General features: G+C 42.3%; 2 protein-coding genes across 3 annotated transcripts; one reads left to right on the forward strand and one right to left on the reverse strand.

The window, feature by feature from the left end:
• Positions 1–2,389: 2,389 nt before the first annotated feature.
• Positions 2,390–4,942, forward strand: LOC141740367 (carbohydrate sulfotransferase 8-like). Its single transcript, XM_074578967.1, has 2 exons — positions 2,390–2,529; positions 4,035–4,942. Exons 1-2 carry the CDS (start codon positions 2,430–2,432, stop codon positions 4,841–4,843), a joined length of 909 nt encoding a protein of 302 aa, XP_074435068.1. The 5' UTR covers positions 2,390–2,429; the 3' UTR covers positions 4,844–4,942.
• A 1,101-nt stretch (positions 4,943–6,043) lies between these two features.
• On the reverse strand, positions 6,044–60,024 carry XDH (xanthine dehydrogenase). Of its 2 annotated transcripts, XM_074578965.1 has the most exons (37): positions 59,749–60,024; positions 52,864–52,921; positions 50,318–50,414; positions 48,988–49,096; positions 47,766–47,892; positions 46,893–46,954; positions 44,546–44,614; positions 43,665–43,733; positions 43,133–43,219; positions 41,684–41,825; positions 40,807–40,899; positions 39,883–40,034; positions 38,835–38,928; positions 37,888–37,997; positions 34,373–34,557; positions 33,675–33,849; positions 33,134–33,223; positions 32,317–32,486; positions 29,687–29,810; positions 29,144–29,263; positions 27,475–27,571; positions 25,387–25,511; positions 24,528–24,661; positions 22,981–23,068; positions 22,262–22,348; positions 20,635–20,826; positions 19,999–20,144; positions 19,347–19,428; positions 18,654–18,749; positions 17,808–17,936; positions 16,721–16,795; positions 15,813–15,865; positions 14,546–14,660; positions 13,821–13,886; positions 11,869–12,057; positions 10,426–10,593; positions 6,044–9,452 (listed from the first exon to the last, which is right to left on the reverse strand). In XM_074578965.1, exons 1-37 carry the CDS (start codon positions 59,800–59,802, stop codon positions 9,402–9,404), a joined length of 4,080 nt encoding a protein of 1,359 aa, XP_074435066.1. In that variant the 5' UTR covers positions 59,803–60,024; the 3' UTR covers positions 6,044–9,401. The 2 variants fall into 2 exon arrangements, with proteins under 2 accessions (XP_074435066.1, XP_074435067.1); XM_074578966.1 differs by lacking the exon at positions 44,546–44,614 and having other exon boundaries at positions 59,749–60,021.
• Positions 60,025–72,089: the final 12,065 nt, after the last annotated feature.

Consider the following 72,089-nt stretch of genomic DNA (forward strand, 5'->3'; position numbering starts at 1 on the left):
TTAGCTGGCGCAGCCCCAGCAAAGCAGCTGCTGCCCAAAACCAGCCCCAAGCAGCTCAGGAGCAGTTTCCTGCCATCCGTGGGTCGCGAAGGCAGAGCAGACACTGTACCTCACGCCCCTCTGAAGAGACCCACACTGACAAAGCTTTGTAAGTGCTGTTTCCTTGCAATGCAAAGCAAAGGGGCTTTTTTTTTTTTTTTACACTTTTTTTTTCTGCCCCGCAGACAGACAACATCTCTTTGCTTTCACCTCATAACTGTAAAATAAAAATAAATTGTGTTTCTCCCCAGCGATTTCAGCCGCACTTTTTCTCGCCAGGGCTGCGGTTGGGACAGTCCCAGCTGAAATGTTGTGTTTTAATGCAGGAAGGCACGTGCTGCTGCCACCTGCGTAACTAAGAGAACTTGCAGAGTTCCTTCTGCGCTTTTAATTTTTAACCTTACTGCAGACCGTTAATAAAAAGAACCTCTTCGTGCTCAAGCCGGGTCCGCTGGTGGCAAGACGGGCTCCTGCGGCAGCCCCCACGGGGTTCTGCTGCTCAGGCGTGCGGCCAGGCCACGGATGCTGCTGCCCAGCTGCCAAAGAGCAGCTTTGGGAGCTGCAGAGGAGAAGTGATGCTGAGCACCGGTTTGCTCAGATGGAAGAGGGAAGGCGCTCGGCACCAGTTAACCTGCGCTGGGGAAAAAGCAGAGTATGCTGCCCCATACAGAGCCCTGCACCACGGTCATTTCCCCATGCTCCTGCATCCCTTGTGCATAAGAAACACTTGTTTTCTTGCACTCAGGCACCCTCCTGCCCTAAGACCCATGGGGCTGGGAGGAGTAAGCATGGCACTGCAGCTCCAAGTGAAACGCGTGTCTTCTGCTGGCATGGGAAGCAAAAGGTGGCCATTCACCCCCCCCACCCCAACCTCAGGCTGTGCCCTGCTTCTCCGGGATTTGGGGGGACAGGTTGTAGGGAGACGTGCAGCGGGGTCCATCCGCAAGACCTGACCTCCCAACATGGGGACCCCATCACCTAAAGGAAACGCATCCCCCCTGCTGAGAGATGGGAAGAATTTCACAGCCTTTCCCAGACTCCCAGCAGCTTTCCCAAGGAAAAAGATTTCCCTTCTCGAAGGAGACGCAGCACACTTTAAAAGTTGCAAGCGCGGCCACGAAGGCTGTGAAATTGGTTCTTCAAACCGCAGCCGGGAAGCGTTGCGTACGGCCTGTCTCCATCACCTGGCTCCCAGGCGGTCGGGGGTTCCTCAGGCGCAGAGCACCCTCTGGTGGGAAAAATCACAGTTGTCCAAACGAGAGCAAATCCACCCGTGGCACAAGACCAGGCTCCGTCAAGACCTTCTGGGAGGTGGGTTGCCACCCCACAGAGCTGCTTCACTGTGCCCCCATGCAACACAGCCCTTGTGCCCCTGCGCGCTGCCTGCCCTGGTCTGTGTGCCCAGCGTGCCCGCTCGCTCTCCCTGAGCTTCAAGGGAGCGATCCCTTCTCCTTCAGCCACTTATAGCCCCCCGTGGGTACAGGGTCTTTCAGCCGGACCACGTCCCTGCCACATGCCAGCTGATGGCCTGGCTGCCAGGGTGCTGCTGGCAGCAACTCTCACTGTAAAAAGGCAATTTGTAAGTAATCACTCCCTGATTTTGAAGTCTTTGTAGCCATGATAACCACGGGGCCGGACAGGAACGGGTCACACTCCCCAGACTGCCGCAGTCCCCGTTGCCTTGGCCTTCACAGTTGTCACACTCGCCAGTGAGGCTGTGGCTCCTTGGGGAAGGGGAGGAGCAGCGTGTGCACCCACTTTTCAGAATAACAGTGCTTCTGCTCTGCCTGGGCTCTCCAACTGCTCTCACAAAGCAAGCGGCAGTCACAAATTTGAAGCGGCCCTCAGCAAAAAGGGCACAGGCAGCGGCGCAGCGCTTCCAGTCCCTGGTTAGTCACGGAGCTGCCACATGACACGGGGGTGCGCCCCATCGCGTCACCTCCCCTGCCCCAGCTTCTACCTTACAAGACCCACCAGCACCAGGGAGGTGGGACCCACATCTCAGCACTCGCTTGTTCGGCCCCAGTCCCGGAGCGGGGACATCCCACCCCACCTGGCTCTGTAGGGCCCTGTGTGAGGCTGTGGGTGCAGGGCTCGTTTCTCACAGGGACCGCAGTCATCTGGTGTGGCCAAGAGCCGAGGGGACATCGATTAAAAGGCAGATTCTGCCTCAAAACCTCACATTGTAAACATGGGGCAGGAGGCACCTTTTGTGCCTCAGGCCATTTCCCTGCCCCTGGCCGAGCTGCTGCCCAACCAGTGCTTCAACCCAGCTCTGGGTGTGTTTCCTCTTGAGTAAACACAGGAGGTTCCCCAACACCTTTCCTGCAGGTCCCCACCTGCTCTCCGGCACGGCGTTCGGCTCCCAGCGCCGCAGCAGCTCCCGGGAAATGCGTTTCCTTCCCCGCCTCGGCATCTCGGCTGCCCTGGGCATCGCCGCCTTCCTCAGCTGGAGGCTGCTTCTCCAGAGCCCGGCCACCGGCCAAGGAGGTAACGTAACACCTGGGCACCACAGCGGTCCTGCACGGCTGGCAGCATTTCTGTGGCTTTTTTTTTTTGAGGTTCTTGGTGGGCAAACACCTACAGCACAGAAAATACCGTTTGCACAGCCCTGGGGGCAACAAAAACTGTGGAGAAAGTTGGGGTGGAGCTGTCTTTTATGTCCTTAGTGGGATCATTGGCCCCAGGTGTGGCGGGGAAACCAGGTGTCAGAGTGCTGGAGGTGACTCCCAAAACCTTTGCTGGGAAGGGTGAAACGCTGTCGGGGAGGCAGGAAGGAGGAGGGGCAGGGAAACTAGCGATTAATGCCTCTCTTGCCTAAAAAATGCATTCCTCCTTTCCAGTCCTGGTCAATCCAGGGCAAAGTCATGGCTAGAGTTTGCAGACATTGTCGTTGTGGGGCTGGGTGAGTGGAAGAGCAGAGCCCAGGGTGGCTTCAGGCACTGCTGCATTTCATCCTGTGTTCCCGGCGTCCTTTCCCTAATTTTAACTGCGCTTCTCTTCCCTGTGCAGTTGAGCCTCCCTCCCTGAGCCTCCCCAAATCAGTGGGAAATATTTAACTTCCCAAGGCCCCGGGAGAAATCGTCAAGCGAAGTGTCTCCCCAGGGCTGCCAAACGCCCGCACTGAGCAGACGGGGCAGACGTGTGCTGCTGCTGCTGCTGCTAAAAAAAAAACATAAATAGCAAGGCAGGCCTTCATCCTCTGCATTCAAACCCACTCTGGCCCCTTCACATCAAAAAGAAGGAGATAAAAATAAGAAGGAAAGCTGAGATCTGAGAAATTAAACCGGCTGTCATACAGCCTTTTTATTTGCTTTCGCCTCTTATAGCTGCTCTCTTGTCTTCTCGCTTCTGTTTGCTTTTTGCTTTGTATTTGCTCTTTCCTTTTTATCTACCGGCGAAAAAATGTACTTATGGAAATGATGCAAGAAGTTACGTCATTTGGATTTCTACATAGCCCCGAGCCATTGAGAATCATCTCTTGCTGTCGCATATGTTTGGTAGCTGATGTTAACCAATTAACGGATGCAGAAGGGGTCTGCAGGGGGTGCATATTTGTAGCTACAAACCAATTTATGGCTCCCCGGTCTCTCAGGCTGTTTGTGACGCTCTGTGGCAAACTCACCTCAGTTAAGCTCAGTCGAAAGCAAGGCGTTTAAAGCGAAAATTAGGATTTAGTGGAGAACGGGGCCCGTGGCACAAAGCTACGGTCAAGGTCAGTGCTCAGACACGGCGGTTTGGGGAAAGCAAGGTCTGGGTGTCCACGAGCCCACACGCTCACAGGGACAGAAACCCATTTCCCGGCAAATCCGAGCTCTTTGCCAGGCAGGGCTGGTCTCACCTCTCCTCCCCCTCTCCTTCGCTCACGCTCTGTCCTTTCCACACTGGAATAACCGGAAAAAAGCCTGCCACAGCATCCTGCACTGGGGTGCCGGCTCAGGGCAGAGGCCCACTATGCGCTTTTCTTACCCCCATCTTCAAATGGTGTTTTGCAGGTGACCTGGTCCCCAAGGCAGAGGAGGGCTTCACTTTGACGCTGGACACCTTCCTGCACGTTCAGCAGCTCAGGAAGAAGAGACTGAGAGCTTTCTGCGGACGATCAGGCAAAGTCACCACGCTGCCAAGGAGCCGGGAGGAGAGAACCCGCCTGCTCTCCAGTTTGAGGGTGAGCACCAAGCTGGACCTCCTCTACTGCCAAGCGCCATCGACAGGGATCGAGGAATGGCAGCAGCTTTTGAAGAAGCTAGAGGAGAAGGAAAACATGACGCTCCCGGTGCCGCTTCCCTACCCTCAGCGGCGTGCTCTGGAGATGCAGCTGGGTGAGTTCAACCTGACGGAGATCGAGGCCATGTTGGGCTCCTACACCAAAGTGCTGTTTGTCAGGGACCCTTTCCAGAGGCTGATCTCCGCCTTCATGCAGGGCATGGGAAGCAGCCCTTCCTTCAGCAGCTTCGTGCAGGACGTTTTAGATGGTGGACAGCACAACGCCAGCGTGACTTGGAAACCGCTTGTCAGCCTCTGCCGGCCCTGTCTCGTCCAGTATGACTACGTGGTGGTGTTTGGCTTCCTCAGGCAGGAGCTGGGTCACCTGCTGCGGCAAGCTGGGCTGCCAGCACACATCCTCCTCCCCAAGTTCACCGACACCCAGGTGCGGTGGACCTACAGCTGGTTATCAGAGCAGATGTTCAGCGAGCTGTCCCTCCACCAGAAGAAGCAACTGTCTCGTTTCTACCGCTGGGACCTTTCTGCTTTCCCGTTTTCTAGCAGTTTGCTGACAGGCCTCCTCAACGCCACAGAGACCTAGGAGAAATAACCCAGCTTGGAGGGACAGTTTTCGAGAGTATTAATCCAAACCCAAGTGCTTCAAGATACCAGCTGGGTCACAGGCCCTTGTTCCACAGCTGCACATTGCTCTTGTCCTTGTCACAGCTCCAAAAGGCGCATCAGAGAGCCAAGACAGACACCTGCCAGGGACAGGGTATCCAGGCTCTTCACGTGGCTGAAGTGCCTTTAAATGCTGCAGGAGCAGGCACTAGAGAAACGCATGGCACTGGGGCTTGGAAAACTGCATGAACTGAACTGTGGTGGGGTAAATGGCTCTCGGCAAACCTAGTGTTTTGGGGTGGGTTGGGTTGGATCTGCTGCAAATCACACCAGCATCCTCACATGTGCTGCCTGCGCTGCTGTTTCATGTTGTGGGCTGCCTTTTGAGCCAAGAGGTTCAGCAATGGCTTCTTCATGACAAACCTCCCCATGCAGATACAAGAAGCCCTCCCAAAGAAGCATGTCATCTGATGTCTGTCTACTCGGCACAAGTAGGTGAGGTATGACACAGGGTGGCACAGCCTCGTAGGGAACCACTGGTGATGTTCCCCATTCTTTGTGCTCCAGAAAGGCCCATCTTTTAGTCATATCTGTTCTGTGTTAACTGTTCCTGTTTTATGACCCTGCATCTCCTGCAACATTTAGGCTAAAGAGGGACCCAGGGACGTGACACGATGCTTGCTCCATTTGCAGGTTTGGAGTGAGGTTCCCCCCTTTAGAGGCTGACTCAAATGGGCCAAGCCTAGATTTCACCTGTACTCGCGAGCCCTGAGACAAGGATATGGCAGTTTCCACGATGTACCAGCCACGTCATGCAGCCAGCCAGACTTCCACCTTGTCTCAGCAGCAGGTGGGCCCAGTGGAGGTGGCTAGAAGCATCAGGACGCATCACTGTGCTGCTACGGAAAACACGACGCAGCTACTGTAAGCTCCTCCTGGCAGAGAGCTGCCAGGGACTCTGCTTTCTTTCGGACTTGGCTGCCAGTGTGGCCAGGCGGAGGCCCAGGTCCTCCAGCTGTGTCCGGCTGGGTAGCCTGGAGCAACCACCCGCCCTCCCCCAGCCTTGGCCACTGAGCTGGTCTGCCTCGCAGCCTCTGGGAAGGGTCCGTCCTCGCCAAACACCACGGATGAGCTGGAGTTGTCCAGCTTTCAAATCGTGACAGACTTTTACCAAAACATATTAGTTTCCAGAACATTTTTTAGCTTTATTTTGCAATGTTGTGACATTCACAGAGAATTCTGCATACATTCATGTGACAAAGACGCCGATTTGACAATGCTCATTAAAGAACGATAGTGAAAGATGTTGATTAGAACTGACCGAAAACTATTACTGAAAACTTGGCCTCCTCCCTCTCTCATCAAGGGACATGTAATTAATAGCGTTAAGACACCAGATCAGATGGCCTCCTTTCACCCTCTCACAAAATATCCAGCTACAGCAATTATTACTCAAGTGCCATTATTGTGCGTAATACTTTACAGTCTAGCAAGATGGCGTAGTTCCACTTCCAACAAAACACTTCTGGAAGGAGAAAAGCAGCAAATCTCCAATTATAGGCAACATTAGTCATGCATCCATGCTGTATTTCACTGAAGATTATTAGGAAAAGAACGTTTTTCTCTTCCTAAGTAGCTTTCCCTTCTTCAGCAATCACAATTCCTGAAATCCCAGGCAGCAAGCTGTGCGTGAAGAGATCCGACGCAGCATCTCGCAGGGCACAGTGCTGTGCCCACACCGCAGGAGAGCTGTTCTCGGACAGCTTTATAGCACAGGCCACGTTTTAAGTCAGGCTATACTCTAGCGGCATTATCGCCTCCTCCCAGCCCTCCGCAGTGGGTCTCAGTCCTTCCCCAGGGTATCCAGCACTTAGCTCCATGGGAAAGCAAGGTATGAAATGTTAAGGTGCTGAGAGGTGAAATGAAAACCACAGCTTCGTGTTCCTTAGGCTCCCTGTCCCACCCACAGCCCAGCCAGGTATTATGTTGGGATATCTGTAAATTCCTGTTAGTCCTTTCCCTAAACCCTCAAAACCAGTTTCTGTAATTACTTTGTAACCCTAATTTTATATCATTGCCCTCCCCCCTGCCCCCGGCTGTTTGATATCAGCTACATTCAATTCCAGTGCATCCCTAAAGGAAGATGTTTCCTCCTCCCATCAGCCAGTGGCTGTGGAAGGGTAATAAGAGGGCCCTGAGCTGGGGTGGGCTTGAGGGCAAGGACGGGTGCCTGGGAAACAGTGATGCTGCAGCAAAAATGGCTCCGCAGGCCAAGGTCTGCACTGAACAAGCCCACTCTGGCCTTTGCGTATAACACATAATTTGGCAAATACATATCAAATTAATGTACAAAGTGAATAATGAAAGAGACACTTGATAAATTTAGTTTAAAAACATTTCACCTGACCAGGCAGTCACCACTGCTATATGAGAGACCGCAAACCCATTCTGAAACGATGAAAAAGGTGCTCCCAGAACCGTGGGGGATAAAGAGCCCTTACTCATCCTCTTAGCGACGTCCCGTCGTGTCCCAGGGCTCTCACAGGGAGCGGGCCTCTCAGGATCGCTGGCAGCTTTCCTCTGAGACGATGCTGGAAGCTCTTCGATATCACACTCTTTGCCTGCAGCTCCCCATGTTGCATATTAACACACATTATGTTCCCTTCGTACTTCTTGGTCTGGTTTGAACGAGCGTGTCCGGTGATCCCACGAGGTTGAATGTCGCAGGAACAGTGCCGATACCAATCTACCTTACAAAATTTGTATTTTGCATCCCTTCCTGGGCGTTCAAGAAGGGGAATACACAGCATCCAATAGCTGTTCTTGCACACAAATAACCACGTTTTCTTCTCTAAGAGGTTTTTTACATATCGCCAACTTTCAGGAGGAAACAAAAATGCATTCTTGCCAGTACCTCAGAGCTTAAGAAACACCAATATCATATTTCAATTAATAAAACAATTACATAGCAAGCCCAGCAGGCACAAAATACTTTCTGCAACTCACATATACAAATGCCCTTTTTCCAGATGGTAGAACTATAATATTTTAAGCTGAGAAATAAATCTACACTTTTCCAAACTATATGCCCTGGAGTGCTTCAAAAAATATTTCAAACTGTGCATACATTGTTAAGTCCTAAGATGGAGGCCAATTTTAAGCAGGATGTATGTGAGCAAAATTTTATATAAGGCAATGGAGTTACATCCTCTTGCACCATATTTTTTGATGGCCCTAGGAGTGCAAAAATAGAAAAAGGACATTTTCATAAAGCTGTGGGCCAGAGGAACAGATAAACATTTGCACATGATGAGCAGGTACAGTACACGGCTGCCATCATCTAGAGATAACATGATGCTACAGTGTTAAAACTGACGGTGACAAAACCTGAGAAGAAGGATGCCCAGCATTAAATCCAACGCGAAAAATGCATTCAACCCAAAAGGCGTGAGGTCATCACATAGTCAGCACATTTTTCAAACAAGCAGTCCCTGTAGCAAAACATACCCATTCTCTTACATTCAGCAAAATTTAGAGTTGTCTTGAAAAGGCGGCTAAGGCCATAGCATGACAGCAAGGGACGCACCCTAGAGGGCACCCAGAGTCAACTAACCCCCAGCTGTGTCCGTCCCAGACCTGCCCCTTGCCTGGGCTGGTATAAATTGCCTTGGGAACAATGATGAGTAACTTTCTCCATTACTCCAAGGTGTCCTCTCCTATTTAAAAGATGGAGGAAAGATGTGGAGGTACAGGGGGAAAGAGGCTGAGTGTGTCAAATGAATCAGCATCTTGCTGGAAGTCCTCTTGGTATCTCTAGATTTTGTCTTTAATCAGAGAAGACAAGGTAGCATGGGAACTAAAAATTCACTAAAGCCCTGGTATAGACAAAGCAATCCTCATTTAAGCTAGGATAAATCAGCTATTGGTCACATTTTAGGGTTTTCCTCTGAATAGCTTTTGTCACATTGGTAAGACCATCATTCGTTAGCTCATATCAAAATGCCTCTTCATCTTCCTCTAGTGTATATCTGTCTTTGTGTGCAGAGGGGACACAACAGGGTCCAGCCCTCAGTGCCTCTCATGCCTTCCCCCATCTCAGCTAGAGGACTGTTTGTCTGGGTTCAATGCATTTAAGTCCTTCTTGGCATAGCATCGCAAGGTGATCCACCTTTTCCCCGTAGTAGGAAAAAAAAACCAAACAAAACCACCACTCTGCCATTTCATATTGTCAGGTAATAAGCATGTCACCCATCCTTACAGCAATTTTAAATGAAACCTGTAAGATTTTTCAATTACACCTGGATAACATCACCTTCCGCTTACTCTTCATTTGAATTTATATCACAGCTATGATCCGGCAGCAATTCCTTCTCCTAGAGAAAACAATGATTGGACAATTAAATGTGAAAGCTCCATGAATCAGTGGATGAGCCACACGAACACCGATTTTTTTTTTTTCCATTGAAGTCCTACTGCCTTGTGGTCCCTCTGTTGTAAGCTCAGTTTCATGAGGAGAGTTTGCTCCTCAAACTTCCCTTTTACACACGCACAGACCATGGCTTAAAGGTCCCTGGCTCAGCAGAAGGGCACTGTAAAGAGGAGGAAAAAAAAAAGTTAGCAACAGCAGCAACAAATAAAGGTCCTAGCCTGGGTTTGGCGTGCCCCACCATGCTCCCTTTGAGGTAGGTGACTTTGTCCTGTTGAAGATCTGAGCTCATATCCCAGTCTTTCAAAACTCAGAGATGTCTGTCTCATGGCACTTCTATTAGAGGCTGTGCCTGGCTCTGGGTGAAGGCCTGATGGTCAACAGTTTGTGCAAGTTCTCAAAGCCATTTCTGTGTTCTTCTCCCCAGAGAGGGATGAAAGCATTAGGTTAGAAGGACTAAGATATCCAGGTTTTGCTGTTAACCACAATGGGGTTCAAGCTGACAAAAGCCTGGAGGATGCCCATGCAGACAGACAGCTGTGTTTTCTGAGTCACAGGAATCAGCAAGACCCTGTGCAGGGACCCGCTCCTATGCAGCCCTGCCACAATACAGTGACAAATGAGTCGTCCATGAAGAGACACTGACAGGGTTGAATCCTGCACTCCTTCAGATCATGCCCACAGCCTCTAAGGGGACCCCTGTGGTCATAACATTCAGCAGAACTGAGCACTCTCAGTAACACTTTCCTCTCCCTCCCTCCTTGAGAGACACCACTAAATCACAGAGTGGGCCTGCAAGTTATGTTAGTGGTGGTGATCCCCTAAGAGATGAGCATCAGGACAAGAAGTCAGTGTCTTTGTTCTACAAAGAGTACCTGGAGGATGGAGGGATGAACTGCAGCTTCAGTGATACTGTATGGCAGCCCTTCCTGCAACGGCAACCCTAGCAATGCTGGTCTGTGGATTTGTCTCTCATTTGGTGGCACATGAAGGGTAATAACCATGAAATAAACACCAGTTGCTTAAGTAGGGCAACATCCTGCCCTAATCCCAGACCTGGGCCACTGTGACCAGCACACACACTCTATGTGGGCTAGGCTGGCTAGGGAACAGACTATGAAACCAGAAGCCATTACCATTTTGGTGAAGATGTCCACACAAGCATTGCGGATCCTCTCTGGGGTGGCAGGGCTGTCCAACCTGAACGGTTCAGTCAGACCAGAGTCCTTCCTCGCTGAGTAGATGGCATCTTTAATGGCATAAAACACTGAGGCAGACAGGAACAGAGGTGGCTCTCCCACAGCCTAGACAGAACAAAAGCAAGAGTGAGACTGCAGCCCAAAACAGTCCTGGCCCTGGAAAGAATAAGGCGGCCAAGAGAAAGATGAGCAAGCCCTACTTGACGATCAGGAATAGTCCTCTTTTTTCATTCCTTCTTTGCAACTTCTCAGTCTCCCAGATGTGATCAGGAAGGGAAGGCCAAGCCAAAACAGCCCCTTGCCTTCCAGATGTGAACTTCAGTCTACCAGATGTGAAACACAAAGCTAAAACAGCCTCCACTCTGCCAGGTGTGATTAGCCAGGAAAGGCTGAGCTTAAAAAAACCCCAATCCGTTTACAGAAAAGACAGTAGGAAAACATAAGCAAGGCTGCTATAAAGGAAAAAGGAACTAACCCATTCCCACAACCTTTTGGATAGTGCTTAAACTGCAGCAAAGGGAATTCAGATAGGGCAGTGGTGAGTTGTCTAGGCAGAGAGCATGATGCTCCATCACTGGAGGTCTTTGCAAAGCAGCAGGAATGCCTCCCTCGTGGATTACACAAGTACTATCTAGTACTGAGATCCCTGCCAGCCCCTTTTTATTTCTTTCTGTCATCAGCACTAATCACCCAAATAGTTCTCCTCATTGATAAAGATGTTCCTGTGGATGGATGGAGAGGACAAGGGAAATGGTAAGGAGCCACACCAGGCACATACAGATAAGGATGCTGGGTGGCCTCTCTAAATGCTCCATTGAACCATAAGTAAAGCAAATTCGTTGATGCTGTACATCCAGCCCTGCTCTGTGCAGCCCTCACTAACTGCAGAGAACAGCACTGAGTGCAGTGGAAACAGCTGAAGGACACGTGGATTAATAATGGACCTTTAAGGGTGACATGAGCACTGTGAAACAGTAAAGCAAGCAAAACACAAGATCTTGGTATGTCAGATCTGGGGAAATGACACTGCTGAAAATGTTATCTGCAGTGGTGGCTCTGGTGCCAGGGAAGGGCAACCAGGGAGCTGACATGCAGGGGGAGGCTGGCAGCCTCCGTTGGAGCAGAGCCAGCACAGTAAACCCACTTCAGTTCTCTCTAATGGACAATCAGTGCAGCAACTTACAGGTTTTTTCAGTTCTTCCTAATTATGAAAGATACTATATGTATTTCTGGTAGGAATGGGAGAACATCCTGACCCCAGAATAAAGCCAGCATAACAAGATTAGCTATTTAGACACATGCATCATTACTTTATCACACTCAGCTTCAGCTTCACGGAATTATAGAGCAGTAAGAGGCCTGCATATCTCACAGGTATACCTTGGATGAATACACCGCCTTGCTGTTTGGACAGTCACGGAGAAGAGACACATAGAATTCTGTTGGGATATCTCCAAACGCTGGGATTTTGTACATCCCAGGCCCTCGAGTGTACAAGTTCCCTTCAGGAGAATAGCGCAGTTCCTCCATGGTGAAGAGCCCAAGGCCTTGGACAAATGCTCCTTCTATCTACAAACACATCCAAACAAGGTTACATTTTTTTTTGTTGTCATTCTTCCCTGCACAAGAACAAACAGCGATGATTTCCACTGGAGTTTTCAGCCCTCCCCTCCTGACTGATTTCCCACTTTTCATCTCTAAACGCTTGTCCCTTCTGCTCAGTACAACTCAGCACCTTTGCACAATTCCTGTGTTCCCATACAGATGTGGCTGCATTTCCATGGCAGGTGAAGCAATTTACAAACACACGCAACCAGATATGCTGTAAACGCAGGACAGGAATTTTGTGATGAAGCAAGTGAAAAAAAAAATCAATGCTAAAATATCGATTCCTTCACAGGCAGATTAACACTGAATGAGTTGTACTTGCTGATAATTCAAAGGACAAGAAGATTAAAAGAACTGAAGACGACATATCTGAAGACATACTATTTTATGCTTTCTATTTCTAAATGCTTTCCTAAACACTGCGTGTTCTCAGGTCACCACCACAGACACCTGCGAAAACATGTTCATATCCATTCAAGTACTAAAGACTTCTTTGCATAGTTTTTCTACTGTGAATTTTAGAAGAAAAAATAAAGAAAGAAGGGGAGCAACTATGAGACGAGGGTGTCCTTGAACAACCCTACATGAAAAAGGTCTGCTCTCTGTGCCCACGGAGAGATCCAAAAGGCAGACCAGTCTAAAGATTTGGCACAAACAGTCATGAGCCCAATTCTATGTACTTGTGTTCCTGAAGTCATACAACATCCTTTCTCTCCTCTGCCCCCAAATCCTCTGCAGCTATTCATGGAAGGACACAGGAAATTGAGATCTCTGACAGGCTGCATATAGCCCACCTCTTTACTCGCAGATCCAAACTGACAGGCTGTGAAGACAGAAAGGCTCCTTCTCCCCTTGGATACTTCCAAACAAAGTCTCTTTCAGAAAAAATGTTGTTTTCAAAGAAGTTTTATTTTAACTATAGCAGAGCTCTGCAATTCGTGCTCTCCTGTAAACCTCAAATCCTGCAGCAGTTTCACTGGAGTTACACTATAACAACATCTAGAGTTAGCAAGGGAGCTAAGATGGCTAGATGAGCATGTGCAAATAGCTAACAATTCATCTCATGGTTTATCAAACAACCCTGTGTTTATTACCTTTATTTGCTGAGAGGTATAATTGTGATTATTACTGCACAAAATGTGGAAGTAAGCTTGTCCCTATCCAAGCAATTTGCAAGCTGAGTGACTGGTCGAACTTCCTATTGAGATACCTACACAGCAGTAGCTGGAGGACAGAATCTACCACCCTAACTCTTTATTCACAGAAGAATTTTAATTTAATTAAATGGGACTTGATATTGACAGATAGGCGTATAAAAATCAGGTGTGGGATTTAGTATCACATACCACATTGTAGAAACTAAGTCTGGGATGAGGTTATTCCATCCAATAATATAGTATTACCTGGATTCATTCCTTAGGTAAGGCAGATGCTGAAAACCTCAGTGTGGTGGTAACTGGAGAACATCCTGTAGTCTAAATATCTAAGGCAAAAAAACCCCAAATAATAGAATATTTGCCTACATCATTCTGCACTCATTGCATAGTGAAGTGTAGGTCAAACTGGTTTTCATGGCTAGCCTAAAATGCCTCACTGGATACTCAAATTTAAAATGCTCTGTTTGCAAAGGCACAACCTGGAGAAGGATAATGGCTCATCTAGAAAAACCCGAGAGTAGTGTGATCACTTTAACATGGTGGAAATAACAACACTATTTCACTTACCTGTCCTATATCTATGGCTGGGTTCAGACTGGTACCAACATCCATAACAATGTCTGTGCGAATGTTCTAAAAGGCAGAAATAAAGAATAAATCAGCACGCAACATTGGAACTGGTACACCGTAGTCTTGTACAAGGAGGAGTAATGTATCCAACTGCTACCCACACTTCGCCAGTCTTCAACAATCTATCTCAGCTCAACCCCTCCATATTGACTTTTCATCTGAGTTCATCCCCAAAGTAAATCAAAGGAACTCACTGTTTTCCCCAGAGATTCAATGGACGCAATTTATATTAGTTCCAAGCTGTTAGCTTCAGGGTTCTATACCTGGGCATAACCAACTAGGTCAGATTCTGGTGACATTTTCTTTCTTTTTTTCTTTCTTTCTAAAAGTCTTGACTGCTATTTTTAATGATTAACTCAATTCCAGTATGTTTCTGATCTTTTGTGCTAACACTGTGCTGCTATCTCTTACTTAAGCAAATCCAATAACTTTCGCAATCATTCATTAAGCCTCCTAATATGCCCGCAAGGTAGATAATTATCGTTTTATTATACTTTACAGATTGTTGCACCGTGGAACAGAGGAGTTAAGAAATTTACTGAAGGTCACACCAGACCAATGACAGAGCTAGGAACAGGCTGACACCCAGTATTTGTTCTAACTCTCTGTGAATGTTTCCTTCACCTAAACACACAGGGCTATTTCACTGCTGACCCCCTCACCTTGTGGTCACCCGTCAGGCAGTCTATCTCAACCTCGGAGCAAGCAACGCCATAACTGAAGTAGGAGAATGGTTTCCCTTCATTCTTTTCAAAGTTATAGCCAAGGTCAGGAATTCTTGATACAAAAAAAAAAAACAACCGACATTTCATTCTGCGAGCAGTCAAGATGAATATAAACACATTGCAACTTATTGAAATCCTTATTCACCTTTGTTTCATCCCTTCCATCAAGCCCATGCAAAAACAAAAAGTGTAAACAACTATAAATAGAAATTTGCTAAAGCTGCCCTGTATTCCAAAACCTGACTGAAACTATCAGACTATTTTAGCCATCTTTATTTTCCCATGAATCTCAGGGCTTGTGATGACTATTATGAACTCACTCCCATCAATCCAGTGGCAAATCTTTTGCTTTTAGAGTGCAGTTGAACGTTTCTTGGAGGTCGTTAAATTTCACAACATAATCAAGTTGAGCCAGGAACTGGATTAAGCTAAGAATTGATTTTAAGCACGGTTCATGGCAAACTTTCTATCTGGCTACTTATACTTTATCTGAAAACTGGTTTATTAAAATACTGACAGTTGCTTAGTTAAGAGAAAAACACATTTCAGAGATGCAACAGAAATGAGCTCATATTTTATTTTAGTCCTAAATAGGCTCTTCTCAACATTGTGTTTAGTTTTTTATGTCAAGCCCTCTGCCTCAAAGATGATGGATCTCCCTTTTCTTCCAGCAGTAAATCTGACTAACAAAAGCGCTTCATTTCAGAACTGCGCAGAAACCAGCAAGAGTTTAAAGTGGGAGAATGAAATTGAAACACCGTTATCAGCTTCATGCCACAGCAGACAGGATACCATTCCATCCAACTGCCCTAAGTAGCTTTGTCCTCAAGGACAACCCCTGCCCCCTTTTTACCCTGCATGACAGTTCTAGTGCAACACTAAGTCACGAGGCTGACACAGAGCAGAGCCCCAGGCAAAGCTCCGATTTCATTTATGCCTCCTCAGACCTGCGTCAGCTAGAGTGAAGTTAGATCCGTTTCAGATTTACATGAGCTCTGAACTTGACCCCAAGAGCTGTGCTCCATCAGGAACCGATTCTCCCCAACCAGGAAAGTATTAACATTTCTAGGTAGGAAAGGGCATGCAGCCTTAAGTTAGAGCAGTGACAGAGGGATAAGGTCTGTAAATCCTCCCAGAATTTCCCTGGATGCAATCCATGCAATCAAGTAAGAACTGTGCCTCTGCAATTTGAATATTCACTCACCTGTGAAACCCCGTGGCTGACAGGCTAACACAGCTCTCATAGGCAGCTTTAATCTGTCAAAGTGAACAAGAGTTTGAAAACAGTAATTGTCCAACCAGTCCCTGCAAAATAGCTACCCCAAACACATTTCCAGGAGAGTATGAATAGAAGGTGTTAAGTGACAGACAGCTGTCACGCTACTCAGCGCCACCAGTGCCAAGGCAAACATCATGATGCAGCTGCTTCCCCAAATAGCCCCAGCAGCAGCTACCAAGGGCAGAATTTGCCCATTGGCAGAGGGATAAGACTTGCTCTTGTTTGTTCAGCTCTCAGCTACAGGTTAGACTTTCAACCCCAGAGACAAAGTTTAAACTGACAGTCATCTTGACTTCAGTAAGGCCAGGGGAAATCCTATCCTGACTTCCAAATCACAAAGCCAAAGCTTCTCCCATGAAAAGAAGAGCTTGGATGTGAAAATGGCCTGAGAGCCTTACAGCACACTGATCTCTTATTATTGAAGGTATAGAGATATTGCAGCCAAGGAGCACTACAGGAGGTAGATGGCAGTTTAACAGAGTCATCTTCATCACAGAATCCCTTGACTACAAATCAGGTTTCTTCCAGTCCAGGACTGTAGCCTGACTACAAAGATATATGTAACCCCTCAAGAATTTTATTTGGTCACGTTTGTCATAGGCAAGACCCAGGATCTGGAGAAATCTCAGTAGTAAAGTCATAACTGATGTTTTGGGGATGCCTCTTGCAAGCTTTGTTTACTTCCCTTGCCACGTTTCTGTTTCACTGTCTCTGCTCAAACCTTTCCTAGTGAGATGCAAAAGGCCTGAAGGATATACCTGCATACAGGGTTTGCCAGTTAAAACAATTTCTGACAATGCCCACTTGTTTCGCGACAATTACAAACAGCTTACCCAGTCTTCCCAGGATCCTTTAGGATTAGACTGTTTGATCGGCTCAAGTCTTTTTAAGATAGTCTGACACGCATTCTAAAAACAGAGAAAAAGAAACAATATTTTAAGAATTGAAAAGTTAGCTTATAGTATTAAAAGCCCTGTAAGAGTTTCAAAGAACCTTTTGTTTAAATCAATATTGCCTTTAGGACTTTGGCATATCATAAAAAGGAACAAAGTTCACTAACAGATGTCTTGCTATATAGGAAGAAACATTGACTGAAAATTATTTTAAAACAGATTGTCTGTGCTGATAGCAGAAGGGAAACCCAAATACAGTACAGAACTTTCCAGACGATGACACAAAATATCAGAAGTCCACCCACTCATACAGCAACTTTATCTGTACCCTGTCATAGCAGGACACCTAAGCGTGTATCTAGCAAGATGATCCCATAACACTGGAAAAAAAAAAATACTCCTGCCAAAATTCAACCTACTGAGACAAGCCGTGCAGGCAATATAAACAGCCTCATGTTTTTACTTCAGAGGTTACACTTTGCCTTTTCTTTAAACCTGTGAATGACCGGTACTAAATTCCTCTTTTCAATGGAGAAGTCACATGCCCTGCAAATACATGCATCAGTAACTCCACCATGTCAGTGACAGTCATGATCACGCCATTGCTACAGAAGGATGTTTCTCTAAGTGTATCTACACTTAGAGGGCATTGGTTCTGGAGCACAGCCCACAAACCATCTGCTATTAATATTTGCAGCACAATATATTTGTTATAGATAAGGCCACATAAATTTCTAAGAAGCCAGCTATTTAAATAGATGATCATTTTGAGTAATCACAAGCACTCCACTTCAGAACTACAAAAGGACTGAAGGAGAGTTTCAAACAACTTAAATACAGTCGTTCACCATCTAACGCCACCAGTAGTTATAGCAGATAAAGAAGTTACGAGGTATCCTTAGGCTTGAATTGCTTTTTTTGATGATTACATTTTCCTTAAGCAATAGATAGATATACATTTACACACTTTTCATGTTCTGGAGTCCCAGCTTATAACCCACTAGTTTAAATAACTCAGCTTCCATACATGGACGGCCATTCCATTGATGTCCGCGCTGACAGATGCAGCTGTCGGGGACGTATTTGGGACAGTGTTCGTGCTGGTCTCACTGATGAAAATTTTGGAGGTGGGAATTCCCAGTGATCTGCTAGCAACCTGCAGAGCAAAGGTAAGCAATTGGTAAGCGGCTCTTCTTATATACAAGCGTTATCATTCATTGCTTACTGCTAGGATCCACACCACAACCTCTACCCTCCCCCATCTTGAATTTCATTTTTCTTGAAGACTCAGTTAATTTGGTGACTGAGAGCCTGCCAGAACATCGTTAAATTTGCCCTTCACAGACTGAATGTGTGCAAGCACATACATGTACACTTTTGCCACAATGACAGGCATGCACCTCACTATTGTGACACTAAATTCTTCTCTCAACAATTACAAGAATCAGAGGATAAAGAGCCCTATTACATTTTGCTTTCATTTCCCTTCCAAAGCAATGTTGCTCCCTTAGGCCTTTTTAACTATAAAGGCGTTAGTACATGGAGATAAACTTGTTTGCAGTATGACTAATTTTTGTATAAAAATATATGTAAACTGTAGTTTTATGGGATGAAAAGAAATTGCCAGAGAAGCTAGACTGAGACCATAACCTGCATTATCTACATAATAAGAGTTAAGATGATGGAGATTCTAATTCTTGTACTTAATTGTAATAACACTGTGGAAATCTAGGACTGCTGCTGAAACAATGAAGTCATTAGGAAGGAATTAGTCGCGATTTGTTACCCTATGCATGCACATAGAGGAAGCGTCTGAGGCAACTCTACAGAGTGAAAAGATGTCTTATTTGGTTAAGTTCAAACTCATTAGTACCTGGATCATTTTGGTGTGAAGTCCTTGACCCATCTCAGTCCCACCATGTGTAAGTAACACAGAGCCATCTGTATACACATGGACCAGAGCTCCAGCCTATAAAAGGGAACATTAATCCAAGAGTCATCACAAATGAACTAGTGAAGTGCTTGGCAGACTTCAGTTGCAAGATAAAAAGAGAATGAATCTGGAATTAGATCAATGTTGTTCAATGTAATTAAAGCCACTAGTTAACATCTGAGGTGAATTTGGTTTAGTGTCATCAACTCACTAGACGTTCCAATGACATGTCAAACCTCAGCCAGTATTTCCAGCTCAGAAAGCAGGAGAAGTAACCCAAACCTAGCCCTGTGAAACAGGCACGCACCCTTCACCTGAACTTGCTAACACCACTGACAGTCCATCAAGTCTGGTCAAACATAGGAACAGTGTTTCAACTCTTTAGGAAGAGAAAACAGGCAGGGAAACTGACATAACACAACACTGTGAAAATATATCTGCATTGCAGCACTTTTTTGACAGTATAAACTGGTAACTGTTGTGTTGCTCATTTCGGTTTGAAAAATGCGTGCTCTTTCTTAACTAATTTACCACTACTCTGAAAAGCACTAGTTTGGTACGAATGGAGGAGGGCCTGGGGGAGGAAGCATAAATCTAGCTTCTCTACTGCAAAGATGAATGACACTTACGAACCTGGTTCAGAAATGGGACAGTGAAGCTGATGCCAAATTTGGTAGGAATAATGCACATCCCTCTCTTCTTCCAACGATTCTGCCTGCAAGGGAAGAACATTATTTATATACTCATATGGCTTTCATCACAACTCAATACTATGCTTCCCTCTGACAGCTTCGGTATAAAACCAGAAATGAAATACCTGAAAATGCAATATAGACTGAGTTAATCAGTAATTTTTATGAAAGACTGTCTTTTTTTATGGGTCCCAACAAGAAGAGATCCAAAATGAAGACACTCCCCCAGGCATTATAGAAGCAATTGTCTGGACTACTAACTATTCAGTTGTATATACAAGACAATTACAAAAGACTATAAGGCAGTGGAAAGCCTTGATAGCCATCTGAAAACTCTAGCTAGACTCAACAGACCCACCTGCCCTTACAAAGTCATGTCATGCTAGGTCTTATTCCTGCCTTATCTAAGCTACTAGGTCACTGACAGAGGTTTCTTTCCACAGTGAGCCTGAAGGAATTTCAAATAGAGAAATTTTTAGAAGTCACTCTGCAAACATACGGGCTTACTTAACATTGCACAAGTTGCTAAGAGAACTTCAGAGGTTAGTAGGCAACATGTATACCCAGTAAGAAGACCACTCCAGAACACCTACTTGTTGAATTCTTCAATTAGTTTCTTCCTGGCATGATAGCTAGAGCTTGACAAACATTCATCCCAGCATCGTTGTAGAGTAAATCCCTCCAGTTTTTGGTTAAAATGAGTCAGGTCTCCTTCATTATAGAGATTGAGCTTCCGCACCTTCCCAAAGAGAAATATAAAGGAGATGCGAAGTTTAATACTTCAGACTAGGTCTTTTTAACGGATGGCATCAAAAGCATATTGGTTCCTAGTTTTACTCCTCTGCTCAATCTACAGAACAATAGAATTAACAGACATCTATCTGTTTGTGGAAAAAGGGGGACTAAGGCATTAAGGCTGGGAATTTTCAAGAGAGAATGGGACTTAAGTATGTTGTTAGTAAGATTAAGATACCTAGTGCCTTTGGACTTTGTTTGAATATATATCCTTAAAGCAGGTGTTACACAACTGAGGCTACTAAGGGAATTTAATGAAGCAGAAAATAATCCACGCTATAATGTGGCTGACATACAGAAAGTCTGAGATCCTGCTAAGGGCTTAGCAAAAATGAAGCAGAAGTTCATATGTTTAATTATTTTCTGTGGTTGTGTCCAGTTCTCAGAGCTTGTTCAAAGGCAGCACCGCCCTGAAATGTGTCAGTGATCTGTACCTCCTCAGGTGGCAGGCCACACTTCCAAGCGAGGTCGCTCATCCAGCACTCAGCAATCATCATTCCTTGGGGCCCTCCAAAGCCACGGAAGGCTGTGTTGGAAGGCAAGTTGGTCTTGCAAACAATGCCCACACTGCTGACATTGGGGATGTTGTAGGAGTTATCCAAATGTAATAGGGCTCTGTCCATAACCTGGTGAAGAGAATGAATGGAGAGGGACACATTTTACATGAATCACATGTCAGACTTCCCACTAGCTGCCAAAGCCAGGCTGGAAAGCTCTGAAGCTAATTTACACCAACAAGTACTTTCTCTTGCACTCTGCAGGTCTGCAGTCAACACCACTGGATGAGCACCGAGGTGCAGCCAGTATTCCCTCCCATTTGCAGTGGAGTGCTCAAGTGGTATCCTCCTGAAGGACAGGACAACAAACACACTTCTCTGTTGACACTTACGACCCTGGGACAGACTGAGCTTCGAAGTCCTTTGTTGACCCTGCGTTCATGCTGAGCCAAACTGCTACTAAATGCCATTACTCACCTGGAAGAACCAGAATCTTCTTTTAATTATACTGAGTAATCTGTTACTGGAAAAGAAGTCTTCCTGATATCAAGTGACTCAGCAGCTGGGCTATGGCAGTAAGGGCAACACTATGAAATAAAGATTTTCAATAGCCATATCTAAACGGCAAGATTTTAAATGTTTGTCCACTAATTGTCCAGATTGGGACAGGGTTAGAGCTTTTTTCTGGCTTGTGTTCCCAGACTTCCAGCAGCAGCACAGAGAGTAGACTTTACACATCCCAACTTTATTTCAACATGGAGCTCTTTCCAGTCCCCTGATTCAGACACAGTCAAAAAGACAATTTGCATAGATGCGCTCTCAACCAGGCCTTCAGTTTATGCAAACACACTTGCCTACCATTCGGCTCTGCGCAGCACCGACCACATTGCTAGCATCAAATGTGACTCCGGTAGAGCACTCTTGCAGTTCTTTCCCGCTGAAATGGATTCAGTTTTGCAGAAAATTATCAAAGACTCAGTGAACTAGAGAAAGCAACTAAAATAAACGTGACTGACACTAGGCTATTGGGTTGGTCACTCACATGACAGAAGAGTATTTTACTCATCGGTGCAAAAGTTCTTGGAGACAAACTCAGAACTTGGGCCCCTTCTTGCCCTTAGTGCTTGCAAACCCAATGTTAGCTTTAGCCAGTCGTTAACTAGCTTGTTGATTTAGGCACTCTGCCCTGATCAGCCTATGACTGGGATGTTTCTTATTCCAAGGAACTAGCTTTCACTAAAGCTGGGGAACTGTCAGTCATCTTGCATTGTGCAACAAGTTTCCCATCACAGCCCTCTGCAATGCAAAGCAAACTTTCTTGACCTTTTTGCTTAATCCAAGTTATTACGGCATCAATAAGAATTATGTGGCATGTGCCCAGGCAGGTCAGTTGGCTCAGAGAGCAGCTGTATAAGCTCCAAAAACTCATCAAGCTCTATTTTCAGTCGTGTCAGAGAGCAGGATGTGCAAGCAATGCTGTAGACAACAACTCTCTGAAGTCAGAGCAAAAGGTTGCACAGGGAAACATCTTATGCCTTATTAGCCATCAGAAAATTTTACTTACACCATAAGAGAGGTCTACAGAGTTGCCCCCATTGCTGTAGTATGACACCTCCAGACTCTTGACTTTCCCATTCTTCATGAAACCAACCTGTCAAGAGAGTCTCCTCAGTAATCCATTTTCTACAAAATGTTCTGTTTCGTGCTTCCCTCCAAAAACCAAATGGAACTCATACAGGCAAAAAGACTGACTATCCTCTGCTGTAGCACAGGACAAGCACAGGCTGCAACTAAGGAAGCCTCCTAGTAAAGGGTCCATGTTTGCATCTTAATCTTGCTCCAGAGAACTCTTCTAAAGTAAGTGCTGGGCACTTGTCACAGCCACACCTTCCTTAACAGGTTTGTGTTTTGAAAAGCAGGAGCAGTTAGATGAGGATTGAAGAGGAACAGAAATTAACAAAAAAAAACAGTAGTACAATACTGTAAACAAATGGGAGGGCACCTAAGAGCAATGTGATTGTCAACAAGGGTAAAGTCTTGGTTGCAAGGAAGAGGGAAGTACTTATGCTGAGGTCACAACAATGGAACCATCTGAGACAAAAGAACTTCTGCAGGACTTTAACAGGAAAAATGGTATAACCCAGCTGACCTGATCCATTTGCAGCAGGGGAGATCAGCAGTGAAACAACCAGAGCAGCAATTTTTTCACAGTGTCTTACTACTCTCTGATGTTTCAGGTGAAAACACTGAGACAGCATGCATTCATTTTGTCTGTGTGCATACCTTGTACCTCCCCAGGAACGGATGTCTCCCACCACTTATCAGCATGTCCTCATCTCGATCCAGCATGCACCTTACTGGGCGTCCAGTTCTGTTAAAGAATACAATTATCAGGCAAAGCCTGGAACACACAGTACAGTTCCTACAGGCCAAGACTCTTCTCTTTTCGGTGAGGACTGTCTTTCCAAAGTGGCAATGGGGACTTAAGGGTAAACTGCTTAGTTTATATATCTTCCTCTTAAGAAAATAGCAAGATTGACTAAAAAAATAATTAAGACCTTAGAGGCTGGGGCCTGTTTATGAAAACTCTTTGCAGAGACTCTTACATTAAAAAGAAGAATAGTTGCTTACAGAGACAGGTGTTAATAACTCAGCAATCATTGCTTTCTAGACTGTTTCTCAAGACCCCCTCGTGGCTTTGCAAGAGAAGATGCCAAATGAATTATATAATAATGCTAAGTAAAGTACTGAGTAGCCTTCAATTTGACCTTGCTTATTTGCTTATTTATTATCCAAGGAGGAGAGGAGAAGCTCTTTTTCATTTTCTAACAATTCTGCCATCCCAGTGCTCTCTTCAGGTTGTAAAAATATCTAGGGAATGCCATAGATGTTATTTCACAACCTCTGGCGTATAAAAACAGTGGTTTGGACGGCAGAGATAAAAGAAAGGAAAAAAATGTACCTGTATTACTGATTAATTAGAGAAAGCAGGTGGTTTGCTCAGAACAAGAAAAAATAAAGCTCTTTTAAGTACAAGAGCTCAATTTTGGCTGTTCTCTTCCAAAGGTATTTTATCAAATCGCTGCTGTGTTGCAACATACATCTAGCATTGCCAGCAGGGTGCATCCTCACCTATCAGGGCAGTATTACGCACAGCACAAAAATGTCATCTCAGGGGCCACGTTCACTCACAACCACAGAAATTTTCACGGTTAAAGATGAGCCCATATCAAAACTCCAGAACCCAGAATCACAATTCCAATCTACGCTTCACAAATGTTACAGTCCAGGTTCATTCCCTGAGCTTTTAAGAGTTTGAAAAGAGTGGGTTTCTGTTCAGTGGCCTGCCACCCTTCCTAGGGAAAAATCCAAAGAGAGACTTTGCAGAAGAGCAGAGAAACAGTGGCTCAAGGCTGGTGTATGTAGAGTTTTGAGCAAGGAAGAGACTCTCATACCTCTATTATACAAAACAGCAAGCATGGCTAGTGCTGGATTTTGAAAGGGTTTGGGGTGAAATGAAGAGGCAGATAATTTGAGATAGAAGAGTTTTCAGAGAGTACCAAAGGAACAGGAGAGTAAAGGAGTTTTCCCCCCTTTCCTATTAAAAGCTGCCCTTACTGCATAAGCTTAGCCCCTCTGAGCAGGTTTAATTCCTCCTACTAGCTAGGAGGCCATTAGACACCTCCTTTAGGAAACCTAAGGCTTGCTATAAGCTGTAGAGTAATAAGACATTAAGAGTATTGAAAGTGCTCTAGTGCCAATGGAGCTCCAGAAAGAGGCAGATTAGAATAGTAAAGGGAAAAAGCCCTGTTCCCCACACCCAAACTTACTTGAAGGCTGCGACAGCCACTGCAGTTGTCAAAATAGTATTCCTAGTCTCTTTTCCTCCAAATCCTCCTCCCATTCTTTTCACTCGAACCACAATCCGATTTGATGGGACTCCCAATGCATTAGCGGCAAACTCCTAAAGAAAAAACAGAACAGCAGAACATGTACAGAGCTGAGCTGGTGTTAAGAACGACATACCAACACACTGTCTTTCTGCAGCCATTGCAACAGTGCCAATACTTTATTACGTTGCAAGGTCCTACTGGTCCTGCAATTGGATTTGATGTAATTGGAACCAATAAGCCTAGTATTTAATCTCTGAGGAGGCAAGGCACACAGTGCTTCAGCAGACAGCACCAGATTCAGGAAGAGACTGACATGAGATGAGGTAACCAAGACATAGGTCTCATTTAGCACAGTGGACGTCCGTACCACTCTGCCCGTTCTCCTCACTCTATTATGAGACCTTTGGACAGTCTTGGAGTCAGTAACCAGGCCAAAGACAACCCACAGTGCCAGTAGCCTGCCTCACAAGACGGCAGTCAGTGTTTACACCACCTCTCTTTCTGACATGCCATTCAACAGCCATGCTTACTGACCAGTTGGCACCCTCTCCAGAAAGGGTTAATTGTGTAATCCCTGGTGACAAAGATGTGCTGCCAACAGAAACATCTCTGTCACCTGGAAGCAGATTCAGGACACCAGTAGGATGGATACAGACTTTAGATCCCATACCCAACTCTAAGCTTTTGTGGTATTTTTTTATTCAAGACAAGATAGGACCAACTGTAAACCAATCATTTATCTAGTCTGAATTTGAGAAACAAATGCCTTTTATGTAGCAGGTCAATAAGACAGTACCTGTGTCTTCATTGGGTTTTGCGTCGACACAAAGAGCTCCATCTCACCATCTTCCCCCTTTGGCACAGCCAACGTGCAGTGAGTTTCCAGATAGAAATGCTCCTGCCCACCAAGGTACATCTCTCCTAGAAAATTGAAAGAAATGCCCCAAAGATAGGGTGTTCCTGGTGTTATAAGGTGTCTCCCATCATATGCTGCCTGCAAGCTACTGCCCTTTTGACAGTGTTAAATGACAACTCTTTGCGCTGCCCAGCACTGGATATCCCTAGCTCTAAAACTGACACTCCTAGTTCAACATTAAAAAAAAAACCCACACCCAAAAAAACCCAGACACACCCCATCCCTCCACTTTCTAGAAATCTTCAGTCCAAAACCCAAGTGGCTAGCATTTCAAAAATAAGTCTGCACACCATGCCATTCACCCAGGATCCCTTAAGACGCAATGTTTGGCGCCCTTCAGACTGCCCTGATAATACCACTGAGACGAAGGATAAAAATAAATCGAGAATGGTGTGTAGCTGAGCAGATCAAATACAAGGTTACAGACTTTGAAACAGAGGAACAAAAATAGAAACCCAAAATGCCTTAAGATGATCTAACTTGGAATCAAGTCTCTGTCACTGCATGTGGCTCCTTCCCAGGACATCTTACCTGGCAGCGGTGAGGGTACAATTTCTAGTCACACTACACACTATTAAATGTCAGAATCAACCTCCTTTCTCAGTCTTGGCCCTGGTCTATTCAGCTCCCATGAAACTTAAGATTCAGAGCAGTTCTCACAATCCTGTTCCTCTCTTCCTTTTATTCAATTCAGCAACAACAAAATAGCTGCCTTCATTAGGTGCATCAGAGAGAAATGCACATTTGCATGAGACAATGCCTACTCTGGTACGTAGCAGGGGCCTTTCTCTTGTCTCCTCAAGGGGGTTGGCCTGGCATTCACACAGTATTGCAGCCTTTTAAATAACCTATTGTTCTAGCTCAGAACAATTTCTGCCTTGCCTGGCACAGTGTTTTCATTTTGTATAGTATAGCACACTATAAGAAACAGTTAGCAACAGCTTTTAACACCTTTGAAGTGCCAGCGACAATCATTAATTAACTGCAGAGGAAGGTCTCAGCAATGCATACCAAAATACAACAAATTACAGACCTGAAAATAAGTGTTTCAGTTAAACAACTCCCCCTTTCCCCTGTGGGGAGGTAAGGGGGGAGACATGCTTTTCTGATCTTTGAGAATAATGCCCTCACACCAGGTTTTGTGTCTGTAACTGATTTAACTTTCCTTTAAGATCTGTAAGAAGGATACAAAACCCTCTTATCAATAAATATAGAGTTCTCCAAAGGTCTGATGTTTGAGACTCTTCCTCTCAGGAGCAATTGATTGACGATACATACACCAAGCAATGACGTGGGTCTCACAGACTATTCCAGTTCTCAGCTCTGGCACTCTCCCCTCCTAACTCACCGAGGTTTGAAACAGCTGTTGATAATTGCTGTCTCTACAACCTACTTGGCAGACTCCAACTGACTGAAACCAAGCAGCACACCAAAAAAAACCCACTCCTCAAAGCCAGACCAACAATCAATGTTGACAAAGTGTTACAGGGCAGTGCCATGTTCTTCATGATACCTACAGCCAGCAATGTTGGCGGATCAGGTTTTCAGACGCATGTATGTCCCATTTTCATAAGATACAGTTGCATACCAGGTCAAGGGAAATTGACTGTCTTTAAGATTCAGACCAGACTATGTCTGGACAGTGAAAAGTTCCTATATAGATACATTTCAGGGGAAAAAAAAGCACTTTGTAGAGTATTTGCAGAAAAATGTGTCCTTACATTGGAAGAGACTGTTTACGGGGGCACAGCTGTGAGCATCCAAATCTGTTTGAAACTAAAATTAAATCTTTCACAAGCTACTTGTACATAAACAGTAGTTGAAACTTAATAGGAAATTAATTTAGCCCTGCAAGCCTTACTTTCATGTGTTCAGAATCATATGCATAAAAAGGAGGCTAATAGCTTGATTGATGTCTTTTGTCACAAACTATCCTACTTTAAAAGAAGTATTAATGCTTATTCTCACCTTCCAAAATGTGATCAGATTCTTCAAATCCTTTCTTCACGTCTCCCCTATTAATCCTCTTTATAGACTTAAGAAAGGATTGTTTCTCAATTGCTTCCTAAGAAACATAATGACACAATGAAATTTTTTTTCACTTGGTGGAAACCAAATGAAAACAAAGCTTCCTCTGACTGAAGAAGAAATATCCAAGATAAAAAGCACATGAAATTATCAGACACTAAATATGGTAACAGCCAAGTGACTTGACTTAAAGCAGCACAAAATTTTTGGCAACACAGCAGTTTCACAATAAACACCATAATTGGACAATCTTAGATTGCTCCTTGTGACCCATTTTACATCACAGACCCAGAACCTCAAGGTCTGTAGCCACCAGAGCTATGTCTTACAACTTATGTTAGCTATAGTCCTTGGCCCAGAAGGGGGGAAAAGAAAAAGGAGAAAAAAAAAGAAAAAGAAAAGAGACAGAAGGAGAAAACTAAATCTCTCAGATGGTATGAGAACTTCTGCAGAAACAGTTCACTTCTGAGCTAATATACAATAATTTTTCTTGGGGAAGTTTTACAAACGTATTTCACTTTTGCCAAAACTGAAGCTTTCAATAATAGTAAAAAAAAACCCACACAGAACGATCAAACAACAACAAAAAAACCCAGCACATTTTTGGCTCCACTCATGTTCTGTGGCTGACTAAAAAACTAGAAGCCTCAGAAAAGGAAAAGTTCTCACATGTTGTTTGTGAACCCAACAAGTCATACAACCAAACGAAAACCTCTGTCCAAAGATGACAGTACCAATGTCTGTACTAGACAATGCACAGACTCTTTGTATTTGCATGAATACAATTCACATTACAAAACACATGGGATGAAATACTGACCATTAAAAAAATTAATTAGAATCCCATGGTTCTAATTTCTCCCTAATAACAATGGCTTCACACATTTTTTCATATTTCTAGATGCGAATGCTGTATTAGATATTATCATTTCCTTTTACAATCACATAAGAAAAACTTGTCAACAAGCCTTCTAGTTAAAAAAAAAAAAGAAAAAGCACGAAATGATCACAAATTGTTGACGTTAACTTCTTCAGCTTTGAGAAATGCCATGTAAGGGCTGTGTCCGTACAGTCAGTGGAAATGTTTGCAGTGGAGAGTGAACTCCTGAAGAATAATTTCATCAGCTTAGAAACTAGACAAGTAGTCTGCAGAAACCTCAGAGAAGCTGTGCAGTGGCAGAGCTAGAAGAGACACTTTCATACCCCACTATTGAGTGTTATAAATCATAGAATGAAGAATGAATGAACCCATGAAGCCAGCAGGGTCACACTGGAGAATACTGAAAGCAAGCATCTGTGGGTAAGAATGGAACTGACGGTAACCTTGCTAATTTAACCAAATTTGTGCTGAGCACAACGTATTTACCAGAGTTTGGTTTATTTCTTTTAGGTTTAACTAACACAGAACAAGTTAAGGTACTCCCAATCAGTGCACCTTCAAAGGTGTGTCCTTTTTATATCTAAATATACAAATTATTCCTTCTAACCATATCCTGCTGCACCCACAAAGACTAACAAAATACGTGGCTAAATAACCATGTGTGAGAACAGAAGTCAACCAGACATCAGGGAGTCCCAAGCTAACTGCAGTAGATCTGAGCCACCTTACCTGAATTGTGACAATAGGTTTTAGCTCTTCATACTTAATCTTCACAGCTTTAGCCGCTCTTCTGGAATGTTCTTGTGTTTCTGCAAGAACTGCACCGATGACATGACCAACACAAGTGACCTACAAGTAATATTAGGACCCACCATCATTTGATGTGTATATCTGCAGTAACTGAGAGGCTTGTGATAATTCTCTTTATCTATTCCTTTTGTTCAGTTTTTCCATCTGTTTTTTCAGATTGGTCTATTGAAAACCAGCCGAGGGAAAATGATCACAAACAACTTTGAACAGTAACCGACTGAGCGAGCCAGTCCCAGTGCCCTGCAGCTTGGAGGAGAATACTGAAGGTAACACAGAGAAGAGGGGCACAGGGCAAAGGGACTGAGGCCTTATTGAATTTGGCACCAAGACTTATATTGACTACAGTGCAATTAGGATTTACCTCTGTATAACATAGAGGACTTCAATGAGAATATCTTATCAATATGAGAAATCTTATCTCCTAAGCAGTACGATTGAAAAAGTCTATTTTTAACCACATACCACATCTTCAGCAAAGACAGTCTCATCATTAGCGATGCCAGTGACGTTACTGCCAGGAACATCCTTGGCGGAGACAAAACAAACAAACCCAGGAACACTCTGGGCTTCAGATGCATCTATAGAACTAAAGAAAGAAAGGAGGAGAGGCAGCATTGTTATTTCTCATTTTTCTTTTTGTCAGGGCTTATGAGATACCAATACATTTTCAGGCCTGATTCCCTGAAGTCTGGCTATACAAAAGAGGAGGAGTTTGTGACATGAATATGATGTGAAACCAAGACAGAAAAGGCAACATATTAGACTAAAATCATTTGGGATTTATATGATAATCTGAATCCTGACTGTGAGTCTGACCACCAGTCTGCTGCTTTGGACTATACTGTATCATACAGCTTTTCCCTAAGACATAACTGAACTTGATTCAATCGCCACATGTACTAAAGATCCCTTGACACCATTTACCAAAGACTTAGCTGCCATGACTCTGTGAAGGCAAGATTCCTTCCTGCCTATTGATAAACATGAAATTTTACTGCAGACACATATCATTACCATGAGTTCACCTCTAGAGAAAAACATGCCTGTGAGTCAAGCAGAAGTTGTTGAGTATCAATTACGAGGAAGCTGCAAGGTATTCAAAAGGATACAAAAGAAATGACGCTCCAAAAGACAAAAAGCTTCATGAAAGGCTTTCTTTGGTAATCAGCAAAAATATTTGTCTGCTTGAATCATATACAGATTTTAAAACTAAGGGACAAGCAGGACAGAAAGTAACTAGAGAAGTACAATATAATTTAATTTTATATGGAACACATCATAAAAAAATGTATTACAAAAGATTTTCAAGCTCTTATTGCAATATTTTGCACATTGGCCATCTAATTGGCTTGCTTTACACAGGAACTGTTGCAAATAGAAAAGCTGTGGCTTTGTTTTTGCTAACTGAATGATTTATTGTCTTCTGTAAATTGCTGCAATTTTTTCAACGTGCTTGTTTAGATTCCTGAAACTCCAATACAAACTGTGCTTGAAAGTAGCTGTTTATGCATCCCATAAACTTTTCTAAAAAGACATTAAATGTATGAATGATCTTTCCCACACAAACTTTTAGACAGTAGGAACTGAAGACAAGGCTATTTTTCTTTGGAAAGTTGATTTTCTTGTGCTTCTGCAGTAATGCCTCAGAAACAATCCCCTGAGTTTCCTCAGTAAGAAATACAGAGGCAGATAATTTCTAATTTACCCCTGATGGTCAAAATCTGACTCAGGTGAAGTGGAAGTTTTGCGAGCCAATATTTTGACGGACAAACTCATAGGCTGAGATACTTCTGTCACCTGATGAAATATTCTCCTACTTCCTCTACAGAACAATACAGGCTCATGGCTTGAAACATGAATGCGCAACGCAAATGCAAGAGAATGTGTACAGCAACCTTTAGAAAATACTGAACATTGTGGTCACAGGCATGGATCTGATGCTTTTTCTATTGCCCCATCTGCACGGGTAGCAGTAATCATGTTTATGCATTTGCAGCACTCATCAGTGACCACGTTGCAACACCTGAGACTTAACTATAATGACAGAGCAATTTCTTTCATAACCTGGGAGTCAACTACTACATCTGTGCATCCACGTCCACCATGCTAACATTCCATGTTAGACCACTGTGGGAAACCTCTGGCCAGGATGCCTAAATAAGCAGGAAGTATTGCCTACGGAACGAACAGTACTTTGCAAGGTTATTGAGGATGACAGGAGGCAATGTAACACAGAGTATTCCACATCAAAGCACTTGAGGACAGCTGAGAGCCTGCAGAGCCACCGCAATGTAAGCACAATTAGGAATGGCGGGGGGGGGCAGTATGTCCAGCAACATAACAGCATTAAAACTCACATGAGAACGTAGATGGCATTACCTGCCAGGATAGGCATTCTAGAGTTGGTTAGTCACTATTGTTATAAATTATGCATGAGTCATGCCCTGCATGGACAAGATGTGTTCAGAGACCACTGCACTTCCAAACACTGACACATCCACCTTGCTATAGCCAAGCACAAACAGGTCTACATCTAATAGCTGAAGCTAACTCCCATAGGACTGTTATGCGGAGGCCTTGACCATAGCCAGCGCAAGCAAGCACTGCGCAAGGCAAAAACCAGAAGACAGTACGCAGACAGCTGACTCAACAGCAGGAGTGCTGTGGTGGAACTGCATGTTACAACCTAAATTTTTAGGCAGATAGGAGAGAGCATGTTCAAGCTGCATGCTCTGGTTAGGGATTAAAATGGCATCTCCCTCTGACATTGTGGTGCTCTCCTACCCTGCTCCTTTTTAAGCCTGCATGCTTGAGTGCAAGAGATGGGACAGGCAAGAAGGCTGCCTAGGGCTGAGGGCTTTGTGCTTCAGCAAAGCTCTGAGTTTGGTGTTGATTCCCTCATATTCCCACTAACGCAGACTTGTAAGGCAGCTGCAACACATACAGCTCACCTCCATATAACAACGTGCAATGAACTGGAGCTCGCACTGATGAAAAAACCCTTCTCTCACCCACAACTTGACAGGTCAATGTTTTCTAAGCCACCAGGCAATGTATGCTTTCAACATCTGAAACTCAGAAGCAACACTTACAGGATCTTAGCATGGGCTTTGGTGCTGGTCACCAGCGTTAGATACAGCTCCTTCTCATAGTAAGGGATGTCATCGCAGTAAACAGCTTCTCCACTTGCTTGTTTGGTTGCTGAAACGTGCATCAAAGGCCGTCCCACCATATCTTCAACTGCCTGCCCCTTGGGCACTTCCTGGAATAAAACACATGACTGACTGCTACCGCTTATATTGCAGGGGACAGAAGCATTGATGGGAGAGCAAAAGGCACCGTGAGACATTCTACTGAAATGTGGAATGGGATGGGGGCTCAGTCCTGTGGGAACGGAAGGTAAGCAAAATGGAGTGGCTATAATACAGAAAGGGCTATGGATTGGGTTTTTGAAATTGCTATGGAAGAGAATGCTTTGATGTGACAGCTTGAGGTCTGAGTTCTGAAGCTAGCTTCTGCTCTCAAAGATGAAGAGAACAGGTCATTAACAGAGAAATAAAGGAAGAAGATATATCCTGAATATGAAGCCTGAGAGATGGAAAGAAAGGCAGGCTGTAACTGGGGAAAGTAGAAGGGCAATTTCAGTTTGGATATCAAGCTGGCTGCAGGACAAAAGTGCCACCCACAGCCATTTTTATGAAGCTGTACGCATCAGCAACAGTCTTGGTCAATGACAGGAAAGAACATTGTATCCTAAAGCAAGGAAGGGACTAAGACCCAAATACAAGCCTCAGGAATCGCATTATATAGGTTCACGTATTGCCCATACTGAGGGAGACAACAAGATAAGAAGCACAACGTGATCTACAGAAAAGCCTGGGTCTATGTCATGCAGGTACTGCTACTTACTTGGAAGAGCTGGGCATTTGCAATGGGATCTTTGTGAAACAGCTCTGTGGCACTGATGTAGTTCGAGGGGACGGGTTCACACAGATTGTTCTGTCAGAGACACATGAAAAAACAATCACCTTCCCTGTCAGTCCCTTTCTCACGTTCATTCCTCAGTAGCCCAGGATATTCTCCATTCTCCACTGAATATAATTTTACTGGGTGAAAGGCAAACAGGGCTCAGGCTCTGTGCAAAGAATAGCCACAGACCCACAACAGCAGTTGCAATGCAACGAAGGGGGGAAGTCCAGGAATCCTCCTGTGAACTCACAGATCACCATCCCTCCACAGGAAGGTGGGGATGCCAGGAGGAGGCAAGTGAGAAGATACACTAGTCACTGTCATGCAGGTAAGGAGTAGAGTAGCTCTGGCAGCTATTGCAACATCCAGTTTGTTATCAGGTACAACTCTGCTTGAATCTGAACCCTCCCTGTGCCTTCCCCACCAAGACAGCACATACAAGTCCTGCTTCCCCAAATCTGCCTTCCCTAGCAGCACTCACAATGCCATTGTGGTTCTTGCTCAGTTTCTGAAGGACTGTCAGGTAGAACTTGAAGAAGAAGCTGAGTGTGAGCGTGCGTCGGAAATCCACCATCCCACCAGGCGCAGAAGGAGACAGATCCATCTCACTCGCCAGTAAGCGGCAGGCATCCTGCAGCAGCTTCTCGTTCCAGTCTCTGCAAGGGAACAAAGGTGACACAGAGCCCTTGCTCAGCCCTAAATATCACTGGGGCAGACTGACTCTTCTGACAGGGCAGCCCCACAAGCTCTCAAGCAATAGCCACCTGTTCTATCTCTGTTTATAGTATATGTGTCAGCTTTGCTCTCATCTTGGGCTCATGTCATCTTTTCTAAAGACATGTCATCTTTTCTATTAAATTATGAGTGCAGATTTCTCAGTCTAGATGAAAATCAGTTTTGTAGGTCATGCCCACATCTAGCTTCTGCCCACTTCAACAGATGGATGAATTTAGCAAGGAAATGGCTCTCTGAATGAGACTGACATGGGTCTTTAAGGGTAAAGAGTACTGGAGGAAGCAAGGCATCACACAAAACGCAGACTGCTGCAGAAGTGTAGTTACACTTCTTTCCCTTTGTCCTTCTGTGAACTATCAGAGAGAATTTAAGGTATTTGAACTGCTCCTGTAAAAATCAGCACTGTTCCATTAGGCAGCCTTTCTATCACAGAAAAATTCTTACCTGCCAGTGAGCTCCTGGCAAGTTTTTAGCGCCAGGACAGTTGTAGGAGCCATTCCTCCATAGCTTAGTTTTATCTCCTCCACTCGGCTAGTGCCATCTTGGAACAGGACTCTCATCCCACAGGTCACAATAGCAATGTCATCCTCCCGACGGGAAGCCTGCTTGAAAGCTGAGAAGTATTCACCCTAGAAGACAGTAAAATATTTATTTATTCTCTACCTTGGAATGCTTTGGAGTATAAGTATGGACAAGCTGTTAACCCATCTCTACAAGGACGAGCTATTCCAGGTAACTGTTTCTGGTTGATTCATCTTGCAGGTCCAAGCAGGACATGTTTGTTCAGGTAATGCTGTATATTTTCAAATGATTCAAAAATTAGTTCTAATGTGTTAGATCAGTGGTTATTAGCCAACCTAGGACTGTGTGGGGAAAATCAGCTTTGACAGAGATCTGCTCGTACCTGTCACATTTTTTTCCATATCTTGAGAGGAAGAACCAGGACTGATTTTTTGTACATAAACAAGCTTACAGTTCCTCAGCAATTTTTTCTTTCTCACAGGCTGCAAAGCTGAAAGGCTAATCAGTAAAACTCATATCCTAAACCCCTTTCCTTTGGAAGTCTTTGAACTCTGCAAGAATTTAAATCAATAATCACAAATGTCTCTCAGTTCTAGAACAGAACAGACTAATGAATATAAGACAATTTTTAATATGTTACTGCAAATACAATTCTCAGTAACTATCCTGAATCCTCTGCTGGTCCTCACAGAGTGAGGAAATTCTTTTAAATGCACCAGCAACTACAACTCACAAAACTCAGCAGCTCTCCTATGAAGAGTGGCAGTAAATATGAGATTAACACTCTACCAGTACACACCAAGTGATGGTGTCAGCCCGGAGTCACAGTACAGTCAGTTTTTTCCCCTTGCCTGTCCTGCAGATTATGACAAATTGCTGTTCAGGCATCCTGCAGACTAAGAGAGGAATCAGATCTGATGTCTTTGCACGGCCCTTCTGGAGAGTTTTCTGCCAAGTTTCTTCTCTAATAGCTTAGACAAGTGACTCTGCACAGCACAGCAGTCTGTTCCATTAATTATTTCCAATCAGAAGTGGATAGCAATTCTTTCATTATTGTAAAAAACAATTCCTCTGTTGTTGGCAACGAGAACAGTTTCACAAGACGCCCCTTTTGCGCATCGAGAACTTGTTACTGGAGATATAACTGAAGGGTGAGTTTCAATTCCTGAATTCAAGTAATTAGTGGGCAGCCAGCAGATAATAGCAAAGGAGCATCAATAGCGTCCTCCCAATGAGGACATTCTGCCACTCTGCTTGTTAAACCAATTAGTTTTCAAAGAGGAAAAAAAGCAGCCACTTCTCTTACTGCACACTTTAGAGAAGATTTCCAGTAACATGACTGCAACAGGACAGCAATATTTGCCTTCACTCCTTGCAAGACACCTAAGTTTTCTCGGTACGGAGTCCTCTGGGAGAAAAGCTATTTTTCCTCACTGGGAGTGTAGGTAAGGTAACTATCAGATCAGCTGCCCATGTCTGCTCGACAGCTTGGCAAAACAACAGAGCATGGCGTCTCTAAACTATTGCAGTGGAAGTTTTTAGGTTTAGTTATTCTCCAAGGAAAAACAAGTGACCCTTACTCTTAAGGGCGGCATATTAGGGACCTAGATTATTCTCCCCCCTCCCCTTCTGGACAAGATGCAGCACCAGCTAGGAGCACACTAAGGAATCCACAGGGTCTAAAAGATTCATAGGCAATATTCACAATTGCAAAAACATTGTTTCCATGTCATTTTTTGTCAGTCCCACCTTGGATTATAGAGATCAATAATGGATGAAGATTGGAGGATACTAATTTAAAGGATGAAGTAAGACTTCATGACCGCTTTTCTGTCCTTCAGCAAAAATTGTGGTACAATGAGTCTATGACGGCAATACCAAGCAAACAGTAGGTTAAGATTGTTTTCCAAAGATGGAAATATATAGGCAATGTGATGTCAGGCTTTTTCTATTTGAAATTCAGTAAATGTCTATATGATACAGGATACTATTATCATAAAAATTAAGTAACAGTGATAAATGTGATAAATATATATGTACAGGAAGGGACATGAAAAACTGATGGTCACTAAGTGAGTAATAACGCAAGTGGTGCATAACATTTATGAATGTTATCTGGAAGAAAAGGTATGGTTTTATAGTCCAGAAGAGAAAGCGGGTTGTTAAATAAAGGATATGTCCTTTTCTAGGAATGACTTTTTATATACAAAAAGCTAAGCAGTTTTCTTTTCTGGAATCTGTTTACATTTTAACTTTAATCCAGTGAGCTGTTTCCTTTTCTAAATACTGTCTTTGCTCAGCTGCAATCCCCTTACAAGCATAGACTCAAAAATCTTTATTCCCTGAATATCTTAAAATTTGACACACAAACTAGCAGGAGAAAAAAGTGTTACCTCCTCTCCCTTAATAGCGCCTCTGTGATAAAGCCTACACTAAGCTCAGTCTCCCTACCATAACACTGAATCATATGAACTGCTGAACTTCTTTAGTCTAATTCTTTATGTTGTATGGCCAGTCTTACCCTTGGCGTGACAAATCACATCAATGCAAGAGGCAACATCGGTTTTAAACAAATGGAAACCAAAAAATTCAATCTAGCTGTGTGCTGACACAGCCCTGCTTCCAGTTGTAAGGAAATCACAGTTGCAGAAGACTTTGCCTGCCACATGCCAGCACCTTCAGACATGCCCAAAGAACTTTAGTCTCCTTGACTTCATGTTTGTGAGCAAAGATCAGCCAAGAAACCACAAAGTAGAGAGTTCAAAAGTTGTTTTAGTTTTTCAGATCAATGAGCTGCATATAATGTAGGTATGAAGCCATTGCCCTGCTGGTAAACGTTTGTTTTGTGAAATTGCCATGTGACTGTCATATGGATGGAGCAATATGGTGTTTTCCATTGACCACCTCTCAAGCGTGTTTCTCATTTTGGCAAAAACCAATGCTTCCTGCAATTATCACAAGATCAAAGAAGAATCACTCAGAAATAGATTGAAAACCACCATAAATAAAATAGTTGTGTTCCCTTAGTAGTAGATACAAAAATTAGAGAGGATAGACAAAGGATTTATTGGTTCTATCCCATAACATGATGGCATTTCAAGTAAATCAGTGTTTTCCATTTATAAGGAAAATGTGTAACTACACTGTGAATCCTTGCATTCTAAACTTGTTTATTTATCCTCTTTTAATTTAAAAGCAGTACCCTTTGTCCTATTGCAATAGGACATCTTCATCACAGAGCCCAGCTCCCCTTGCTTGTCAAAAAGAGTACATTGCTAGATTTTCACCAAATAATTTACTTGCTTCCTGGTCCATTTGCAGCTACATAAGCATTTGGAGGTCAGTCTCCAAGGACAAAAGTGCCTAACGTTGAAAATAACATTCAAATAACAGCATTTTAGCTTCACAGACACTGAAGCCTTTTCCTACAAGCTTACCTTCTTGCTGTAGGGTATTTCAACAGAGAGCAGTATTTCTTCAGGCTTAACTATTGTCTTTCTGTATCCCGTGAAAAACTTCTCATCCATCGTGATAATCCTTTTGCCCTCTGTAGAGCAAGGAGAGACCAATGGCGGAAGAATGAATAACTCAGATGAAGAATGGCAATAGTATATGTGAAAGAGCCTTCAACCTACAGAAATAACTCTTGCTATGATATCAGTTTTCATTTTTCCACCCTCTTTCACCAAATCAGGAAAGATTTTCTCAGATTCACTTTGGTCCTTATGGAATCTACGACTGCTTCTGCCTATGTACAAAGTTTTATTTGCACAGGAACTGATCAAAGAGACCTCCCTTCTTCTTTACCTAATTAAAGCTGAGCCTCCAGGTGAACCAGTTTCCAACATCCCAATGTAATTCCCTCTTTCCCCTTTCCTTAACCCGCACACAAACCAGTACAAGAGAAAGTTGCTGATCAGACAGTCTGCTTACTTCAAGGATCCTATTTAAAAGAAATTCTTCCTAAGAGCAAATACAAATTGAGACATTTGGCTTTCTTCATAGAAAAATAACAAAACAAGTTTAAATCTGAAAAATCCACAAGGATCAAAGTATAATAGTGACAGAAACAATTTCATGCCTATTGTTTCTCATGAACAGACATCTTCGACCAGCTCTGCGCAAGGATGTGGCTGTAAGTACATACACAGTACCAGAGATTCATTCTGGCACAGAAGTTCAAAATTATTTAGGAAGCCAACCTTAGGGCAAGTCTTAGGACTTCAGCCTCAAAAAGGACAAAACCCCTGAAGACTCAGACTAAGCCTATTTTATGTAATGTTAACTTCCACTTTCAAGTTCTGATCCGACCTAACAATCCATGTCAGGGGACTGTTGACTATCCCACTCCCCTTAGCACCACAAGGAACGGTAAGTAACTTACCATTTGATACCAGAGTCAGTTTGCTTCCACTTGCCATTAACACAGGATTTAAGTCAGAAATCGGGCTTGCTGTCATTATGTTCCCACCAAGAGCCTAGAGTGATAATATATGCATCAGATAAATATTAAAAAATTTGAAGATACAGCCATAGCATCTTGTAATCCTGTATTACTCCATACACAGTGCACTACAGGTTATCTCTGCTTGAGTTTGCTTTGATAAATTCTTTTTGCTGACTCAGCAATTTTAAACCTTTAATGAAGTGGGAAAACAAACCCCATGAAACCAGTTGCTGTCCCAGTCAATACTAACATTTGCCTGAAACAGTTTTAGGAACAGTCTTTGGGTAATGCATCAAAACTACTTTATTCTCAAACCATTTGTGCCCAACAATGCCAAAATTCAATTACTGTAGCTGCAATTAAGAGAACATCCATGAACGTATATAGCATCTTTTCAGTAACATTCAGGAACCCAAGTTTTTTGGCTGCAATACAAGTGTAGAGCACAGTATCTTGTGTAACAAAATTTTGTGTTTGGTAGGTTGGTTCATCTGCTTGCTTGGTATTTCTTCTTTTAGTATACAGAGTTCGAACACACCAAACACACCTCGTCTTCCTGTTTAAAGCCAGAGGAAAATTTGCCAGATCTGATGTGTTAACGCTATGACTACCATAGCTATGCTGGCAAAAATCTACACAGCTGCTTCTCTGAAGTTCATCCAGCACTCTAAATACATTTTTGTTAAATTAGTCAAATCTCACTACGGTTTCTCCCACTTATCCTGATAACAGCAATGGAAGACCTGGACAACTGCCACGTTTCCCTTGCTTGCTAGATCTGTCATATTAGCGTAGCACAGACACCAGCTGAGACCCATGTTGCTATCAGTTCCTGGGGTTGGTTTACGTGTACTAGCTTCTTTGCCTAGGTTTGCAAATGTTCTCGTGTGAGAAGCACAAGGCACACCAACAGCGCATGAGGAGGCAGGCCAGCTCCTCAGACTGAGCTTTCAATTCCAGTCCCTGATGCTCCTGAGTCACTTACGGCAACATTCCTGATCTGTGGCCCTGCAAACCACCGCAGCTGTTCAAGGACAGCCTGGAAGACCTCTGTTTTGTAAGGAGGAAGCTCTGCCACCGCTTTTCTCAGCACCTCCTCTACTGAGCTCAGGGTACAGGCAGCGCCAAAGGTTACCCCTGGAAACAAACAAATGAAAAGAACCGTTGGTCTCCCAAATGCCAAGGTACAGGAGGATGGTTATAACTGTCTACAAAGCTTAGATGCCACTAAGTTTATTTAGACAGCAGGGTTTAGAGAAGACTTCCAGTCACACTAGACTATTTTGTATGCACTGCATGTAAACATCACATTCTCAGAGCAAAATGCACCTTCAAATCACAACTCATGGTGGTCGGTACTGCCTCTCACATGACAGTAACCCACCACCCTTTTGCCTCAGTGTATTGTAAACAATATTGCCCTCCTCTAGGTATTAGTTTGTCCTTTGAGAAGTGAACTCCAACTCTTCTCCAGCTTCCACACCTTAAACATGCTATGAAACAACTGGCCACATGCACTATGTTGTCCTAATTACTTCTGACTATTTGTAAGGTTACCTGTTTCCACCATGAAAATAAATGCAATATTTCACTTAGTCACTTAGACTGTCGAATCCAGCATCTTTCCCCCAGTTACTAATTTTAAAGGCTTTCTAAATAAAATGATCGCCCATTGAAACCCATTATTAACCCAGTTAATATATGTAAAACACCACGCATCAAACAAATAAAATGTCTAATATACCTTCTAATCAAAGCCCTCTTTGATTCTCAAACTACTTTTACATATCACTCACTTGATCCCCTGCATGGGAGAGGTATTAACACATACAGAAAGCCATTTTTAATCTGGGGATTTTCCTTCATATCCCCACTCACTTCACAGGCATTCTGCCTCTTTTTTGCTCACCTGTTTCAGTGTGCTGAACAGCGTTCATTTCAGAGATCCATGCTGGTGCTATTATCACTGGATACAACATGTTCTTTAACCTCATCTCAATACCTTAAGGAAAAGTAAGACTCCTTCAGTTACACACAGGTGACAGAGAGCCTAAGTTAACTCTTTCCCAGTGAAATGGCAGCAGGCCTATAAAGAGTTAGTTCATTGATCACCTGTTACACAGGTTATATAAGGTCACAGAGATACCAAACCAAAAGCTGCTTTCCACTGATACCAGAATTCTCATAGGGAAGTTCTGGAGACTCTTTTCTGGGCTTGCAAAAACTTTAAATACACTGTTTAGTACTTGTGTAACCTGGCTATTGCTGTACATAATCCTTCAGGAAAGAAGAATTAATAAAATGAACCATACAAAGTGTGGGGATTGCCTTCTGAATCGATTGCTCGGGATAACAGAATTACTAAATACATCTGAACTCTCCTCCTCAGCACTTATGTTTGCAGAAGTATATACTTTGGGGGAAAAAAAAACAGTAAGATTTCAAGTCTTGAGAGTTTTATCTTTCAGAACACAGATTTCATAACTGAATTCATTTGATTATGAGGACATTTTACACTCCCCTCTTCTCAAAATTTCACAAAACTAGCACAAAAGCTCAGAGGTCTAGATAAGCATATTTTTTTTTCACCTGATGCAGCAAAGAACAAGGAAAAACATTCACTGTGAGATTAATCTCCCTGAGAAGAAAATTTATTCCTACATACAACCTGAAGATTAAACAACTATTTAACAGCAATGGCACGAAGGAAGTTTACATTTGCACTGTTCTCATAACATACTCTATGCAAAGTTTTCCAACTGCTCATAATGAGCATCAGCTCTTACCCACTTCCGTGTTCCCCACAACGAGCTTGGCATTGGGGTACTGGGATTTGAGAGCCACCAGTTCCTTGAGAGTCGTAGGCTGGACCCACATCACACGCTCACCTTTGAAACACAGCTGTTTCTGCTGTTTGTTACTCTGAGTCTGCAAAAGTGAATTCAGAGAGTGCTCAAACCCTACACGAAGCCAAGAATCCCTGCTCACATGCCGCCCATGTCTATCAACCAGGCTCCATCTCAGTCAAGTTACTGACAGGTGGCTGTGATATCCACGCTGTTGTTGGCAGTTAGACATTCCCCATCCTTCTGCTAGCAGTGACGACAGTCCTTCTCATGCTGACAAAACTTTTCCCTTCCTGATATTGCCAGGTGCATCCTGCTGCCACATGTCCCTAGCAAGACCTCGGCCAGCAAGCTCCATCTGACCAAAGTTCTGGCAGATGCCTGTGGCTTCAAACATCTTAGAAGTAATGGGTTTTCCATTCTCATCTCACTGCGAAAATGTCAGTCTTCAGCACTGCTGAACTTGAGTTACCAGCTGTAAGGCCAGATTCTAATTCCCTTTTTAACTCCTTCATCCAATGACAGAAGAAAACAAACTAACATGGCTGTCTCACAGCAACATCAGATCAACCCTTAGGCAGGAGAATGTCTTAGAGAAGAAACAGAGGGGACCTATCTCAATCTAAATATATATCGTGCTATGGTCTATGAGAACCTAGTCATGCTCTATCTCAGGACACATTTAGGCTTGGTGCAGCAGCAGAACTAACGATTGAATTTCAGTTGTTTGTTAAATGTGAAGGAAGCTGTAAACATGCCATGTGCTAGACTAGACTTCTGGCTGGGACACATTTGCTTAGGGGAAAACTACCCCAAAAAAGACAGGAATGAACATGGAGAGAAACTAATCCCACCTAACTTTTTATGCCAGTGTGAGCCAGACAACTTCTGCTACACTGACTGGAAGAAGTTGGTGCTTTTGGGAAGTCATCTAGTTGAAACATATATTCAGCTACATCCCATAGCTCCTACTTCTCTTTCTACACTATAAAGGGAGCACTGGGCAATTGGCTAAGATATGGCTGTACTTAATGTAGAAGTTCACATCTGACCTAGTAAATTGGAATCTAAATGTCAGCAACTGTTCCACCCCTGAATAAGCAGCGACTGGAAGGAAGGCAACCCAAGAGCAGACATGTATGGTGAAAAACAGAGAGGAAAGTCAGCCAGCTGGGGCAGGCACTTGGCCTGCATATCTTTTAAGTCACCCTGGCTTAAAAGTCTTCCCTTTTATAAAACAGGGAAGAGCCTATGCCCATGCATCTTCTTTTATCAGCAGCCATCTTTTGCACTGCCATTTCCTCACAGCAGAGACGCTGTGGATGCTCAAATCCTGTGCAGAACAACAAAACCAACAAACCACATACTATTTCTTCTTGAAGAACTTACCATTAACTCTGGTGGGAAGATTGGCTCCTGTGTAGGGTCCAATGGCTGGAACTCAGAAGAATTGAACAGGCTGGAGGACATCATTGTCTATGAGAGAGAAAATGCAAATGGCTGGGCGGCAGAGGAGAAAGCTATCCACATACAACCCTAACTCATTCGTCTTTCCAGTTAAATCCCTATTACTATTTCATAGAGCAAAGAATGGCAAACACAGTGAAAAGATGCCACCTGATCCAGCATTTCAGGTTCTTCAGACATATTTTTCTGATCACAGTGCATGTCTGGTCAGAAACCTGAACACACTAACAAGTTTTTGCCTATCAAAAGTGACATCACTTTCACATTGGCATGTAAAGTTACATCAAAGGTACCTTTTCTAAGGTAAGACCAGCAAAAAATATAAATTAGTCTAAACTAATTTGCATAAATACAGCTAAATTAAAAGCATTGGTCTTTGGCACAAAACAAGACAGAGCTAAGACTTCAAAACATCAGAAACAGAGAAAAAACTAATAGTTGAGAGGCACCTTACCACACTGTCTTCTTTTCCATTCATGCAGCAGCCCGGACCATTGGCTTTTCCTCCACAGCAACCCCCATTCTGTAGAAGAAACAAGCCCGCTTCAGCTTTTCTACACAAAACCAGAACATTCCAACTTTTACAGGATGTATTCCTCCTCTTTTATCAATCCCTGATTGCAGAAATTTGCAGTCATTTTTTTTATTAATAAACTATTTTGATGAAAGACCTCCACACAGTCTTAATTGCTGGAGTATTCCACGCAACACTGGATGCCTCCTAACAATGAATACACAGGAATTCACTGGGATTTATGCTGGTAAAGAATTTGATTATATTCTCTTTCCTAAATTCATTTTATACTCACAGTACCTTATGCTCTAATTCCTTGTTTTCATCCCTCCGTTGTTTGTAGCTCAACTGGTACATAAAACGTAACTAACTTTTTTCCTCCAGATATTCCAAAAGGTTCCAATTGTACAATTTATTGGAATGGCGATTAAATAACTTCATTTGTCATTGGACTGCAAAGTTTGGGAAAGATCATACTGGGGAATTAACTGGATTTTAGATCTGTTTTCACTGAAAGGTGGAGTGCTTCAATATACTAGAAGCTGGTAACACATTGCTTACAGTTGTCACCATGCTATTTCACAAATGTGTCACACCTCACAGGTTCAAAAGGAACATATCTAGCTCACTGTTGTAAAACCTGTGTCATGATGGCTAACGAGGACATATGCAGTCACAGCGTTTCCCAAGAGACAGACATTCAAACCAGCTCACGCAGCTCTGAACATCTGCACCACAGTAGAGCCAGAGAGGTGACTAATACATCAAAACTCTAATACTATATTCCAAATTGAGGTTATGGCTTTTAAAATTCAGCTTACCATGCTATTTTCCCTCTCACTACGACAGCATCCAGTGCCATTGGCTACTCTACCACAGCAATTCCAGTCCTGCAGGGACAAAAACTGTTCTGAAAAAAACGTGCAGATTCCAAAGAAATGAAGTAGACTTGATTCCCTTTTGAGAGAAATTGATCCCACATTTATTATATCCAAAGCAGAAATGGGAGATGGAAGGTGCCAAGCAAGTAGGTGTTTCCCCTGCGAATAGAAGGCCATGTCCCGCAATGTGATGGCTAGGTCAGGTCCAGTCTACTGGCAGACCCCTTGTTCTGGTTTAGAACTACTCTCACCATTCAGCCAGTATCTGTGGTCCACCTGGAACTGTGAGGAGATACCCAGAGAAGAGTAAAAGGGACAAACACATACAATACAATACCTAGTACCAGCATCCAATCTCATTCAGCTCAGGGGACTACCTTAGCCCAGTGTGGTTTCTGTCTCTTTAGTAACTCCCAGTACCTCTCCATCCAAGTACCTGCTCAGTCTCCCCTGGAGCCTGTGTGAGTTTTTGGTGCCCACAACACCCTTTGGTGAGTTCTGCAGGTCAGCTACCTGGCACTTGGCAGACCATCTGCCCTTTTTTTTTTTTTTTTTTTTTTCAATCTGACTCCTACTAGTTTCATTTCTTGACACCTTGCTCTTGTATTGGAAGAGGTAGCAAACAGCAAATACCTGTCCGCATTCTACCTGTCAGTCACAATTTCGTAGATCTCTATCAGAGGTCAACACAAATCAGTATATGGGCTATGTAGAGCCCCTGCCTCTCCCTGACTTTTTTTTCCCAGGCTGAAGCATCTCAGCCTACTCAATGCTTCCTTGTATGGAAGCCAGATTACCACAGATGTGGATCCTTATTCCACTTCTCTGAATCTTGTCCTATTCCACTATACTGTGTTAGAGATGAGAGGACCAGAACCGCACAGAGTACTCCACTGTACGAAGAGTCATGATGCACACAGTGGCATAGCAGTGTTTTCTTTTTTGTTCTCTATCCTTTGAAGTGTTGTTTTGATTGACAGTGAGCACTGAGTTGATTCTTCTGTGGAACTGTCCACCACACCCCCAAGATCATCTTCCTGCATGCAGGAAGATAATAACAGGAAAATGATCTTGTGTCTGCTCACAGCCTATCATTTTATATGTGAAATGAGGACTGACTTTCACTCTGTAAATTGCTTTTCATTTATTTGCCCTGAGTTTTGTCTTCCATTCTATTCTTCAGTCTCTCAGGTTCATAAAGTCCTTCTGAAATTCCTCAAAGTCTGTTCCTGTCTTAATGACCCAGAGTAACTTGATATTAGTTAACTTATTTCCTTATATTACAGCTCACTCTCTTTTCCACCTCGTTTAGGGATATCTTGAACAGCCTTCCTTTCACCACAGGTCTCAGCAGAACTGCACCAGTGACCTCTCTCCATTGCAAAATGCATCATGTTCTCCTACCTGCCATTTTCTGCCTTTTAACCAATCTTTCATCCATACAGAGATCTTCCCTCTTATCCCATGGCTGCTTATTGTCTTTAAAAGCCTTTAGTGAGACACTGTTGAAAGCTTGTTGGAAATCCAACTAGACTATATTGACTGGGTTTATCAACCATTTGTAATGGACCTTCACTCCTGCTTGTATTCTCTTTTGTTCATCATAATTCTGGATAATAAAATGAAATTAATGGGCAGCATTCTAAATTCCTTACTTTTGATATTTAGTACCAGTGTAGCCACATAAGTGGCTAGTAATCACTGAAGTACCTAATGATCTACTTTTCTTCACAGCCTACAGCAGTTTTTCAGGAACAAAGGGACTAGACAAAACTTACGGCAAAGCTTTGTACCTCACCCGTACCAGCAGATGAGTTCTGGGCAAGAACTATACAGCAGTGACTTCAACTTCTTTCCAGAGCTACTTCAGCTCTGCAGCTCATCTTTCAAGAAAGCAACTTTCTCATCAGATTCTCCCACAGTATGTCCCTATATGCACACCATACCATTACACTTTTTCACGTCGGGGACTATCCGCAGCAGTATTATGCAGAGATGCTGGGTTTTTCAGTGACTTACAGAAAAGAATTACAGTCTGATTACCTGTGATCCCAAAAGGGACCATCAGGTGGATCTTATTAAAGTGCTACACTTACAAGAACCAGAGTGAGTAAAGGAGTTCATCTTCCTGCATTATTAATGCAGGAAGCACATACAAACGGGTCAAGAGTTGGAGCTGCATTGTATCACGTACATTTCCTTCTCCAGTTCAGCTCACGGTGTATTTTAGTAACAGAGAGAAAGACAGCCTTTCAGATTTTTTTAAACATTATCTGAAGCCACTTACTTTAGCAAATGTCCTGTATCCTTCCAGAATGGGTCTGTACCCTGTACATCGACACAAGTTCCCTGCATTGCCAGAGCAAAAGGGTAAAGATTTAGTATCACTTGGCTTTTCTTTTAGAACATTTTATTGTTTCTTGAAAAGCTTGTCAATCTAGATAAAGCTAATGAAAAACCTGGGAGGAGAAAAAGTTCATCTTGCAACAATACTACCATCTCTTTTTGTTGAAATTTTAAATTAAAATTAATTAAATAAAAAAAAAACAAACAAAAATCAATCTGCCTTATGAAGTATTCGTTTACCTCAAGTGTGAGAGTCTAATCAGTATACCAACTATCCAGTCTCCTGAATTACAAAGAGGTTGTTTTCTCCTGCATCTGATTTCCTCTCGGGTCACTGCAGGAAGTATGGTAACATCTCTAACCCCAGCAATAACAGCAGCCTCTCAGATGATTCACACAGTTGAATTCTGCCCCACTCCATCATGTATACTGCTTTCTTGGTCCTTTACTTGAGGCTGGCTGGCCCAGACGCTGTCACCTCTGCAGGCTCTTATGACAGCAATGAATAAACAAGGAGATGTGGAGGCTCTTATAAGCCCTCCAGGGACAGGCCACCTATCCAAGACTTGATGCCACTTGCCCCTGCTTCAGGACAAACAATGAACTTCTATGAGATTTTCCACAGGCGATTTTTATTCACTTTTGTGCACTGGCCCCCGGCCAGTCTCCTAGTGGAAAAGCTAGTTCTTAACCTCATAACAATCAGCTATCTTTAATGAAATACATTAAACAAAGGTGCACCTCCATCCCAGTTGGTAAAGCAGATGTAATGAAAGTAGAACAGGTTGCATCTCTGCAGGACTATGAGTATTACCTTGGAAAGCATCTTCTATGTCCTCCATTTTGGGCTCGGGATTGTTTCGAAGCAACGTATACATGGACATGACAATGCCTGGAGTGCAAAAGCCACATTGGGACCCATGACTTTTTGCTATTCTCTCCTGAGAAAAAGTAACAACAACCATCAGCTCATAATATCAAGGTGAGTTCGTTGTTGTGCTTGTTTCTGTAACATCTCTGTTAAAAAAAAAAACAATCTCACCAGAGGTGCTAAGACTATCATCAGATGTTCTCTTATGAGATGGTCAATTGATCTGTGAAGCAGACTTCAAAGAAGAGAACACCCTGAAAACTTTGCATCTAGGCTTTGAACTCCTAATGCAACCGAAGGCAACTAGAAGCGTCCAGTGAGATCAAGAGTTCTTCAGATTTACCAGGCCAGAATGGTTGGGGCTACCTGAATAGACCTGAGTTTGAATTTCAAAGCTTAGCTATCAGGATTGTCAGGGAAGGTAAGGAAAAGAAGTCAAGAAAACAAAGGTCATCCTTTCACGCGTATCTAACTTACTTTTCACTTTGTTGTTTATGGTCTTAGATAGATATTGGCACAAGTCCTACCCACTGTACAAACTGAGATGAATCACAGTTTCCCTTAAAGGAGCAGTATCTCTGACAAACCCAAGGCAAGTCTGCTTTCATAAAAAGTGCATTATAACACCTTGTTAAAAGAGCAAGGCTTCACATTTCTGTCACTCCTCTCCACAAAGAGTATTTTGGGACTCCAGAAACATCACTGAACCAATCCTTACTGCACTACTGCAGGGAACGTTCCTAACTATGCAGGATGAGAAACCAAGGTCATTCAGGAAGGCCATAGGAGAGCGAAAACCTAACTGAGGTTTCCTGGCTCCAAGTCATTACATAGGCTTTCACCACAAGATCAGCGTTCCCAGATCCTGGGATCTGACCCAGGATGTGGACCAAATACAGCCACCACATAGCCCTAGAACAAAAGCATTAGCAGTTCAGCCAGGATAGCAACAGTTAAATTGTTAGGGCACAACAGAGCTACGGCATCGACCTGGGAGTTTTGATTCCATCACTTAGTCATTCCTGCAAGTAAAGACTACTCGTGGAAAGTCAAACTCCTGGCTTTAACATTATGATGGAGGTCCCAACACCCTGGAACAGGATTAACTAATGTAAGAAGAAAACATGGATAGAGGGTTTTAAAGTTACCAGTATTAATAGCTTACCTGGGCTGGGTGCAGCCTGGATTTTGTGTTTCCTATGCCTTCAACAGTAGTTACAGCTACATGATGGAGGGCACAGACAGGGAAGAGGCAAGCATTGGCAGTATGGTGGCTAAAATAATATATTAAGGGCATTTCATTTGACAGTGCTGCTCAACAAAGGAAAAATGGAACAGGAGGACTGAAGAGTTACTCAGAAACTGTAGCAGTGGACACAACAGGAGGACTTAAATAGATGTGATACAGGTATTAGTTACAAGCCAAATCCTACAGCACCTACTCAGCCAAAGTTCTCATCAACTTCACTTGAAGTTTAAAGTGAGTATGCACCATAGGATTTGATCTAGAAATAACAACTTTAAACATCCTTGTTCCATGTTAACCTACAGAACCCAGGTAAGTAATTTACAGAGGCAGACTACAAATATCAAGATGTTACACAGCTGGCCTAGCCCACTCGCAAAGTTAAATAAGAGCACGGAGCTATTGGCTTTTTACCTAGGAAACCATTTCTAGATGGTAGACATGGGGAAAAAGTCAAGGCTGAAGGTAAAATAGAATAATGTTGAGAAATTTCTTATAGGAACTAGCTACTTTAATGCATTTCTATCAAGACAGAATAATGACCCTAAATATGTCGTATTCAAGGCTACGTTACTAAGCAGAACCACTAAGTTAGATGGTCCCAAGTTAAAGTATGTCCCAGCATTATTCCAAATATATGCAAGATTTCAGTGCCTTCCATTACCCACAGTAAAAATAAACTGGAGTCTGTCCCTGTGCCTCATCCTCTCTCTACATTCCCCTTTTTGTTTGATTCCACTGCTTCACTCTTCAATTAATTAAAGAGAGAACAGAAGGAAAAAGTTTATATCTCAGGAAAGAAGAGTTATTCTGAAGGTTACAATAGAAGTAAAGAAAAAGTTAATATCTGCTGGCATACAGAAACCAGATAATTGTAGTAATACAATAGCAATAAAGATTTTATTTTATTACAGTAACCATCATTTGGGTCATCACAGCAAAAAGTTATATTACATTGCAAGAAAGGTTTTCTGAGTTGTGAAATGGCAGATAGCCTGCGTGCTAAAGTCAGTGCAGATATTTCAGGGCACAATGAAATAGTTCCCTATCAGCACTGTGCAATGCTGCAGGAAAAAATACTTTCTTGCCTTAGCCTTCTGAGTTTATGTTCTGAAAGTGAAAAATTATGTTTTGGCAAAAACATACATTATATAACCTTTTTTAAAATAGTACCACTTCTGGAATGTCAAGAACCTGGATCTGTCCCCATTTCATTTCTCAGTTGACGAGTTCAGATTGCAAAGGATACAGGATTTTCTTCCGAAAGGGATCATACTTGGATATCATAACAGTGCAAGCACCACAGCCACCTTCTCCACAGCCTAGTTTGGTTCCACATAGGCCCACTGAGAGAACAGGAATCAAGGAAAACACAGAGTGTTGGCAGAAGCCTGCTCAAACAGTTGTCAATCAAGCCTTAGCAACAAGTTCTTGCTGGAAACCAAGCACTCATTTTTTCCTGCTTAATAACTTAATTTAACGTAAGCAAAGATTCAAATGCTAGCATGTGAGCTTTGAGATCAACACCCAAAGCCCTAATAAGGAGGCAATCTGCATTCCAATAGATTCAGAATAAACAAAATTTCTTAACTTCAACAGTTCCCACCTTCCATTAGACTCAGAGAAGGAAATGACATAAGGGAGACAAAGCACTCAGTAGGAGTGTTTTGAGCAGTGTTTTGCTCCTGAGCAGGAGCTGTTCAGGCATGCAGCCTCATCCCTGAGACACATGGCGACAGAATCTCTCAGAATCTCCTTCAGAATCTCTCATCAATGGTGGTTGACTTCTTCCTACGCTTGGCGATTCCCACCACCCAGAAGGCACCCAGGCAGAGCAGTCACACAGTGCCACAAGTCACACAGTTTAGCACTGACATGGGAGCTGTACTTGAACTGCTCACAAATTACCTGCATCTCAAGAGTCATGGTCTGGCCACCCTAGCTTCTCTCTAGGCCACATTTACAATTACTTCCCCATTGCTGGGGACAAAACCAGCCAAGCACACTCCCCAGTAGCCTGGTTGCCATAAAACCACAGGAGGGAGACACTGAGAGCCAGAACTAGCAGAGATGCACAGAACCACTGCACAGACACTTGGGAATTGACAAAGTGTATGGACTGGCCTAAGCAGATTCCTCGACAGGCTGCAGAGCACACGTCTGTACTTTACACTCAAACATTACATCAAGCGTTCCGCAAAGGGATTTCAGGAGAGAATTCCTTGAGTCACTTCCTCTTTGGGTTCCTTCACTCATTAGAAGGTAATTACACGCTGTTATTTATTGTGAAGAGGACTGACCAATGCTGAGAGACTTTTGGTGGGAAAAGAACAGCTGCTTTCATTGGCAATGGACACATTGCTGAGATAACCAACTTAGGCCTGAGAAAAGCAACAGGCATCATGATGTAGGGAACTGAAATCATCTTTGCCTTCACTGCAAAGACTCTGGAACTGACTAATTTCATAGCAATCACCACATCATCTAGGCTGGAAAAGACCTTTAAGATCATTGAGTCCAACCATAAACCTAACACTGCCAAGTCCACCACTGAAAGTCCACCATGGTCCCTCAGCACCATGTCCACTTTTCATGCAATCATGCATCTGCTTCAGCAGAAATATAGCTTTCCTATGCCATCCAATGTTTCTCTTGACAACAGTGATAATCTGCCTCAATGAAACATCTTTCTCAAAGTATTTGCCTGACCCTAACAAGACATCTACAAAATAAGGTCACCAGAATGTTCATGTAGAAGATCAGAAGGTTATAAAGATAATCAGAGCTATTAATAAAAGCTATTTGCATTAGATATTAAGAAGATTAGACATAAAATGTCTAGCAGTAAGAAGTGCACACAGGCACAAGAGTCATGCCACTTATTTTATCTCCTGAACTTTATCCACCCAAGGTACAGTCAGACAAAATAGGGCTGTTGATAGTTCTGTTGGAAACCCAAAAGAGGAGCGTGATTTATATCCTCATACTTCTTTCAGATCCCAGACAAATAGAACATGGCAACATAGTGAAATAAGTATGCATGATTCTTTTTAAGGAATACACAACACAGATGTGAACAGTTTGGCATACGTACACTCCCAGCTGGTCAGACAAAACCTCAGAAAACATGGAATGACACTACCTACTGAACCAGACCTAGTATAGCCAGCCTGGTCATCACAGTAATAGCTACCCAGCTCCTGAAGCTAATCTGACTCATGTGTTGACCAGTTTCAAACAGGAGTGAAACGTGACTGCTTGCATCCGCTCACGTAAACAGGCCCACAGTATGCGGTGGGAACCCCTGCCTCTGAGTTTGCATCCCTGGATCATCTGATGAACAGGCCACAGGATAATCAAGTTATTGGATATTAACTATCCAGTAATATCCAAATTATTGGATGTAAGCAGCTCAAGTGGTTGTAAAGTTTTGGCCAGAAAATTCTCTACGATTTATGTGGAATAAACCTAAATTTCCTTCCATTTTATTATCATCTCAATATTGCTTTCGTTCCAGCATATTCTAATTCCTAACAATTCTGACTTTTGCTTTTAAAGTATTAATAAATTATTTAAAGTTTATTTAAAGTATATTATTTAAAATTTGCTATTTTCTAAGCTTGGAATACCAGCTGTAATTTTTGCCAGCAAGAAATACCAGACCATGAAGAGCACTCCTTCTTATACTCTGTGCACAAGTTCTGTCTAGCACTCAAGTGACAGGCAGAACAGTAAACAATTATGAAATGCCAGAGGCATTTAAAGCCTTCTGCAGTTTCTTCTGACACTGGATACATTTTCTTCGTAGATAGGTTAGCAGAGTTGTTTCTGGGTCCACATCTTTTTCCACCACCTGCAAGAAGGGAAAGGTACTGTTACACACCGAACACTTTACAACACAGGTATGTTAGTTGGAAGGAGAAAGTTTGGACTTTTTGCAACTTCTTTTCCAAAGCAGGAGCAGAACCACTGATTAACTCCCCCGACTAGGTTCAGCAATGTTGGTCATGTACCCAGACAAAACATTTCCTTGAATTTATTGTGACAGAGAAAAGTATACGCATTAAATACATCAGAGTTTTTTCAGCCATGGCACACTGAGGCAAACCTTAAAAAACCCTTCATCAAAAATAGCAAACAGACTTAGTAGTGAGCAGAGGAAGAACTGTGTTTTGTACTCGAGTTTTGAATTTCTGACACCTCCCCAAATTGCATCTCATCTTTATTGACGATGCATCTCGGACCCATATCCCTTCTCTTTCTTACTATTAGAAGAGACAGAGAAAGAGAAAACAAGCAGATAAACAGAATGACAGAAATAACGTCAGTAACAGATTTTGCAGCGAGAAAAAACAGCAGAGGAAACCCTAACATGACCAATGCAGGTGCGGCTGGACAGATAGCAAGTACCAATCATCTTCAAGTTTCTCTTTCTTCCCTGTTAATGTTAAATCAATCAGTGTTACGTTAGTAGCCATGCTAAACCTGAAATTCCAACCAAGGAGAAATTTTCTCTGCACATTTTGAGTCAGCTCCATCCTATTAGTGAACAACGCTATTAGCAGTTATCTATTAGACATAAAATTAGATTTTACTTCAACCTCTGCCCAATGGTCAGAAACCAAAGTTCTGCTGCAGAGCTTGTCTTCCCCTTTTTCTGTTATTAATAGTATCAAGAAACTTTTCCAAATTCACTGTGTGCCAAAATGTAATCATGTGTTCTTGGCTCTTACATTGTGCAAGTCCTAAGTACAATAGTTACAGTTTATTTAAATTAATCACTCCCAGTTTGAAGGGTAAATTGAAACAGAGGTCATTTGTGTAAGCCTTTTTTCTTACTGATAAGAAACCTTCACAACCTCTGTACTGCTTCAATTTTATGCCTTTGACACGTGACAGTGTTATTCTAAAGAGACAAGGTTCATACTTCCTATTCGAGCCCATGTTTTTAGAACTATCTGATAAAGCTGCTGCTACAAAACACAACTGGTCATTTCTTGCACATCTCATTCCTGCACTAGGGATAATCTACAAGAAAACAGAGTTCATTCATCTAGCTTGGGGATGTCTTGCTGTAAATCATGCAGCACCCATACTGCTGCTTTCAGAGCAGAGTGCTCCTGTTCCCTCACCTTCTGGATGCATAGAAACAAGAGCATACATTGGCTCTCTCACGACCAGTTGGTTCAGAGTAAGCACATACATCCCTTTGCAGTAGTTTGGTAAACAGATAGATGTGAGCAGATAATTCCAAAAATGCCTGTGACTAGGGGTGTCCCATGGACAAAAGGCCTTTCACAGCCATTTCATAGGCCAAGACCCTTCCCCAGCAACTCACGCTCTTACTGTCAAGCTGAGTTTCTTCCTCAGGGCTGTGCCAATGGCCATTGCAAACCCTTCCAAAGCAGCTTCCAAGATAGCTAAGCACAGAGAAAAAGCTTCAGAATAGTTTTCCAGACGGTTAAAGACTATCGAGATTATTCTATGCTTAGATCAAAGAAATGTCTCAAGAAGTTTTCTTGAAAGAATCCACGAAGAACTCCATTAGGTATTCTCACCAAGCAATTTAAAGTTCGGCCCAATAGCTCCTTTTCAGGAATTTAAGTAAGAAATAAAACACGGGCCTAATCCTTCATTCAGCAAAGCATTTAGCCACTCAGCTCCACACAATTTCAATGAAGTACTTAAGCATGTTTTAAATTTTAAAGTCAAACCTTTGCTCAACTTTATCAGAAAGTGGCTCCCACTATGCAGTAGAACACGTCCTGAACAATCCACTTTCTTACCCTGTTCAAACCAATAGCCCAGGATTCCTACTTCAGCCACTTCAAACTGCTCCACTGTAGCTGTATATCTGCAATGCTGGCAGAGACTTGGGATCAGATGGAGATAAGGGGTAAGAGTTTGGAGGACATTCTGGATTAAACAAAATCTCACACGTCAGAGAGCAAGGAGCAATTTCTTTGCACTCAGATTCCCGGTGAGGGGATGCTTGTTTATGAGTCTCTCTTGCTGGCCACAGAGTAAGAACGTTTTACTGTTACTGCTTATTGTTCATTGTCATTGATGCTGGTTTTGTCCTCCAACATATCATTCCTCCAGTGGTTTGTTACAATCACCTGCTGTGATTTGTTCTTAAAATATTTTAAAACCCTGTGGGTGGGATAACATCTTCTCTTGTCTGATGCCCAGAACAATATGATTCACAGCTTAATATTTTACCCATCAAAACAATTCTTGCTCACCTTGTCCTTGTACAGAAGGGAAACTGAATTATATCCACTGCTTTCAGGGGGAGTAGGATCAGCCCATGTAGATATTGTAATTAAAGAAATATTTCCTTTTTGCTCAGTTACTTCTTGGTTTTTTTGTTCTTTTTTTAAAACAAATGTCATATTCCCAGATACAACAGATTGATAGCTACGTTTTGACAGACTCAAAACTGTGGATTTTACTGCATGGGGTAACTTAAATATTAATCAAATGCAGAAAGAAACTTTGTTGGAAATGTTAGGATGGCACTGACAGTCAAACGATTCCCAACAAATTTGCTATACACGCTCAGTTTGTACTACACATCTATTTGTCTACTGATTCTAGGAATCTTAAATACTCAGATTGCCTCAGCAGGGAGCCCAGCCTGGCCCTACAGTTCTTCAAGCTTTAAGTACCACATGGAACAAGTTCCTAAGCAAAAGTCTATGTGCTTAGAGCCCGTGGGCTGGTCCAGAGAGGTGTTGAACTCACTTCCCCATGATTTCCTGTTCAAAACTTGGATCTCAATAAATATTTTGTTTGCTGTCTTCTCTACCTGCCTTTCACTAACTCAGATAACTTTGCCTTTACCACATAAGGCATCATATTTAAATTAGTATTCGCAGAAGGTTAAAAAAAAAGCATTTTTCAATTTAAAAGAACAGTAGTTGAGCAAGGTAAATAAAGGAACAAAAAGGAAAACAGAAACTTTTCTAGTTTACCAAACAACATGCTAAGCTCTCCATCTGCTAGGGTCTTTAAATAAGAAACAGATGCTTTTCTGAACAACAACTCCCATTCAATCACTAGCCTTTAGTCACCCAATTAGTTGCAAGAAGAGAAGGTGAAAGGTTTTAACTAGACTGCCACACAGCAAGTCAGACTAGTCAAAGGTAAAGGTCCCCTAGGAACTTAAAATCTGTGAATGTGTATTCCTGAAGTCAATGAGAGATTTTAAATTCATTTACTAGGGAAAAGGATTAGAACACAGATGAACAAACTGAATATAACCACACAATGTAAATCTGCTATTGGTCATGAGAACATTTTGTTCTGCTTTAAACCAGCACACTGAAAACTTGTAATTCACTGTTTATGTAGGACCCAGAGGGTCCCAAAGCTCAAAAAAATCCTGTATTTTGGCTGGTCCCATCTGCAATCAAACATCCACAGGGTTTGGAAGAGGTCTAATGTGGCTTCCAGTATAGACCCCTTCTTAACATTCAGGATAGAAAACAGAAATATTGACTCCACGTGTTTGAACTAAAATTACATGCTACATATGCATGAGACAGACTTGTCAGCTGAGGAAAACAAAATTGCCACTATTAGCTTTAAATTGCGTGTGTTGTTTTCCATTCTAGTCTAGGTAGACTACCAAGATAACTGTGTTAGTTATGTGACAAGCGTTATGCCCAGTGAAGTAAACAGGTGCTTAAAATAAACGATCCTGAATGTGAAGTATGCTCAGCTGTTCTCAGGAGACTTTTTCTTGACAACGTTGCAAACTGGGCTAATGCAAGGGAGAAGGATTTGCTGCCATGCAAGTCCCTATCTTATCAACCACCTCTTATCATGCAGTTTTGTACTATGACAGAGTATCAGCAGCCCATTAGCAATGTCAAGTTGTCACAAATTCACACAGCAGTAACCTTTCCCACTGGCGATGCCATCACATTCTTTGCAAGAAATCAGCTGGAATATTTATTCAGGATTCCAGATGGATGGAGCCATATCCTAACTTGCTACCTGCTGTTTCAGCCCAGGCACTTCCCACCACCCCTTCTACCACATAACCTCTCATGTGCAGAAATGTCCCAATAAACTCCACATTTGCTGCCACAGATCGGATTCGCCCATGAGTCCAGTTCTCTCTCTTAAACCTGCATTTGGTGGGGGTGTAACTAAAGCCACTTTGGCAGCACACTCAAAAAAGGGAACAGAAAAAAGGGTGTCACTGGATGCTCTGGGTAGAGCACAACCCAGGAAGCCCTCTCCTCTCTAATCAAGTGGAACCTGCTCTTTTGCTAGCACTCCTGGTTCCATGAGCCACCAGGGAAAAATGCTGAGATAGCCTTGATATGTGGAATGAGTTGGTACCGCTGGTAGTATTAATTGTTCCCTGGTGGGGTATTTTTAGCCAACAACTGCCAAGATCACACTGTGATAAACCCCTTCACACATGCACAAGGTCAGCTCTGAGATGTAGCTTTTGTAAATAGGAACTGCAGTTCCATAAAAATTGCTGAAATGCCCCTGTGAAGGGCAATGCTATTCACAGCATGTTCATTAGCTTCAGGACATTGCACGAAGAGACAGCAGATACAAAAGGAACTGGTTGTCTTCTGCTGCTAGCCTTCAGGGTCTAGGCTGCTCTTTCTCCCCTCCTCTGCCTCACCCCACATCCATAAAAGAGAGTCCCACAGAACCAGCTCTGTGCAGCTCAGTCTCTTCTCCTTTGCTTTGACTTATACACATTTTCATATGTTAGCCAAGAGCCTCCTCCCTGAAGAAGGGCTTTTCTACTGATGTACACAGAGCAATGCTCCTATAACACCTGAGCACCAACCAATGCTGAAGCACCAGCTGTAAACATATATAGGAATTTGTTTATAAACTCTTCAGGCCTACCATGAGTGGCATGTTGGTTTTGAACCTTATCTGGTCTGGCACCAGAAATACAATTCTCTTTCATTAGCACATACCACAAAAAGAAAACATGACAGTACACTTGGCCTGTATCAGGGTCTGGATTGCCCGACTTGTTTGTGGCAACCTGCTACTGCAAGACTCAAAAAGCTCCCGGTTCACCCTCTAAAAACCGGGGTTCAGAGGAGGGATCTGAATTCTAAAACCTTCACAGAACGAGAAGACAAGTTAATGGTATACCACCTGTGCCCATAATAGCAGAAAATTCATCAGATGAAATTCACAGATCATCCTGTGCCATTGCTTCAAAATCTCGATTACCAGACTCAATTAGCTAGTCATGATTAACTTGGAGCTTCAAGTTTTCACCTCCCTCTAGAAACAATGAACGACTGATATGTCAATTAATGTTGACATATGAACCGTTACTGATCTGTGTGAGCAAAGCTTCAGTTGTCATCTGTTATAAAATGCCAGAACCAGGGCTGGGTTCTACATAAACATTACATTCAAGAGCTCTTTGACTAACTTATAATCCATAATAAACTTAATTCTTCGCCTAACTATTGACACTTAGATAAAACAAAACTTTGATATCAAACACTCTAGTACCTTGGAAAGTTCAAATTCCATTCCAGTTAAGGATCCAAATTCATAACTAGAACACCCTAATTGTAGCAACAATCTTTTCCACGTTTACACTTGATTAAATTAGCACGAAAGATCAACAAATGCCAAACTGATAGTAATCCTATGCCAGTCTGTAGGGCAGGGCACAGAGCTTTGTAACCAACTAAGAATATTGTGCTACCCCTCAAGGGATTAAAAATTCATTCTCTAGCCCAAACTTAGTGCTGCATGTGATTTACCCCTAAGCAGTGCACAGGGAAGGTCCACAAACTCTTGGCTCCACAGTACACAGTGGACATGCAACCCTCTCCCCTCCCCAAGGTTCCCAGCTGGAAACTGCTTTGGCACGTTTCCCTCCTCACGTATCTAGACAAGGGGAAGGTAGTGGGGCAAAACTAGCATCGAGCTGAGCTCAGCAACAGAACTAACTCGGTACTCGTAGTTCAAAAAAGAGGCAGCCTTGACTTGTTACAAGCTTTTGAAGAGTCAAGGCTGCAATGCCAGTCAGGGGAAGTCCAAACTGAGAAAGGAGGCTCTGGGACAAACTGTTCAAAGGTGTCCAGCAAGTGCAAGAACCACCCCACCCTCCTGTGAAACACTGTCACTTCTCAGGTAATTGTCAGCAGTTGATCTAGGAAACAGTATCAGTTAATGCACTTTGATTTGAGAGTTTTCTATCTTCTTAAACGGAAACAGAATGAACACTTCACTTAAATCCCTTTTAAAAAAATCAAATGTCAGAATTACTTATTGAACATATGAATTATATATGGATGCTTACATTTGAGTTACATTTTCCAGATCTGTAATTACTGAAATTATTTCTAGTAGAAATGCCTGCATTAAGTCAGTGCATCTTTATGTAAAAGTTGTTACCCCAGAATTGCAGTAAATTATTGCCAACAAATCTAAAATGTAAAAGGAACATTATATATTATATCTTTTAATAATTCACAAGGTAAAGTCAAAGAAGAGAATTAGCCACTTAGCAAAGCAATAAATAGCCTTCATAATTTAATATTCAAAACTCATCGCAATTGTGCTGGTGCTAGAAAACTTCAGAGGAGGAAAAAGATTACTAGAACAAATAAATAATCAAGCCGCAATCCAGGAGCAAGCCGGACAGAAAGCTGGAATCTTCCTTACCTTTTTACCATTCACAAAGAAAACAAGTTCATCCCTCATCTCGTTTGGAGCCATCCTGCACACCTTTCAAAATTCACTCAGACAGGGCCACAGATCACCCTTCCGAGAGCAGCCCTACACCCCACAGCGAAGTGAGCACCAGTGATACGACAAGTAATATGAGTCTGCCTCAAGAATGTTTGACTTTATTTCTACATCGGTGCCCTGTGAAACCCCATATTATATAAGAGCCAATGAAGAGGCGTGCCAGCTGCGTTTGGCTGGTGCTTCTGCAGCAGTAATGACAGAAAAGGAGCTGGAACGAGCAGAGTGACCCGCCCCCTTTTATATAGCAATAGATCACACAATTCAACTGCATTCCCTTTAGATTATACTGCCAGGCTTGGGGCACTCAGAGTGTGCCACTGCAATGGCTGCCAGGAATTCACAGTATTTTGCAATACAACGCAAACTCCGAGGGGGGGGCGGGGGGGGTGGTGGAGAGGGGGGCGTTCTCCAAACTATCCCTCACCGAATATTGACAAGAAAAAGCTCTGTTTCCCTTGCTCTGTGCATAGCCATCCACCTGGCATTCACCACACAGAGGTCTCTAATGAAAGCACCTGCTTATTTAAAAATTCCTCGATATGTGCACATCAGCTAGTTGATGTACTGCAAGACTATTTCACTATTTTCCCTTACAGTTTTAAAGCTACAGTACCCTCCACCTGCAAGGACATAATTTAAACAGATACGTATTTGTCCCAATAAAAGCCATTCTGGAGAACTGACACTCTGATCCAGCACCTCAAAAGAGGTGCTGGGCTAAGACCATAATGTTTTCACTGGGCTCTTAAAACATTTAGGCTTACCTTTTTTGGCTTAATCCTCACATCCTGGATCTTAGGTGCATGTTGCCAGCGAAACACAGAGGAAAGAGCATTCTTTGAAGAATTTTTTGTCTTCCATTTCCTTGGTGGTGGTTTCTTCTGGTTTCTCCATTACACGATCGTACATTTTGCATTGTTTAAGTCTTCCTCGTTTTGTCACAGAATTATCCATGGACACCTAGACATGACAAGCACTGGTTTCATGAACAAGATACCCAAACGCCTAGTTACAGCTTAAAATTCCTCCACAAAACAGCACAATTCCAAAGTCTCATGGAAGTTTCCTAGCACTGTACTTACGCTTCTTTATGATTTTTGTGACTTTGCTTTCCTTCTTCAGCATACCAGGGTTATTAGTTTCAATTAGTTTTTTTGTTTTCTTAAAATCCCTGGGAAAGCACTACATCAAAGTCTCCCTCCCAGGAACCTCTCTGAACAATTCACAAAGCAAAAAAAACCTAATTAAATTACCATTTTCAGAAACAGTCTTTCCTTCAGTATTTTAGAAATACGTCAGAGTGAATACAATACACACATTATTTTTACCAGCTTTATTCTATTGCCCAATCTATCCCCTAGAAAGGCTATTTTATAACAAGTATCAAACGTTGTCTCAGTACTTCTCTACAGGCATTCAGTTTGCTGAAAGTATAGTTCATAGCAAACTTGTGCTTAACGCCACCTGCCTTCATCTACACTTAGAGTGAAGCTGTTCATAGCCGAACCAGTGCTGACACCTATTGTCTGGCACCTCCCACTTTGTAATAGGAGAGTATTACAAAAATTACGCTTTTCTCCAAGAAATCTTTAGCTCTATTGCTTTATATGTATGTGCAAATTTACACAAGGCCTATCCTCACATAGCAAGCATCAATCCCAAAATTAGTGTACACAGGCTTAGTACTTGTAAATAGTTTTGTAATATTTTAAATAACAATTATTACTCATAACCACAAGTAACATGTTACAGCAACCTTAAAGCAACTAGCCATTACAGCATTAACACCAAAATCAAACATACTTAGTTTCCTAATCTGTGTTTACCATAATGCACGATGTTCTTTTTAAGTTTAAAGAAGACTTGTAATCACGTCATCTCTATTTTAAGGAATCCCATGTGCAAATTTTTGCCTAGCCTTGGTGATAACCTTATAGCTAAACTATCCCTTTCTGCTAGATCAGTAAACAGCATTTTATGATAGAATATAATAATGTTTATTTTTGACCCATCAACCTACTATACACGTGATATAAAAATAAAGATCAATATATCCATGATAGTGACCTCTACAAGTAGATTACGCAGTAATATAAAACTTCATACCCTGTGGTCTCAACAGGGTCACTGATCACACAATACCAAATTAATTCATTCCCTCATGACCCTAACAGAATAGTCTATTACTATACCCATTTCACAGGCAGAGAACCAAGATACCTATAACAGGAATTTTCCAAATCCTCTAAATGACTCTGGAGCATGAGAGCTTGTGCTATTGAAGTCTCTCAGCCATTTTTGGAAATCCCACCCCAAACAGAACACAGGACTACCAGAAATTACAGAGAAAGTGGGGGGGGGGGCAAAAAAAAAAAACCAAACACAAACCCAAATTTCAGTAAACTTCTATAACATACAGATCTCTCCACTAGCATAGAACTCCCTTCAGTGAGCTAAAATTAAAAACTTTTGTCAATCAAACACAAGTTACTTATGAGACAAAGTATCGTGACTTACCCAACAGTTACAGTCTAGCAGGTTTCCCATTTTGGAAATCATCCCTTTGCCTATTCATAACTCAGAAATGGATATGTTTTAGAAGTTCAAAATTCCATGCAGTCTCACTCGCTTATTGAAGAGCTCAGAAAGCAGTTGATATTAGTCAAGAATAAAAAAAAAAAAAAAAAGCAGCTGGCTTTTCTTATTCTGACTGGTTAATCCTGCAGACCTGGCTGTTGCAATCATAACGATAATCTGTTCTGCAGATGATCATACACGTAACTCAATAAATAGAGTGAAATTTATGGAAACATCATTCCTGCCTAAGGAGTTTATCTCCAGAATTTGATAAATGCATGAAAGTACAACAACAATCCAATACTGAAGGTAATAAAGGAAAAGGCTTAAAACAAAGAAAGGTAAGGTTTGTTGCTTTAGTCTCATGGGAAATGGGAGGAAAGAAAGCTCTGAAGAGGATTCTGTGGAGGGATTTATGAGGAGCAGTTTGGTAAAGCAAATAGTAAAGAAAAAGTCCCAAGTCAGCGCTTTAATGCAGTACCCCTGTATGAAGCTTCCAGTGTTTTCACATTAACTCTCTGTGCCTGCTGCCCCTCTCTAATAGCTGGACTACTACAAATTTATGAAGGATCCACTATTGCTAAAACATGCAGACAGCATCTTTCAGCTGAAACAATTTGTTTGCTTCAGATCTGGAGAATTCTCTTTGGTTGGCACAGATATTCTTTCTGGGAACACACACAGGCACTCTTTTCAGGGATCTCAAGAGGTCTCCGCTCGCTGAAATCAGGGTCAGCTATAAGAGCATACCAAGTTAGTTAGGGCTTTACACCCTACCTTCTTAAAGATTCCTCTTCAGAGCAAACTATTAGTGGTTGTGTTGCTTTGTTGTGAGTGTTCTCTGTATAAATTAAAATAATAATCACACAGTATTGATTACAAACTGTGAATGTGAAGGCAGAGAGTGTTGCCTGAGAAAGTCTGTGTTTCTCCTTGGAATCACCTGTTGACAACAGGCTCCTGAAATAACTGGACTTTTTATCTGATTGATAGGGACATTCATACTTTATTGGCAAAGTCTCCCAAAAGATCTCAAAAAAATGGGACCTTTTCAGGATCCTAATACAGGCAGTAAACTTATTACCTTACAATAACAAAAAAAAACCAACCAACATAAAGCTCCATATGAGTATGAAATAAGGTCTTGCTTATTTTTCCAAAGGCATTTCTCAGATTAAAAAAAAAATAAAATCAAAAGTTTCAAGCACTTTCTTATGAGATGTCTAAATTCCTTTCTGGTTACAGATACAGGTTTGAAAAACATCATGGTCACAAAACAAATATAAATTGGATCTCCTCATTGAGGTTTGTGAGTGGATACTAGCTCGTTATCCATGAGTCACTAATCACTCAGTGTTCAGCTTATAATTGTATGAATATTGTCTAATTGTATGGATTCATTTTGTGAATTATTATCTCTTCACCTGCATTTGAAGATGGGTGGAGTTTAATTATAGTTCTTTTCCTAGTCCTACCACCTAGCTTCCTCTGACAGCAAAGAGAAATTCAGCCTTCTGATGAGAAGTACTGGTTGTCACTAGTTTTCAGAACAATTAGCAAAGCAAGACTTTTGTTTCAATTCCTTTGCAGTTTATCTTTCATTACCTAGTTCTAGTGGACCAAACAAAGAATGTTTCAGATATCTGACCTGAAAAGCAACTTCTTCTCAAGCAGGCTTTTTAATATGTGTTCCTTGTCTTCATCAGCAGCTAACTTGACACCTATCAGCTGTCTTTTACTTGCTTCCAGGGCATCATGAGAGAGAAACTTCAGACACCTGTCCTGATAATCCAACTCTATAAAATCAGTAAGGTCTTTTAATCTTTCTTCTTGGCCTTTCTTTCTCTTCATCTGCTGACATTCTAAGAGTATCTTTTGTATTTACTCATCATACCTCTACCCCAGGATGCACCAGAAGGAAGCAGAGTCCCCTTGCAGAGACTGGCTGCTGTCTTTGTCACAGGTAGAAACATTGTCTCCAGTGGGTGTTTCAAGGAGGAAAGGGGCAGCTGCAACAACCATGTAGAGCTCTTCATTCTTCTGAACACCTGCTAAAGCACCTCCACCTGGCATCCCTGATATTCCAAGATCCCTGAGCAGGGAAGCAGGAGCTTCTGGGACAGTCTAAATAAGTAAAAGCTAGTTCCCATACCTATATTGCATAACACATGGCTAATTTTCCACTGTTTTTCTTCACAGGAGACAGTCCCTACACAAAAGTCTGCCTTGCTTGTTTTCTTCTGCCCCTGTGAAGGTATGGATGAATTTTGCTCAGGATATCATTAAATCTAGTTTTCTCTTGTCTATACACGAGATGCAGCCTAGCATATGGCTCCTTGTCAAAACTCTGATACCAGCTATATGATGTAAATTTCTATTTAATATACTGTCCTAAACCTGTCTGGGCATCTGCACAAGTCCTCTGGCTGCCCTGTGTATCTCACTGCTAATCACTTTCTCATTTAAGAATGCAGTATTTTGGTGGACAGTTTGTTCAAAAGACAAGAAATCCTCCACAGCTACTTCTGCTAACCAAAAAAGGCTTCCTCAATCAACCTAACATTCGACTGTTTTGTTTAGGAAGGATTTGTATGCCAAAAGCTTGTGAGCATTCCCCAACTATTAAAGTTCATCTGCCTCATCACAGACCCTACCTAAACAGAGACCTGCACATCTTAGTACCTTGTACTATGATTTCCTTCTACCTCCCAACTAGCTTCTACCGTTAAGATGACTGACAGTTGTCAAAAGTAGACTTTTCTAGACTGGACAAGTATGGCAAGTCAGTGCCCCAGAGAATTTCAGAAGAGCTTTGTTATCAGTATAATGCAGGAGATCAGATGCCACCAGCACCACTGAAACAGGCCAGTTGTCTCAAGTTACAGCCATCATGGTCAGCTTGTATCCCCCAGACTATCTTGATTTCTCTTCAGAACAAACTAATTCTGAATAGTTTGCCACAGAGTAATAGTAACAGACAATAAACATCACACAGGAAAAAAAAAGTCCCACTGGAAAATTATGGACAGTGTTGGCTCAAGAGCAATTGCTATAAACACAACATGAATCATTTAAGGTGAAAATTAGGAAAGCCATAAACATTATAGCAGTAACATTGAAGAACTCCCTTCCAAGAGAAGCGGTGCATGAAGGAAAGATTAACTGCTTTCAAAATGAGCCTTGAACACCCTACAATCTGCATAATATGTTATGCATATATTACAGAAATTGAAGCTTAAATTACTTCAAGTCCTGTGTTCAGGACTCTAATCCTACCTCATGTCCAAAGGACAGATTTTTCTTAAATCATGTTCCTGATATCCTACAGTCTCAACCTGAAATAAAAAAGCCTTCATACTCCCAAAGTTATTTTAAGATTGGACATGGAAGAAAGCTGGCTATATAAACCCTGGAATAATGTAGGTATTAAACATGTGTAAGAATCCCTGACTACTCAAAACATACATTCTTAATTACCTGGATTATTTTCAAACATAAGAACCTCAGTCAGACTCACTGCTTTCAGCAACAGACTTTATGCGCATGTATGGACATTTAAAGGCACTGAACAGAAATCTTACACCTGAATCATTCCTGAAGCTTTCCAATTCATGAATAAAAAGTTACCTCCACTTTCAAGAATTCACTTGGAAACCAGTTAAAATAGAGATTAGTGTATTCACTCCATTACACTTCTTCCTATATTTGCATGAGGAACTTACAGATCCCAAATATATACATACACCTCAACTGCTCTTTCTACCACTTGATGACAAATGCAACAACTGTTTTCATCTCCCTTTTGAATTGGGGTGGCTTCCTCTTTTTATAAAACTCTTTTGCCTCCACTATTATTTTGTATCCTGCATTATTTTGTGTCTGGATACACAAGGTAGAGCTGATAGTTTTCATGGGTTGGCAGGAGGTTACTTTGCAGCATTCAAGCATGCAAAGTGAGGTTGAGATATTTACCAACACATGAATTACAGGGCTGCTGCAATAAAATATCCAGCATGACTAATGCAGACACCTAACTAGAGTACACATATACCTGTACTTTCAGGAGAATGCTGCTGATTTATCTTGATGTAAACATGATTAACCACCTTGTTAAATTAAGACGATAAGATGGGCTTTAACCAAACAGCTTAGAAAAATACTTGAGAAAAATGATGAAAGAGTAAGATAAGGTGTAAAGATGTGTGTATATAGGAATTCTCAAAGCTGCTTTTCCCAGGACAAGGTAAGTGTGCTCTCATGGTTAACAAGATTGAGACTGTAGAAACTGATAACAAAGCGGAAAACAACTAGCAGTCTGTTATCTCTATTACTAGCAATACAGCAATGTGCAATCACACCTCTGTCTGGTTTCTGCTGAGTAAACCAGCAGTTTCTTTGCAATGAGTTTTTTCAGTGATCCTTCCAGGAGATAAATCAGATCTAGACAAAGCATCTCAAGTTAAGTGGTCAGTAGCCAACATTATTCACTTTAATAAAGACAACATAAAAGGCTTTTCTTCCCTTGAACAAAGTATAAGCTATTCTATATAATTAAAAACAGAGTTGAATCCAGAATTTCAAATCCATCTCCCTTTGAAGACTATGATGGTTCCAGTCCTAAATTGGATTCCATACATAAAAGCTCTGACATTTTTGTCCCAGGAGAGTTGCAGCAGCAGTCCTATAATATTATTTGGTTTATTACCACAACATACTACTTCCAAGAAGACAGAGATTTCAGTTTCTGCACCACAAAGCATGCAGTGTAAAACAAAAGCCTCTGAAGAAAAAGAAAAATAGGTTGAGAGCACCCAGAGGAAAGACCAAGATCTTTTCTTATTATTTTCATGACGGTGATTACTGCAGCAGATAATAGCTTTTTGGAGGAAGTAGTGTGAAGCTTGTAATATGCAGCCTGCTCCATATTCCATGTGTTACAGAATATTAAGCACAAATAAAAACAATAACCTAGACTGAGAGCTGAAATAACACATGAAAAAAACTGTCAGGATTCTAGCATCATCAACACCAAGCCATTTATATCAAATAGGCAGATGCTAAGGAACTTCAATGGTCATCTGAATTAACCTAATCACATCATCCCATATCACAGCTGTGCATAGCAGAAGCAGTTTTTTATCAGATCTTTATTTTAGTAAATTTATCTGTTGCACTGGTCAGCTAGTATTTGCATGTGTTCAGAGATTTTACATTTAATCACCCTAGTCCAGAAGTTTATTATTGTCAGCCACTTTTACTGTGATGGTGAACTCTACTTTTCTATGAGTAGAACCAGTATTTGGACAAAAAAAAAAAGACATTCAGTTATTTTATACCTAATTTTTATTATTTAAAGTGTACAAACCCATCCCTTTAAAAGGAACATTCACAGAAAACCAGCTTCTCATTTCTACGTGGTTAAAAAATTTTAGTTTGAGTTTCTCATTTAACAGAAGAAATTATTGCAGCACAAAAACGTTAGACGACCTGACCAAACAGCAGGACAAACAGTGATGACACCAAGGGTGACATTTTCAAGAGTACTCAGTGCTGATCTCCTGTCTCACTACACTCAGTGGGAGAAAAGTTAAATAAACACCCAATGCTTTCTGAATAATTCCACCTAGTGAGAAAACACCCACTGTTTTTGCTGGAACTAGAATCTGAAGCCAGAACCTAGACCCTGTTGACTGAAACATGTACATACCTTCACTTTGTTTACAGTTCCCATCACTGATGCCCCAGCAAAAGGATGCAAAGTCAAAGTAAGATCAATTAAAGCAAAAGTAAACACACTAGACTGTTTTCCCACCCTGACCTGAAAGGCATGAAAGCAACATAAGCTTGAAGCACAACACAAGTACTACCAGTTTTCCTGGAAGGGTTTTGTTTTGTTTTCTGGAATAAGGAACAATTATAAAGTAGCTTATTCCACAATGCACAGTCCAGTGAATTTCCAAAGAGCAGGAGAGTTTAGAGAGTTCAAAGCATATTCTGTTATCACAACTCCTAGACATCCATTATATCTTATTTGGATAAAGATTTGTAGGGAGTACAGCCACTCAACTCAAGTAATGTTGCAGTCTCCTAAGATATAAACTGAATGGTTTAATTTATAGTTATTCACATCTCTTCCTTGTACCTCAGGAAAATCTCTTTAGCAGAATAAATGCTTTTTACATTAAAACCACTAATAAAAATAGATAAAACTGAGTACCCACCAGTTTTGGGGCACCATTGATGACATCTTTGATTTTATGAGACTATTTTCCCACGATTCAAGTTTCTCAGGTCTTCTCACCTGACCAGTGTTCACGTCAGCATTTCTTGTAAGAAAAAACATAATCGTCCCTGATCCCTTACCTACACTGACGTCAGAGGAAGTTTGGATGCAGAAAGATAACACGATGTTCAGGATAAACTAAAGTAAAAAAAAAATTTAAGAACTTTCATGGTCAGGGTCTGCTGATCTGTGAAAGCCTGACTCAGCAGCGACTTAGTAAAAAGCAGGCCCCTATTGGGCGAGGAGAGGGAGCGGATCCCCGAGCTGGTCAGTCGGAGAGGTCAGCAGTGGGACTGCAGGGAAGGTCAAGGGCCTGGCAGGCAGTGCCTAGGCCCTGTGCCCAGCAGGGGCAGGCAGGGATGGCCAGCAGGGCAATTCTTTTGCCTGCCCTGCTCTGGTCACTCCACAGCCCTCAGCAGGACCCCAGCGGTAGGATACGGCTTACTGTCTACTGACAGCAGCTCCTCCAGGCTAAGACTTTGTGGACATCAGCTTAAATGCAGTGAAGCCTCTTCCAAGGAGGCATTAAAAGAAGAAAGAGGACCTGCAAAAAAAAAAAAATAATCAGACATCCCACTACTTATATCAATGGTAATGGTGAGCAAGTATATACACTGTATTGAGCCTCAGTGGATCTCCCTGCCCTTACCTCAGCCTGTGGCATGCCATCTAGTGGCTATTGCTTACAACTTGAGACGGTCTCAACTGAGCAGCCAGGGAGCACCTACTATTTCTAGAAGGGCCATAAGATAGACATCTTGATAATGTAACCACCAAAAGCTGAAAAAGCTAGAGGAAGGGAAGAACAGAGACACTTTTAAAGCAATTTTAAGAAATTATGAGCACAGGAAAATTATTTGACAGGACAAATACAATACATTTGTTTCTCTGAAAAAAAAGATCTCTATATCATTTCATCTATCAGTTAAAAAGTCTTCTGGCTCTACCCAAACAGACGAGGCACAGTAGGGTGGCTTCCTATCAGATTCAACTTTTCCTGCATTGCATAGGACACTTCAACAGCTGCCCTGACAAGCTATAAATAATTAACTTAATCCAAATTGTGCAAGCAACAGAGCAAAAGATTACAAAATCCATTTATGCAATTGAGACGTATTACATTGGGACACCCAGAATACACATCAGTGAGCTGATTTTCCTTTTCTAGTTTTTATACATAAGGTGTAAAACATTGAGAAATACACACATAGCATAAGCTAAATCTGATTTAACATATGGACCTCCTAGGCTGGAAGAACAGAAAAACATTTTTAAAAATACTGATTGAGATTGTCATATAACACTACTAATGCTGAACTTCAACAAAAAGCCAACATAAAAATAGTTGTTTATTCTATTTATTCCATTGTAAAAGCTGAAAGGGATGTGAAATCTGTCAAGTCAAGCTAAAGCAGGGTAAATAATCCATGTAACTTTTTTCCTTCCCCCTTTCAATTTATTTTTTGGCAAGATGACAACAGTTTTCATTTTTAAAAAGTCTTCACAAGTCATTCCAGATGTATTGATAATGCAAGCTTCTACAAGTGTTTTCCACAATGCAAAAGTTTCCAACTAATTGTGACTGACTAACTACAATTATGTATACTATTCAACCATTTAAATATCATCACACAATTGACAGTATTGGTTTCCTTGTCACTATTGCTTGGTGAGACTTTACAACCTTCTTCACTGACTCCCAATAAAAAAAAAATATCAAGACCAAATTCAGCATTCTTGTTCTAGTCTTTCCATACGAATGTCTCAAGATCACTGCACACTCCAGAATTATTAAACTGATGATCTTTTTCCCATATCTCACACACTATTTTAAATAAGCATCTTTGAGCTACAAGAGCAAGAGTCATCAGAACAAAGAGCTGGTGGACAAGTTATGGCAATACATTGGAACTCCCTTTCCTCAAGGGAAAGGAGAAATCAGTCCAGATGACACCATATTTAACAGGGCAGAATCCATAGCTGGAAAAGCACAGGCAGGCAACAGTCTCAGAAAATATGACAATGCTCTGATGAAGAGGTACTAAGTGAGTGACAATGCAAAATGAGGTCTAGAGCTTTGTTCCACTGAGAGGCAAGAGAACACTTATCTGATGTCATTTTTTTCCAAGAATCTTCTGCCAGCTCTTAGGTAGCATGGCATTCAGCCTGGGCTGAGCAGTTCCACAAGAGGGAAACTGATCTTACAGGGCTCTCGGAGCCAGACAGTCATTCACTCCACTGAGTTGAATGAACCCAAGTTCAACAGGAGACCGTCTGTACAAATACACCCACAGACCAAGTCCAGCAGGGGTCACAGTGTTCACACAGTTAGATATCTCATTTATGATTATAACTAAGTATTTTGAGTTTCCCAACCAGATCTACAGAACTCGTGTGCAAGAAAGGGAAGGCTGGAACAGATAGATCTCAATTTTTCCTTATCATTCCTCATTTCCTTCAGCTTTCAGTCTTAATCCTCCATAATCACAGTCTTAAGACCATGACTCTTGCCTCTTTCAGTTGAGAGTTTTTACTCAGAATCTACTTTATCTTTGATTCATCAAGAACTGTGACTTCAAAAGTTCCTTCAAAGTTTCCAAACAGAATAATCATAAACATGCTTTGACAGTGATTCCCCTAGAGAAGTTTCTTAAATGGATCCCATTACAATGTCTATCCCTAAATCTTGTGGATCTCCACTGATTACAATGAAATCCTGAAAATCCAGGTTGATTCAGGACAATGACATGTCGTTCAGTCTCTCCCAACTGAATCTGCCACTTGCTAGCCTGCAGAATCACACTCCTCTCAGATCACTGCTTCCTCAAGTTCCAAGCATGCTATCAGAAGAACATTGATCACCTTTCTTAACCAGATTGTTTGTCTGGAAAGGTGACGTATTTCCCTTTCTTACATTTTTCCCATACTCGGCTGCCTATTTCTGCTCTGCAGCTTACTGACTCAAGGCTGGGTTACTGCTCCCCTCATACAGCCTTCCTGACACATTGTTTCAATGTTCTTCATTTCATTTCCTCCTCCTTGGCTAAGGACCATGTTAAAAAAAACCAATGTCTTCTATCTGACTTCTTCAAAACTTTTGCTCACTGAGGTGTGGTGGGGTTTTCTTGCTGATGCATCTCATTTTTCCATACTTCCTTAAGGTACTTTAAATGAAGCTACAGCCTGCTCAAATAAGCTAAAAACACATTGCACGCAAGTGTATCTCAGACATTCATGTCTGTTGTGGACAAATAGGAAGTGTACATTGTTCTAAAAAAGGGACTGACTGCAGAAGCAGCTCTTTGATCAGCACATTTAAATAACAAATACTTAGAAACCTGAGTATCAATATCTGAGTAATCACATATATACATTTAATATCTTATCCAGACAT

Source organism: Larus michahellis, chromosome 3 (genome assembly GCF_964199755.1).
Source record: "Larus michahellis chromosome 3, bLarMic1.1, whole genome shotgun sequence".
In the NCBI taxonomy this organism is placed as follows: Eukaryota; Metazoa; Chordata; class Aves; order Charadriiformes; family Laridae; genus Larus; species Larus michahellis.

What these genes read in the sequence shown, in the direction of transcription:
- LOC141740367 (XM_074578967.1), top strand. Translation starts at nt 2,430, where the DNA reads ATGCGTTTCCTTCCCCGCCTCGGCATCTCGGCTGCCCTGGGCATCGCC. An exon ending in CCCGGCCACCGGCCAAGGAG is followed by an intron (nt 2,530 to 4,034) that starts GTAACGTAACAC and finishes GGTGTTTTGCAG; the next exon opens with GTGACCTGGTCCCCAAGGCA.
- XDH (XM_074578965.1), bottom strand. Translation starts at nt 59,802, where the DNA reads ATGGCTCCAAACGAGATGAGGGATGAACTTGTTTTCTTTGTGAATGGT. An exon ending in GTGGCTGTCGCAGCCTTCAA is followed by an intron (nt 23,069 to 24,527) that starts GTAAGTTTGGGT and finishes ATTCTTTAACAG; the next exon opens with AACTGGACGCCCAGTAAGGT. An exon ending in AAGGATCCTGGGAAGACTGG is followed by an intron (nt 15,866 to 16,720) that starts GTAAGCTGTTTG and finishes TCACTTTGACAG; the next exon opens with ATTAAAGCTGCCTATGAGAG.